Below are 70,419 nucleotides of genomic sequence, written 5' to 3'. Positions count from 1 at the left end.
GTGCACCAGAACGAGTTCCCCGTTGTTGTCCACTAGGTTCACGGTCCAATCGTACCGCTTAAAATCCCAGCTGCTTAGCCAGGCCGCCACCACCACCAACCGCGGCGGCTGGTCTGCGGTGGCGTCCACCACCATGAGGGCCTTCTCGGTGGCGCAGTAGAAGCAGCCGTCGAACGACAATGTCGCAATGATCGCGTTGTTGTTGCGGTGATCGATGGGCAACGACGTCCATCGCTCATCACCGGGCTTGGCGGTGAACAGCGAGCCGGGCCGAGGTGGAGCGCTACGGTTGAGCCGCCGGTGAGACCGGCGCCGGACACGCGCAGGTACTTGAGGGAACACCTGTTCCTGGCCCACTGGGTGTTAGGGTTGTACAGCAGCGTGGTCGCGTTCGGGAAGACGACGAGCTGCCGGGTGAGCGGGTTGAGGAGGCGGACGATGTAGGTGCGCTTGTGGCACAGCACGAGAAGGCCCTCGGAGGTGCCCCCGAACACGTACTGGCAGCGGAGCTCCGGTAGGTCCACCTGGATGCGCTTCCCGGTCGAGACGTTGAGGAGGTCGCGGCGCCGCCGGAGGTCCGCGGGAGCATGATCCACCTCCAGGGATGGAACCGGCGGTCCAGGCCGCCATGCGCGTGCTGGGAGGCGCTGCATCGCCGCCATGACTTGCACACCGCGCGGAAGCGGAGGTAGTCGACGATATTGTCCGCTAGGACACGCTCGGCGACCAGGCCCGCCGGCCTGGCGGTCAGGTCCGCCCAGTCCCTCCTGCATGCCGCATAGCACGATCGAGTTCAGTCAGATGAAAAGACATGTTAGTATTCTTTTCCACGGATCGGCGGAACCGGGAAACTCATGTACCAGTTAGGGTCGACAGCGAGCGAACCGCAGCGCGCGTGAGGCAGACCGGCGCCCCCGGCGATGCGTGCACGCTTTTCTTGCCAGCAATACAGTTGCATGGCTTATTGGTGGGGCAGCGCACTGCTCGACGCCATGTTTGTCAGGACTTGACGTGCGCCTTGGATTGGAGGATGGTTCTGAGTCGCGGGGTAGGGGTGGTCTCAGGAGACTTTGACATGCCCCTTGGATCGGAGGATGGTTTAGAGTTAGGGTTAACCTGCCTTTTTTAGATGATGAAGCTAAACTTGCTGGTGGGGTAACAAAAGTTGGAGGAGTACTGGAAAGGCAACGGGACAAATGCTTTGGCTATGGCGCGACCCAATGGGCGTCCTCCACGTCAGCTTCCATAATCACGTTGCATGCATGCGAGTGACCTTGTAAGGGCACTGGCGACCCTATTATTGCAAAACAGTAAAACGGAGCTAGCTACGACTCCCTATAGTGATTTGAGATTCTTAGAGCATCTCCAGCCGTTCGGCCCCCCAGGACGCCGAAAAACTGCGGCCTGGGGGCGAGCCGGCGCTAGTTCAGCCCCTGGGGCGGCCTAGCTCCCAGCCACGCCCCCAGGCACCCCCCAGCCATGGCAAATTCAAACGTAGTCATTCCCGCACCCGAAATAGACGCCACAATCCGGCGATCAAGCGGCCAGTAGATTGGCGATCGGATGAAAATTTCGGCATACAAAAAGTTCGGCGCACACGGCGATCGCATCAGGCGGCGAGGTCGGCCTCCGGCGTCGGTGGAGTCGGCGTGCACGGGGCTTGACGGGGTCTCTATGCTTGGTGGCGTGGCTTCTGTGCTGCGGGCAGTCTCGGCGGCATCATCGGTCGGGCTTGGCGGCGGCGTCAGCGTGTGCGTGGGCGTGGGCGGCGGCGTCATGGGCGTGGGCGTGGGCGTCGTCGTCGAGGGAAGCTGGTCCAGGATGAGGCCAACATGCGCCCTGTACCACGCCTTGACCGCCTCGTCGGTGCTCTGGAGCATGTCCGCCCCGCCCAGCAGGAAAGCCAGGTCGGTGTTCCTCTTCTTCGCGGCGACGTTGGTCCGGAGTAGGTCGAGCTTGACGGCGCTGGTCGACATCAACGCCGACCACCGCGCCTCAGTCTTCTCTTCACGAAGGACGGCCCAGGCCTGTGCGTCGGCGAGGCAGTGCTGGATGGACTCCTGCACACGAGCGGTGGCCGCGTCGGCGTGTTTCCCCTTCTTGGCACCTTTGTTGCCGTCCGGCCGCCCATCTGACGCGCCCGGAGTCGGCGCGTCCGGCTTGTAGGTCTCCTTGGCCTTCTCGAGGGTGCGCCGGACTTCCGCTCACTTATCGCACTTGTCAATGCGCTTGTAAATGTGGAGGTACTTGAACTCGGCGTCGTTGTTGCTCTACCGATACAGGCCAAACATGTGCAGCAACTGCGCGGGGACGAACAAATAGTTGGCGGGCGCACACGGCAAAGAGAAGCGGGAGACAGGCGTGGCATACCTGATCCTCAATGGTAGCGCCGCTCTGCGGGCGAGCGGCCACCTCCTCGACGACACCATGCCATTTGTTGCATGCCCCCTGGATGCGCCCCCAATGGTTTGCCATCGCCTTCGACCCACGCTGCATCTAGATGCCTTTGAAGTAGGGGTCGACGAGCTTGCGCTCGTCGAACTCGGCCTTGATGCGCGCCCAGTACATCTCGATACTCTGGTTCGCGCCGGTGGTCGGGTCGAGGCAGACTACTTTCCATGCCTCGGCGAGGCATTCCTCCTCCTTGGACGCCCACTTGATGCGCGGCTCGGCTGACCTGGCCGTCCGCTTCTTCTTCTTGCGCCTCCTCGCCGGCTCCTCCTCCTCGTCGTCCTCCTCCTCGTCCTCCTCCTCCTCCTCCTCCTCCTGCTCCTCATCGGCGTAGACGTAGCTGAGCTCGCCGTCCATGCCACCGCTGAGATCCACCGTCTCATCCGCGGTGAACCCGGGAGACGCGGCGGTCGCGGCCGAACCTTTCACGATGATGTCGTCCATGTCGGCCTCGGTCTCGTTGGCGTCGCCGAGGTGCGAGAAGGGCAGTGCGCAACGGCGGAGAGGGAGCGTCGGGGAGGACGCGTACGCAGGCAGCGAGTAGTTGTATGGAGGGTACTGCATGCCGGTGAAGGCGGGCGAGGGCGTGCGCTGGGCCGGGTGTCCATGGGGGAAAGTGACGTTTGGGTTGAATCCACCGTGCACGTCCCCATCGGTGTAGCCCGGCGATCCCCATGGCTTCGGCGTTGGAGACCCGACGCCTTGCTGGCCCCAAGGCGCGTACTGCGCGTGGTTGCCGGGGGGATTCATCATCCCCGCGCGCGTCGCCTTGGCCTCGGCCTGGTCCGCGGAAGCGGCAGCGGCAGCGGCACCCGCAGCTGCGCGTGCCGCGTTGTCACGGGCCTTCTTGGCGAGGGCCCTGTTCTGCCGGTCGGCGGTGATGGCCTCTCGCCGCTGTACTTCTACCCTCCAATCGGCGTTTGTCATGCCCGGCGGCTTGGACGGCGGCGCCCTCGGCTTCCTCTACTTCGGCTGGGCGACGGAGGCGGTCGCGGTTGCCGCGGCACGGGGGACGATGTACTTCGTCGGCGCCATGGCGGCCGGCTGGGAGGCGAGCGGGAGAGAGAATGGCGGGACAAAAGGAGAAAATGGGAGGGAACTGGGGAAAAGCGGGAAGAAACAGCGGGAAGAGGCGCTCGACTCGCCGACAGGGCAGACCCACGCGCCCTTTTCGCTTGTGCCGGCGCCCCAGGATCCCCCCAGGGAGCCGGGTTCTGCCTGTGTCCGCCGGCACCAGATTCGGCCCGAGCCGGCGAAAAACGGGCTTCTGGGGGGGCGACTGGGCCGTTTTTTCGGCGCCGGCACGGCAAAAACGCCTAGAGAGGGCCCGTTGGGGGCGCGGCTGGAGATGCTCTTAGCCGTCTGATCAAACTAACCGACGTACCAGATTGATATAGCGCCATCAGGTTGTCCGCGTTCTCGCGATCCGCTCAATCCACGTGATCGGGCCGCTGCTCCACAGAATGAGCTAGGAGATATATCCTTTGTCGGGCCGAAGGCCTATGTAGCCCACAGAAAGGATTCTTTCCCAGCCCGTTCTGTGCATCCTCATCTCTCCCTGATTCCCCCAGTCGAGAATGCGACTAGCCGTCTCGGCGCCGGCGGCGCGCTACCGCTTCCAATGAGCGGCAATCCATCGGCTAACATCAGTGGCAGTGTGGGAGAAGGGAAGAATACAATCCTCGGGACTCCACTCTCCACACCAGCGATGTGACACCCGGATAATTAAGCCACAGTAACCCTCCGCTAATGATGCCACGTCACCTCGATTTGTATTGCTAATCTCACGTTAGTTCGAAACCAATTCAAATTCAAATTCAAAATCAAGTCGACAATAAAAGTTTTCAAAATTTAAACAAAAAATGTTCGATGGACGCCAAATATTACAAAGGTAATTATGGTGCAGCAAACCCCTTTTTATAAAATGCCTAATTACTTTTAGATGAATTTAAACAGAAAAGAAATAATAAAAGAAAATAAAAAAAGAAAAAACAAAACAGAAAAACTAAAACCTAAGACTATCAAAAAAAAGGAGAAACCCCCCCCGGGCCGTGGCCCAACCCCCAGGCCCAGCCGGCCGGCCCGCTACCTCCCCTCCATAACCCCCCGACCAGGGAGGAAACCCTAGCCCAAACACCCACACCCCCCCCCGAAAATATCTTACCCCTCCCCTCTCTCCCCCGATTGGATCGGGATCGAGAGGAGGAGGACCCCGACGCTGCGCCCCTTCGCCGTCAGGACCGCGTCACCCGGAGCTCCCCCCCCCCCGCCGGACTGCTTCGCCCTCCCCCGCCAGACTGCCCCCCCTACGCACGTCGTCCCCCCGACCTTCCCCGAGCTCACTGCTTTAGACCCTGCCACCCCCGGTGAGGCCACGGCCACGGTTCCCCTCTCCTCCTCCCCCCACCACGCGCTCGCTCCGGAGCAGCGCTCGTCGCGCCCCGGCTCGCGTCGGCTCACCGCGCCCTGGTTTTCCCCCCTCCCCTGCACGTTTTCCCCCGGCCACGCCCGGTACGTGCTCGCCGCGCACTAGCCGTGCGCGCGCACGCGCCCGCGCCCCGGCCACCGTCGCCGTTGGTCACTGCGCCCGGCCCCATGGCGCCCCTGTTCTCCCCGCTCCGCCCTGTGCGTCGTCTCCGGCCACCACCCACGGCCTCGGCAAGCCCCGGCCCTTCCCTTGTCGTGCTGCCGCGGCTCCGCCGCCCCCAACCGCGCTGCTGGCCCGCGCCGCGGCCAACCCCTCTCTGTCGACGCCCCGGCTCCGGCCACTCAGGCCGCCGCGGCCGGCGACTCCCCTGGCCGGCGACCTGCTGCGCTGGATCAAGGGCTCGACCCGCTAAGGGCGCCCCATAGCCCCCTGCACCCGCGCGCCCATGCGCCCGCCCCCGTTAAGGCCCCTCGGGGCCACTGACATGGGGGCCCCACCCCACAGAATGTTTTAAAAAAAGAGTATTAAAAATAAAATTAACAGATAAAATAAAAATGATTTAATAAAATTAATTATTAATTAATTAATTATCTAATGAATTAATTAAGTTAATTAGTCCTACTTAATTAGTAAATAACCTGTTAGTCTAACTAAGCAGTAGTTAGTTAACCTAACCCTAAATAATTAAACAGAGTATGACAGATGGGTCCCACACGTCAGCCTGACCAGTCAACACCTCTGATGACTGATGATGTCATGCTGATGCAGTAATACTATTTTCAAACTTAATTAATAATTAATAAATTAGAAAATGATTTAAAAACTTTAAAAATTAATATAAAATAAACCGTAGCTCGGATGGAGAAACTTTGTACATGAAAGTTGCTCAGAACGACGAGACGATTCCGGATACGCAACCCGTTCGTCCGCAACACCCCCTAACCTATCGAACTCGCAACTTTCCCCCTCCGACTCCTCTGCCCGAAAACGCGAAACGCCGGGGATACTTTCCCGGATGTTTCCCCTCTTCACCGGTATCACCTCATACTGCGTTAGGTCAACCCTAGCACCACGTATCACCATGTTATGCTTTGTGTTGCTTTGATTGCTCTGTTATTTATTATGTTCCCCCTCCGTTACTTCTTTCCGGTAGACCCCGAGACTTCCGGCAACCCCCAGTTCGACTACGGAGTTAACGACCCCTCTCTCTTGCCAGAGCAACCAGGCAAGCCCCCCCCCCCCCTTGATCACCAGATATCGCCTATTCTTCTCTATACTGCTTGCATTAGAGTAGTGTAGCATGTTACTGTTCGGTTACTCCTATTCTGTTGCATAGCATGTCATTGTTGCTACAGTCATTGATACCTTACCCGCAATCCTAAATGCTTAGTATAGGATGCTAGTTTATCATCATTGGCCCTACATTCTTCTCAGTTTGCCTTGCTATACTATTGGGCCGTGATCACTTGGAAGGTGATCATGGGTATATACTATACATATATACATACTACAGATGGTGACTAAAGTCGGGTCCACTGGAAGAGTACCCGCGAGTGATTCACGGATTGGGGGCTGAAAGGACCTTTGTCCCGACGGCCCTCTGTGTGGATCTTTGTGGCGGAGCGACAGGGTAGGTTGAGACCACCTAGGCGAGAGGTGGGCCTGGCCCTAGTCGGCGTCCGCGGTTGCTTCATAATAACACGCTTAACGAGATCTGGGTATTTGGTCTGAGTCTGGCCATTTGGTCTATACGCACTAACCATCTACGCGGGAGTAGTTATGGGTATCCCGGCGTCGTGGTATCAGCCGAAGCCTTCGTGACGTCAGCGACTGAGTGGCGCGTGCCGGATTGGACTGGAACGCCACTAGGCTAGGTCTGCTTCCGGCCGCGTTCGCAATGTGCAGGTGTGCAAAGGGCGATGGGCCCAGACCTCTGCGCCATAGGAGTTAGACCGGCGTGCTGACCTCTCTGTTGTGCCTAGGTGGGGCTGCGACATGTTGATCTTCCGAGGCCGGGCATGACCCAAGAAAGTGTGTCCGGCCAAATGGGATCGAGCGTGTTGGGTTATGTGGTGCACCTTTGCAGGGAAGTTAATCTATTCGAATAGCCGTGTCCCTCGGTAAAAGGACGACCCGGAGTTGTACCTTGACCTTATGATAACTAGAACCGGATACTTAATGAAACACACCCTTCCAAGTGCCAGATACAACCCGGTGATCGCTCTCTAACAGGGCGACGAGGGGAGGATCACCGGGTAGGATTATGCTATGCGATGCTACTTGGAGGACTTCAGTCTACTCTCTTCTACATGCTGCAAGACGGAGGCTGCCAGAAGCGTAGTCTTCGACAGGATTAGTTATCCCCCTCTTATTCTGGCATTCTGCAGTTCAGTCCACTGATATGGCCCTTTACACATATACCCATGCATATGTAGTGTAGCTCCTTACTTGCGAGTACTTTGGATGAGTACTCACGGTTGCTTTCTTCCCCCTTTTCCCCCCTTTTCCTTTCTTTCTGGTTGTCACAACCAGATGCTGGAGCCCAGGGGCCAGACGCCACCGTCGATGACGACTACTACACTGGAGGTGCCTACTACTACGTGCAGGCTGCTGACGACGACCAGGAGTAGTTAGGAGGATCCCAGATAGGAGGCCTGCGCCTCTTTCGATCTGTATCCCAGTTTGTGCTAGCCTGCTTAAGGCAAACTTGTTTAACTTATGTCTGTACTCAGATATTGTTGCTTCCGCTGACTCGTCTATGATCGAGCACTTGTATTCGAACCCTCGAGGCCCCTAGCTTGTATTATGATGCTTGTATGGCTTATTTATGTTTTTAGAGTTGTGTTGTGATATCTTCCCGTGAGTCCCTGATCTTGATCGTACATGTTTGCGTGCATGATTAGTGTACGATTGAATCGGGGGCGTCACAAGTTGGTATCAGAGCCGACTGCCTGTAGGAATCCCCCTTCCACACTCCTTGACCGAAGTCGAGTCTAGTCACTACAAAACTTTTACTAACTTGGCTGTGTGCCTTACGGGCCCACGTCGCCATTGGGTGGTAGTAGGATCTTTTATTCCTCGACCTATACTCTGGGACTCTGACATCTCTTCTATTCGGGTTAAACGATTTTACTAACTCTGACTCTAGGATCTCGTTATCATTTTCACCCGGAGAGCCCCTTATTTCTGATGATCGTCTGTTGCACGTGAAGATCCTGAAGACACTCTCCGCTGTTAACCCGAGAACTTGTATCATCGCGTTTGCAATTCCCCTTCCACTGTCAACCCTAATGGATAACTACTTGCGGTTGTCATTTCTTACATTCATCCCCAGTTGGTCTTGTTATTACAAGATACCCTGAAATCCTCTCTATTGTCCCGATAATATTTTGTGCCTACTGCCTTACAGATCTTGCCGCATGAATACCCCTACGGATAATTCCTCGCACTTATCGAGTATCCGCTCATTCCCAGTTGTTCATGTGTTTCGCAAAAGACTTCGAAATACCATTCGATCTTCCAAAAAACCTAAGCAGCCTATTGCTCTTGAAGTTCTTGCTTGCTTGCATTATGGTTAATCCCATAAGTCTTGTAACCTTATTGGCACCCCTTGTCTTTATCATTTTAAGTCCGTTGAATAAATATGTTGAGGATGCTCGCATCCCTCAATCGAATCCTAGAATTCATCCTTCCGGCTCAGTGTCAGTTTGAACATGAGCTGGTTCTCAACCAATTAAATTGCCGTCGGTTGTACCCCTAAGTCTATTCAACTATTCCCTCCTTAATCAGAGCATTTGCTTCTGATCCCTTGAAATGGGAAATCATAAATCCTTGCGATTGAGCTTTGAATTAGTCAGTTGTTTCTATCATATGATCTCCTTGCATTCTTTCTCCTTCTGGTTGAGTACCGATGCTCACATCAGATCCCTTATGGACCACCAGATCCTTTGTTGGATTTTATCTAACAACGCACTTCATATTTAATAACCTTGTGAGCCTATTCTCGGATACATAATGCCTTTGGTAAATTGTATCCTCTGCTTTCTTGACCATGCTCTGCCTTCGAGCTTGAGTTAAATTACTCCTAAAGATTGTGGTATGTGTTTCTAAGATGCCCCGATGGGTTGAACCTATTCCTTCTCTAAAACCGTGTGAACCCGAAAGTTTTCACGAGTCATATTCTCCAGGTGATTTACCAGATAAAATTTCAACACTACAACTCCATCGAAAATGAGGAGTGAATGATAGGTTATGCATTGGAGAAGTGGGAGTCGACCTTGAACTTTGTGTTCATGCCCATGGACACGATGTAGATCTTGTCATGTAAGCTTCTCGTAAACAATAATTATTCTCTTGATATAATTTCATCTTATATCTGGGATTTGGTCTTTTGCAATCGTGGTTTCCGACCATATTGTTCTTCCTTGATCCAATTTCTCGGACAAGTTCAAGCACTTGTCTTCTGTGGATCAATACCCCAGTCCAACCTCTACTTTGATCCGTCTTCGAGTATTACCCCCTGGTATCTCGAGATTGTCACGGAACTGCATAACTTCTTATGAGTTCTCCATCAAGTACTACATTCTCATTGATTCCAATTTTTCACGTGCTTCGAGTTATTAAACACTCAAGGACATCGATAACTGAATCGAGTCCGCATCGCGATTAAACAACTCTTAGTAATCTTCTTTGCTTACGAGTTTGTACTCGATCACGTCATCCCTAGCCTGATCGGCTATATCATTACCATGCTAAATTTTAACTGTGCTACCTGGTCCTTCCTTCCGGAGCACAATTTTCGACGATGAACTAACCTTGAGTCAATCCTCCTCGTCATATCATTTCGCCTTGAGCAACAAGCTTGGTTTCGAGTTTGTGTCGTGTCCTTGGTTCCAATAACCTTTCGCTTCATCATTTCTTTGACTTGATGTCATTGCCGATCGATTACACCTGCATAAACCTCTCAACAATTGTGTCGTGATCATCATCAACATTTTGAGCTCTTACAGGATATCAATTGAATTCATGATGAGAAATACCATCCTTGCCCTCAATGATTGTGTATCATCGACCACTTTATTGCCTTCCGTTCAACACAAACTTGTTCGTGTTTTGTGTTATACCTTGAGATCCCTGCTATCCAGCATTTGTTCTTCTTTACCTTGGAACATTACCATCTCTTATGTCATCAATGTTGTGAGAATTTCACCATCTCTTAAGGATTTGTGGTATAGTGATGCTTCTCGCCATCACCATTCTTTTCTTGGTCCCCGTGTTGAGTGAACTCTGTTGCGCAAATTTAATATCTCTAGCAACCCTATTGCTTCAGAGTTATTGGATAATAATTCCAATTTAGTGTGTTGGTTGCTCAATCGCCATTCTGACGTTGGTCGTGCAACCCAACCCATATTTCGGGTGCACCTTTCAGTCAATGTTTAATTGTGTATGTTTTCCTCCAGCATACAACATTAAGTCATTTGATCTGGCTAATGTTATCTCCTTCACATAATTGTGAAAATCCATCTTGTTGGAAATCTCGATGAATTGTCGCTGAGTTCATCAGCCACCTCCTCACCCTCTCCTTGGTTTAATGATGAGCTTTTGTTTCGAAACTCGCTTCCGTAGTAAATTTCCCGAGAATCTTGCAATGTCATCTCGTCAATTTATGTTGCACCTTTCTTCTCAGGCATCCCGAGTCTGAGTTATCCTGACACCAATCAGATCTGAATCTCGGTCAGATATGATGGTTGGAACATATTTCCAAGAGTTATAAGAATGGTCTTTATGTGACCCGGTAAGGTGTTGTCGTGCCTAGCACACCTGGCCGGAGGCCCTATTGTTATAGATTCCTTTCCAACAAGGTTATCCATTCTTCCATGAGGAAACCATAAGACTTATTCTATAAGTTGTTTTTGATGGATCCTTTGTATCCAAAGCCTGACCTTTTCTTGAAGACCATGTCAATCCTGTCTCGAAGCATGTCAGTGGTACTCCGATTTTCAACAAGAACATTTAAAGCCCAATGATAAATGTTTCTTGATCAATTATCCAAACACCGCTGTATGGATAATGTCGTGAAAATTTTCTCCCCTACCTAAAGAGTTTTCTACATTATATCCTGTCATGGATATCATGCTCTGCTTATCCTTGGAAAGGATATACCCTTGAATTATGTGTTTAAACACATTTTCCTTTCCATTGGTTGGTTTAACGTTTCTTCTGATCTTTATGATCTAAGCAATAATATTCTCCTGCTCATGTAAACACCTCAATGTACAACTCTATCAGTAAGACCCTGTTACTATTGTTGACGACATTCTGGTAACCATCGAAGGGTGATAACTTTGCCAATTGGTTCGCCTCGTTCAACAAGCAGGAAAATTGCTCTTTGTTCTCCGTCCTTGGTACCGACATTGTTGCCGACATAACTGACACACTATTCTCTTACATGCCTTGCTTACATGATCGTGCAAGATGTCACCGCCCTTCCTTCTTTTAACCCACATGGTGGGCCCATAACCCACAGTTCCACAGGATCAAAACCTGACTCTCCTGTACAACGCTGTTTATAATGGTTATTCCTCATGCTTGGCTTCGTATTTAATTCACGGGCCACCTTCCTAGTGTTCTATTCTGGTATCAGACGCAATCCTTACTCTCATTACTCGGAACCCCTTTCTCACCCTGGTTCAGACCTCGAGCAACTATCTATCCGCTTGGAACCTCTTATTGTACCTTCGTACCTTACTCTCGATGTATTTTATATGTTCAACTCGAGAGATACTCTTATGCTCATTCTTGGGTTAACCCCAGATTGTTCCCTCATAAGCATTTTTGTCGTAGCCGAGCTCACCGCGCCCCGGTTTTCCCCCTCCCCTGCACGTTTTCCCCCGGCCACGCCCGGTACGTGCTCGCCGCGCACTGGCCGTGTGCGCGCACGCGCCCGCGCCCCGGCAACCGTCGCCGTTGGTCACTGCGCCCGGCCCCATGGCGCCCCTGTTCTCCCCGCTCTGCCCTATGCGTCGTCTCCGGCCACCACCCACGGCCTCGGCAAGCCCGGGCCCTCCCCTTGTCGTGCTGCCGCGGCTCCGCCGCCCCCAACCGCACTGCTGGCCCACGCCGCGGCCAACCCCTCTCCGTCGACGCCCCGGCTCCGGCCACTCAGGCCACCGCGGCCGGCGACTCCCCTGGCCGGCGACCTGCTGCGCTGGATCAGGGGCTCGACCCGCTAACGGGCGCCCCGTAGCCCCCTGCACCCGCGCGCCCATGCGCCCGCACCCGTTAAGGCCCCCCGGGGCCACTGACATGGGGGCCCCACCCCACAGAACGTTTTAAAAAAAGAGTATTAAAAATAAAATTAACAGATAAAATAAAAATGATTTAATAAAATTAATTATTAAATAATTAATTATCTAATGAATTAATTAAGTTAATTAATCCTACTTAATTAGTATTTAACCTGTTAGTCTAACTAAGCAGTAGTTAGTTAACCTAACCCTAATTAATTAAACAGAGTATGACAGTTGGGTCCCACACGTCAGCCTGACCAGTCAACACCTCTGATGACTGATGATGTCATGCTGGCGTCATGCTGATGCAGTAATACTATTTTCAAATTTAATTAATAATTAATAAATTAGAAAATGATTTAAAAACTTTAAAAATTAATATAAAATAAACCGTAGCTCGGATGGAGAAACTTTGTACATGAAAGTTGCTCAGAACGACGAGACGATTCCGGATACGCAACCCGTTCGTCCGCCACACCCCCCTAACCTATCAAACTCGCAACTTTCCCCCTCCGGCTCCTCTGCCCGAAAACGCGAAACGCCAGGGATACTTTCCCGGATGTTTCCCCTCTTCACCGGTATCACCTCATACTGCGTTAGGTCAACCCTAGCACCGCGTATCACCATGTTATGCTTTGTGTTGCTTTGATTGCTCTGTTATTTATTATGTTCCCCCTCCGTTACTTCTTTCCGGTAGACCCCGAGACTGCCGGCAACCCCCAGTTCGACTACGGAGTTGACGACCCCTCTCTCTTGCCAGAGCAACCAGGCAAGCCCCCCCCTTGATCACTAGATATCGCCTATTCTTCTCTATACTGCTTGCATTAGAGTAGTGTAGCATGTTACTGTTCGGTTACTCCTATTCTGTTGCATAGCCTGTCATTGTTGCTACAGTCATTGATACCTTACCCGCAATCCTAAATGCTTAGTATAGGATGCTACTTTATCATCATTGGCCCTACATTCTTGTCAGTTTGCCTTGCTATACTATTGGGCCGTGATCACTTGGGAGGTGATCATGGGTATATACTATACATATATACATACTACAGATGGTGACTAAAGTCGGGTCCGCTCGAAGAGTACCCGCGAGTGATTCACGGATTGGGGGCTGAAAGGACCTTTGTCCTGACGGCCCTCTGTGTGGATCTTTGTGGCGGAGCGACAGGGCAGGTTGAGACCACCTAGGCGAGAGGTGGGCCTGGCCCTGGTCGGCGTCCGCGGTTGCTTCATAATAACACGCTTAACGAGATCTGGGTATTTGATCTGAGTCTGGCCATTTGGTCTATACGCACTAACCATCTACGCGGGAGTAGTCATGGGTATCCCGGCGTCGTGGTATCAGCCGAAGCCTTCGTGACGTCAGCGACTGAGTGGCGCGCGCCGGATTGGACTGGAACGCCACTAGGCTAGGTCTGCTTCCGGCCGCGTTCGCAACGTGCAGGTGTGCAAAGGGCGATGGGCCCAGACCCCTGTGCCATAGGAGTTAGACCGGCGTGCTGACCTCTCTGTTGTGCCTAGGTGGGGCTGCGACGTGTTGATCTTCCGAGGCCGGGCATGACCCAGGAAAGTGTGTCCGGCCAAATGGGATCGAGCGTGTTGGGTTATGTGGTGCACCTCTGCAGGGAAGTTAATCTATTCGAATAGCCGTGTCCCTCGGTAAAAGGACGACCCGGAGTTGTACCTTGACCTTATGATAACTAGAACCGGATACTTAATGAAACACACCCTTCCAAGTGCCAGATACAACCCGGTGATCGCTCTCTAACAGGGAGACGAGGGGAGGATCGCCGGGTAGGATTATGCTATGCGATGCTACTTGGAGGACTTCAGTCTACTCTCTTCTACATGCTGCAAGACGAAGGCTGCCAGAAGCGTAGTCTTCGACAGGATTAGTTATCCCCCTCTTATTCTGGCATTCTGCAGTTCAGTCCACTGATATGGCCCTTTACACATATACCCATGCATATGTAGTGTAGCTCCTTACTTGCGAGTACTTTGGATGAGTACTCACGGTTGCTTTCTTCCCCCCTTTTCCCCCCTTTTCCTTTCTTTCTGGTTGTCGCAACCAGATGCTGGAGCCCAGGGGCCAGACGCCACCGTCAACGACGACTACTACACTGGAGGTGCCTACTACTACGTGCAGGATGCTGACGACGACCAGGAGTAGTTAGGAGGATCCCAGGCAGGAGGCCTGCGCCTCTTTCGATCTGTATCCCAGTTTGTGCTAGCCTTCTTAAGACAGACTTGTTTAACTTATGTCTGTACTCAGACATTGTTGCTTCCGCTGACTCGTCTATGATCGAGCACTTGTATTCGAGCCCTCGAGGCCCCTGGCTTGTATTATGATGCTTGTATGACTTATTTATGTTTTTAGAGTTGTGTTGTGATATCTTCCCGTGAGTCCCTGATCTTGATCGTACACGTTTGCGTGCATGATTAGTGTATGATTGAATCGGGAGTGTCACAAGCGACAGAAGCATGGGCACGCCACGCCATGGACTGCGCCCCCACGTTGAAATCGGTGGTCACCGGCTCGCCGCTACTGGTGCCAGATCAGCGTCAATGACCAAGACCTTGACTCTTCCCATTTCAGCCACACCAGGTGCAATCGGCTGCGAAGATACGGACGCTGTCAGCACCAATCCCTTTTTCCTTACCCTGAGTTTCCGAGATGATTGGTCAAGATGAAGGAAATCCCCTATCTTTCAAGTAATCTCTCCTTACGTATTTCCTTGTAAGATTTTACCTCAGATTTTTGTCACCTGTTGGATCGATGAAGTATTCCGAGATGATTGGTCAAGATGAAGGTAAAACATGACGTTTGTATGCTTCGCTGAACATATTGTATCTGGTTCAGATTCTTGGTTTGATTAGAGTATTCCATTCATGTTTTACCTTGCCCCAGCTGTGCTACCCCTTCCACTTGCCGCCCCTAAGCCCAGAGGATGATGTGAGGTCAAGTCAATTTGGCGTAAGGTGGAGGCTTGCGGCGTCCAACATCTCCTCAATGACATAGTTTTAAACCCTCTCCTACAACACCGCGGCTATTGAGGTATGTTCAGTGCCCATTGTTATCACTTTGCTGTCCATCAAAGAATGATTATTGTGTTTAAAACATATACATCATTTAAAGCCAAATATGGTAATCCAGATGCTCTGCTCCCCTCGACTGAACACTATCTTTTTATTGTTAATATATATGTGCTATTTTTCCCTGTATGATCTGTGTCTGGCGAGGACGACAGGGAGTTAGTGGCCGCGAGTTTGCTGTCGTCTCATATAGATCAGCTTACGCTGCCATTTCTGAGGATGGTGCATGGCCTTCGGAGTGTCCCGAACTAGGGATTTCATGGTGCTGCTCTCCTTCATCTCCGTCAAAGACTTCTTCGAGTGTTGGAGAGTGGCTCTTGTCGAGTCTCGTCAGCCTACTCGTCCGGGCATGGTCATCACTTGCCGTAAGGACCGTGCACACATGCAACTATTGGGATCGAGGCAAGTGGAGGAGACAACCTAAAATGATTTCCATTGGGTGGTACTTCTCGAGTACCCAATCTAGAGCTCCGGGGTGAAAACTCTGGTCTGACCTAGTTGATTATACCTGGCAATGGCGGCGTTCTTTACGTCGTTACCCTGATGACGACATTGCTCGAAGTTTGCTCAGATTTGCTCTTCAGGGTGAAAACCCGTGAGCCGACCCTTGGTGGTTGGATTTGGCGATGGCGACGCTTGTGCGTCGTTCTCTTGTTGGAGGCGTCGCTTTTGGAGAACCCTTCTTGGAGTCTTTATGATATCAAGAGATGACTGGGGCCGATGGTCACCGTTGTACATCGTCAATCGTTGTTTTCATTGCTTCATTTTCTTTTCTTTTCTTCGTCCGCCTAGGCATAGCTTTGGTCTTTGCATGACTTTGCTTTGCCGGCGTGATCATTTGTGTGTGTGTGTGTTGTGCTGGCTGTGTGCATCTTAGTTATGCAGAGGCCGGGTGTACTCATCATGATTGTATCCCTCGATGCTACTGTATGAGTCAATAAAAAACACCCTTTTTCGAAAAATATGTGCTAGAACAAAAACCAATCTTAAGTAGTCAAGCAAACATGTGGTTTCTCAATCAAATTACTTAAAATTCCAATTCTTTCTTAATATATCTATTATTATTATTATTATTATTATTATTATTATTATTATTATTATTATTATTATTATTATTATTATTATTATTATTATTATTTTAGTATGGACAGGCGCAGCAATGCGCGCCTTTATGGTCTAGTGGACAATATGGTATGCCAGGCAGAAGCTGTTTTTTTTACATACCAAAAATCCACTATCTGAGGTGCTTATTGTCTGCTTCATATCAAATTTGGCAATTAGCTCGAAATAGGTGGTTCTTTCGATGGCACACAAGATAGACATTATGCACCCTCACAAGATTCCACCATGATCGGGGGTGACAAAAAATAAATGGTGATGACGCAATATCTAAGAACACAGTGGTCGGATCAACAGTGGTCGTCGCAAGGGATAGCATAGGAGTTTTCCTTGGTGCTTCATCGATACTCTTTCAAGGAGTGGTCGATCCGAAGTCGTTTGAGGCAATGACTTGTCGTGAGGCATCTCTACTATAAAAGGGAGTTGGTAATCTTGCCTCATCGGTTAGCTTCGCCTCATCTCTCACCCACCAAAAACCGAAACAGCTCGTCCCACTTGACAAAAAACCGGTCCCTCCGTTCCACGTCCCAGCTGAGAAATTAGTCAAAGGCAGGTTGCAATTAAGATTGATCTACAACTAGTTGAACAATGCAAACATTACATAGTTGTATGTCATTTAGGGTTGCCTAAATTTCGTATCACCCGAAGTTGTCTAATATGTCTTCAAATATGTTGATCCCATGAGGTAGTAAAGTTTACAACATTATATTTAGCATACATGCAATGAAAAGTCAAATCATGCGTGTGTTCAGGAACTAAGTCCAAAATCATGTGTCAGTTTCTTTAATTAAGTTGCAAGCATTTTTTTTGCAATTGTTGGGGTAATACATGGTTATGCTTGATTTTTGTCTTTCTTATGCCTTTGGTCATCACAGTAATATATATTTTGCTGCAATGCATGAATATTCAACTATGATATCAAGTAATTCTTCACTGATTCGTCGATGAAATTGCAATGTTGCCCGTAGCAACCCACAAGCACCGTCCTAGTTAATCTTAACGATCAACCTGCTTTCACATGAAATAACAATCGCCAACGACTGTTATCATCAGTTGCGAGAAACTTGAAGAGTTCAGCGACAAATGAATATGGACACATTGCATTGAATATCAAATAAAGGATGAATATGGCTTTCAAGAGATGAATTTGTGCATGAGAACTGGGCTTAGAACAAAGAAGCTCATCGCCTAGCTCGTAATGCTTTGTATTTGCCTGACGGTCGTTTTGCCTGTTGAGCTATGTATCCCTGTAAACATTATCAACTAATAAGGAGTGGGATTTGCCAGAAAAAAACCTTGGATCATAGCTCATCCTTGCCCCCCCTCTTGCTCCATGACCATATCAACCGATGCAAATAGACAATAAAGTTAGCACTTTCGTATACTACTTGACCTTTTTAAGTCGCACACTTTCTAACTAGTAATTCAGGCTTAATAACTATGATCCCTCCGTCATAAGATGGAGGGACTACAACTTTTTAGGTGGCTAAGATTTAGAAAAAAAGGTGACCTAGAATTAGCGCAAAAAATGTATCAAAAAAGAGTTTTCCTACTATTAATTTGCTTGACATGTGTGTTTTCCACATATGTCACATACAACCTGCACATCTAAAGCAATACTAATGTTCTAAACTGCATAGTTTATAAATTGAAAGGTAGTAGATCTCATCTTGAGGAGCTTATGAGTATGAACGCGGATAGACGGGAGATTAGGAAGATAACAAGCAAGATGAATGAGTTGATCTACCAGGAAGAAATGATGTGGTTACATTGATCAAGAACCATGTGGCTGAAAGAGGGCGACATCAATACTAAATATTTTCAAAGCAAAGTTGTCTAGTGTGCCCACAAAAATAAGATCAGAGAGCTTATGGATAGTATGGGAGTGGTGCACTCTAATTATGATGATATTGCATCCTTGGCAAATATTTATTTCCTGGCATTTTCTCAGCCAACCCGGACCTTGATGTGTCCCTGGTTGTTGATCTTCTCGAGGCTAAATTTCGGACCAGTATAATACTCGTCTGTGTGCTCCCTTTGGTGATAAAGAGATCTCATATTCTCTCTTTCAGATAGGACCTCTTAAAGCTCCGGGTCTTGATGGTCTTCCAGCGATATTTTCCAGCGTAATTGAGATGTTCTGAAGGACAGTGTGATTGGAGCGGTCAAGGATTTTTTTATCACAGGGATCATGCGGCAGGGGTAAATTCTACCTCTTTCGTTCTTATGAATTCTACCTATATCGTTCTTATGCCTAAAATTCCTAACCACTACCTTGTCTCACTACATGCCTATTAATCTGTGCAACGTCATTTACAAAGTTATATCTAAATGTTTGGTGAACCGTCTAAGGCCACGTCTTGATGATATAGTCTCTCTGGAATAGAGTGCTTTTATTCGTGGACGGATTATCACAGACAACACTCTTGTTGCTTTCGAGTGAATGCACCACATCAAATAGGAAAAAGACCCAACAAAAAGTTTCTGTGCGTATAAGCTCGATCTCTCAAAGGCTTATGATAGGGTGGACTAGAAGTTCTGGAAGCAGGTGATGCAAAAGTTGGGTTTCTCTTATTGATGGGTGGACTGGATAATGTCTTGTGACACATCAGCGAGATATTCTGTCAAACTTAATGGGACCCTCTTGGATTCATTTGCACCGATGCATGGGCTTTGGCAGGGCGATCCTCTTTCTCCCTTTATGTTCCTTTTTGTGGTTGACGCCTTGTCTGCAATCCTTAAGCATTATGTGTCTTTGGGTGATATTACTCCAGTGACGGTGTGTGAGAAGAGCTCCTGGGATTTCACATCTGCTATTTGCTAACGACACTATGTTATTTTGAGGAGTCACGTGTTCACGCCGAAAAAGTGAAGATGGCATTGGATCTTTATGGTAGGGCAACATGACAAAGTTTCAATTATGATAAGTGTTCTATTCTCTTTGGTGCTGCTTGTCCTATTGATTCTCAAATGGAAGTAAGAGAGGTACTTAAAGTGACTAGTGTGGTCTTTGAAGAGAATTACCTTGGTATCCCTACTCCTGATGAACGCATGTCAAAAAGGCGCTTTTAAAATCTCCAGATAAGTCTAACAAAACAGTTGATTCAGTGGGGAGATGGTCTCCTCGCCCAGTCGAGGAGGGAGACTCTCATTAAATCTGTCGCTTAGGTTTTACCCACTTATATAGTGGGAGTTTTTAAGGTACCTTTTCCAGTTTGCGATGAACTTACTAGGATGATAAGAGGTTTTTATTGGGGAGCTTAGATGGGCAAAAGGAAAGTTCATTGGCGTGCTTGGGATGAACTTATGCAACCAAAGTGCAAAGGTGGGGTTGGTTTTCGTGATTTTCGTATCTTTAACCAAGCACTATTAGCTCGGCAAGCATGGAGACTGATTTCTAAACCCAATAGTTTATATGCATAAGTAATGAAGGCTAGGTATTATCCGGATGGTAAACTTAAAGATACCGTGTTTGCTGGTAATGCATCTTCTTCGTGGCAAGCTATTGCATATGGCCCTGATCTTCTCAAAAAGGGTATGATATGGAGGGTGGGAAATAGAAGGAGTATACGGGTGTGGCGTGATAATTGGATCCCACGACCCTTCTCTTAAAAACCCATAACAGTTCAAGGAATGTGTAGAATCAGATTTGTCTCAAACTTGCTCAATGAGAATGGCTCCTGAAATCTGGTGTTGTTACAACAATATTTCCTATCGGTGGATGTTGTAGAGATTTCGAAAAATCGTTCGTCGCCACGGCTAGGAGATGACACGTTGGCTTGGGGTCTAGGAAAGTGCGACGTGTTTTCTGTTAAGAGTGCTTATCGGTTCGGTTTTGAAGAGGCACATAGAAACTCGTCTACTGGCTCCAGTACGCACCCGGATGGTCAGCGATCTTGCTGGCAATTCATTTGGTCCACTAATGTACCCCCAAGTGTTCGGAACTTTGCTTGGCGTGTGGCAACAGACTCTCCGCCGACTTGGAGAAACAAACATATTCGGGGACTTGAAATAAATTATCTATCCCAGGTATGTGGAATTGAATCTGAGGACAACTTTCATGCTCTCTGCTGTTGTACATTGTCAAGAATTCTATGGAATGTAATGGCAGAAGCTTGGTCATTGCCTTGTATACATACCATGAAAAATAATGGGAAAGAATGGTTGCTACATGATTTAGAGCCTCTTCCTAATATTGAGCGTTCAATGTTTCTTGTGATGCTTTGGTGGGCCGTGGCACATTCGTAACGAGGTGGCTCATCATAAACCGCCGCCACCCATGGAGGCCTTTAAGCGCTTCTTGGTGAGCTATCTTGATTCAATGAGTGATCCCAAATCTGGATGAGTCAAGCTGTCCACGAATGGGTCTTATGGTGACGACGGCTCAGCAAGCTGTCCACGAATGGGTCTTATGGTGATGACGGCTCAACAAGCTGTCCACGAATGGGTCATATTTTCTTCATGCAGGCAATTGTTTTCATGTCGGGATTCTCTCGAAGCGGAGCTAAGTGCTTGTATGGAAGGACTGTCATTCGCAATACAGAGAAGTGACCTTTCAGTGGAGATAAAAATGGATTCAATCATTGCTGTCAAGTTGATCCAGGCCAAAGAGGTTGATAGATCGGTCTACTCGTCCCTTATTACGGAGATTAGAAAACCTTATGTCTCTTCATGATTCTTGTATTACTCTTGCTAATCGTAGCCAAAATAAAGTTAGTGATATCATAGTCAAATTTGCTCATGTAGAAGGCAGAACCATGACTTAGATTGGTTCGGGTCCTTCGGATGCTACGGAGCTAGCTACGATTGATTATATGAGCTGCTTCAGTTGAGTAATACATTATTTCACTCACAAAAAAAAGGTACTATAATTTTAGGTTAGTGCATATGCTTTAAAATTTATGGAAAATCCAGACAATTTTTTTGAGGGGAAAATCCAGACAATTGAAAGGAAAAAATGTTCGCGAACTTCCTCTCACATGATGACGTACCCGTCCACCTTTATAAATAACCGCTCATCCTTTCCCCAAATAACAAACCAGGCCCTTTCGCCAACTTCCTCCAACGCCCTCGCATTAGCAGAATTGCCAAGCAAGCCCTTTCCGCTCCACCCGCAAAGTTTTTCCCGCCGCGACGCGATGGCATCCGGTTCAGGAAAAGACCGGGACGATGGCAAGCAAGAACCGGCCCGTGTGCACGGGCAACGCGACGACGCCAGCGCCGCCTCCCCCACTGGGCCGCCGAGCTTTGGGGCAGCGCAGGCGGGCTCCGGTGTCTCGTCGCCACCACCTCACTCTCCTCCGCCCGTCGATGACCAGGCCGGGGGCGGAAGCCGCAGAGCCGGCGAATCCATCTCCTCGCCACCACTTCCCTCTGCTCCGCCCGTGGAAGTGCAGACCGGGAGCCAAATCTTCGAAGCCGGGAGATCGAGCTCCGCCGCTGCGCGCGCCGGGGAGCAGGTAATGACGCGTCTCTTGCGCTTGAGATGTCGCGACCTGCTGTGTTTCCTTTCGAGTTATCCGAGTTCGACTTAGCGTTTCTTGGTTTCTGTCGAGTAGGCTGGATTGCCGAAGGCCAAGAAGACGATCTTGAGAAAGATAATCAGCTCCGGCAAGAACAAGGTATAGCCTGAATCTCGTGCTTCTTGATTACTCTGTGATTCTTTGCTCTTCTTTGTGCATTCCTGTGCCAATTTTTGTGTTCGGGATGTGCAATTTGTGGTCTGAGAGTTCGTGTGCAATGTTGGTAAGGATTTAGGGTAAAAGGGATGAAACTTTTGGGCGAATGTTGGGCCAATCTGGCTTTATATTACGCGCAGATTAGGCAGATCCTGATCATTACTCCGTGCTCTTCTTGCAATCTTGGAATACGGAGACAAGTGAACAACCTCCTGTGATTAATCAAAAACTCGAATATGTTTAAGATTTGGGTGCTCGTGCCTGTACCAATTCATTCTTGTATCAAATGTGGTAGCATATTCATCGCAGTTTACTGCGGGGGAAACATTGGGAACATGTTTTTGTTTTAGGCGTGAATATCTTGATCAGTGCTCCTGTGAAATTTTAGCTAGAAGTCCTAAAGACAAAGGTAAGAGGTTTTAATGTAAATGGATGGTTTTATAGGCATAGTTGATGCATTTGTTTATTCAGGGCTGCATACCTGGACATGATTTCCGTAGATCATTGGTCATTCAGATGCAAAATCACTGACCACAGCCCACAAAATAAATAATTAAACTCACTGACCACTTACTCTGAAATTTGGTCTAAAAGATGTGATGTTTGGTTGTTTGGTACTTGAAACCGGCTTGGAAGCTTCACAACATGATTCTTGTAAACAGTTTCTGAAGTAAGATGTTTCGGATTTTGCAGCATCAGTTGTGCGATACTGCTATTAGATTCTTCAAAAACTCTCTTATTCCCCTGTTTCGTATTCTAAAATCCTGATTGTGATGTTTAATATGTACAATTACTTCTAAGTTTGGCAAGTTATATATGGATCTTAACCCATCTCTTGTGGAAAAGTTTTTTTGTAGAGAAGGAATCGGAAGCTCGGAGAGACCTCACGCCGGAAGCTCGGAGAGACCTCACGTGAATCAACAGGTTTGACTCCTTTTTGTCTTTGGTTATTTCAAAGTGGAAATCCATGAAATGTCGGGATCAAAATCCCAGGTCAGATGGAACTGTGGGCATTCATGATTACTGTACAAGTGATTTCGTGGAACATGCTTCTTACTTTCTTGTCTGAATGCTTAATAGTATATTACCCTTGCAATGTGATGGAACCAGTAGACTTTATACCATTGAGTGTATGAAACACTACACATATTTTTCTATTTTTAACTCAACAACAACCAATTAGTGTCAATGAAGGGTCTCTTACATTTATTAGCAGTTCCAACCATTTCCAGAGAACATACAAGCCAGAAAAGTGGAAGCAAAACAAAATTTGGATCATATTTTAGATCTGTTGTTGCAAAACAAAGTTTCTATCAGGCTTTAGATCTGTTATTTCCTTGTTCTAATCAGCATAAACTGAATTCTCTTATCTGATTGTGCGGTGCAGGCAATTCCCTATGGGCAAGCCTTAAATCATTATGTTGGACAGATACTTGCACTTTATCGCGACAGAATATATGCTGTGAATGCAATCGGCCTTGGTGACCGCTATTTAGAATTTAGGCCAGTGGAAGAAGATGGGGAGTGTTTCTACAGGAGCTTCATATTTTCCTACCTTGTAATTGTCCTTCTCCTTGTCCCTTAGTATACTACAGGATGCATGTTCCCTGATCTAACTCTGTTTGTTTATGCCAATGTACGACAGGAGCAAGTTCTTGATAGAAAAGGCAGAAATGAGGAACGCCGTCTCCTTGCAGCTATCCAGGAGTTGGCTGAGGAATCTGCACGTCTTGGATGGGCCTCTGAATTTTCTAGGAGCCACGATGTAAGTTCATGCCTTTTTCCACATTTGTGTTTTTTCCTTGGATAAACATATTTGTAAGGGACAAATACAATTCTCTTCAAGTTACTCTACATGTCAAAATGGATTCAGTTGTCTAACCATCAATCATTTGAAGGAGATGCACAATTGCTTAGCAGTAATGGCATGACATTGCAGTTTACACCCTGTTGACGCAAGCTCAAGTCTGAAGCTTATTGTTATGTTACAACTTAGGACCCAACTTAACAAAAATACACCTTAAGTTTATTGTAAGGGATACTAGTGTGACAATGTAAACCGCAAGAGTATAATTCTATGCTTCATTCAACACTGAAATGCTTCAGACCTGCTGCTTCTTATGATGTAGATATCTCACCATTCTGTTACTAAGTATTTGTACTCTTTAACTATTTTATAGTAGATCGTTATTAACTGAAGTTGTTCAGGCGAGTTATCCTAATTATGTGTTAATGTCTTGTTATCGAATATCAATAGTATGCAAGCACTTTTGTAACCTTACAGAGCTGTATGGAATGGTTACCAAATGCGATTTATTAACTCACCGATTGTTTCAGGCATTTAAGGAGTTGATGAAGAAAGTAAAGAGATGGAAGAAAAAACGCAGATTGATCCCCCTATTAACTGACAGGTTTTTGATATGTTTGGTTTTCTGCAATTCCGGCCAAGTGTTGTGGCTGAATGCTTCCATCTCACTGACTTAACCTGCTTCTTTGTCAGGTACAAGCGGAAACTTCTCGAGTTCTTCAGCACTTACGATCAAACAGAAGACAGTGAGAAAACACTTATCAACTTATCCTTCAGTCATCAACCCATCTTTTCCCTCGGTTCATCCCGATTCATGTTTCTGACACATTTTGGTGGCCAGTTTTTGTTTTCCTCAGATTAGTAGCAGCTACCTGGTTGTGCTTGCACAGGGCGGACTATACAGAGGATATACCTGGACTTGGAGAAAATGACAGTGTGGCAAATGTGAGAATCAGCATCTCTACCTTTACATCAATGTCGTGCTGAATTTCTGATCCATCCATTCTTGGATACATGACCCTCATATTTCCTGACTCGCTGCTCTAAACAGTGGTGCTTACAGCACGTTACTCCACGACGCGTGGTGGCGGGCCGTGTTCAGATGTGAGCCTTGGCGGCTGCGCTTCAGGTGTCCCTCGTGCTCGTGCAACTCAATGAGGAAGCGCCTGATGATGTGTACGTTAGTCCTGGAGCTGACGCTGCGCGTGTGCACGTGCTGTTCACGGTCAACCACTACGACATCATCTACCCAATATAAGTCTCCCATTGCTAGGTGAATGTTGAGTGTGGGTGACTGCCTATGAATGCGGGCGGTGCTGAGTTCTAGGTGGTAGATAATTTGGCATACACTGAAGCGGGTGCGCTTATACTTGTACATTCTTTCTTCCGTTGACATATAAGGATAGAAAAACATTGGTCTGATTAGTTTCTGTGACTAGTTCTGATGTGCTGAAATCCTGTATATACCTCTCATGCCTATTGTTTTTCCTCTGTAACTATTTCTATCTCTATCAAACATGTATGATAGTCGAAGTTTCTCGAGAATGTGCTTGTATGACAATCACAACCTGGTGCTATTTCTCTCTACATTGCAGTGCGACGTGAAAATTATCAACATTTGACATGAGTAAGTCTGCAACGAGGAGAATGTGCTTGTATGCCATACAGTAAGTCTGAACGTGCTGATTCAGTAGTAGAACATCAACAGTTGACATGAAAATTTGTGCCCTTTCGCTTACATTGACAAGTATTAGAGAGTGCAATCTTTGGCAATGGCCTCTAGCTCCGGTAGAACGTTGCATGCATCAACGTTTTAGAAGAGGGGAATAACAAAGAAAGAACGAAATCAAACAACAGTAGTATTATCAGTTTAGAACAAGGGGAGCCTTCAGAATTCTGAAGCACAGCATCTTCTCTTCATCTCCCTGATTAGCAGAGAGGCAGGGGCTCGCCGTTCCACTCCTTGAGGCATTCCAGCAGCACGTCGATGTGCTTACCCTGGTTCATAGCAACAAACACCTTGTCCACCTCCTCCCCGGGGGACCGTGTCTTCTCTCCGGTCAAGTACACCGTTCCCAGCTCCTTGCGAACGAACCGGTATAGAGGGTATGACCGGCAGTCAACGATGCGGTTCGGTTCTCCGGCAGTGCCATTCTCCACTGCACCTCTGGCAGCCTCAACTTCCTGAGGTAGTGTTGCACAGAGCTCCTGCTCGAATTTGGCAACCTTGGCAAACACCGAGGTTTCCACGTTGCGCTCAGCCTCGCCGTTGGCCAAGGCGTGCTCCACCAGCACTGCTCGCATCTTCTTCATGAGAGGATAGTTGGCGCTGCAAGGGTCGTCTGCGTATGCAAACACCGCCTCACGGTCGATTGTTTGGAGCAGGTCCTTCTCACAAAAACGCGTGTTGTGGAGGCCACCCATGTCATTTGTGATGGTCTTCCTGGCCACTCTTGTGACACAATTCTTGACGGCGTTCTTGACATTCTCCTCGAGGTGGCGCAAGTCGATGGCTTGGCACAGCGCAACCAAAAATGTAGAGGACATGAGCTTCAGAATGTCGATGGCCTCGGCAGTCTTACGAGCTGAGATTAATCCGAGGGAGTTCACGTCTTGATTGTGCTGCTCTGCACTTTGGACATGGTTGGTCACAGGGTTGCCCAAGAATTGGAGCTCCGAGCAGTATGATGCCATTGCGATCTCGGCACCCTTGAAGCCATAGTCAAGACTTGGGTTGCGGCCACCAGAGAGGTTGGAGGGCAAGCCATTGTTGTAGAAGTCGTTTACTAGCTCCGAGAACTGGGCAAACATGAGCTTGCCAATCGCAGCAATGGCAAGCCTCGTGTTGTCCATGGACACACCAATGGGCGTGCCCTGGAAGTTTCCACCGTGGATTGCCTTTCCACGAGATACGTCAATGAGTGGGTTGTCATTGACAGAGTTGATCTCGCGCTCGATTGACTTCGTCGCTGCACGGATGACCTCAATTTGTGGCCCAAGCCATTGTGGCGATGTGCGGAGAGCATATCTGTCTTGCTTTGGCTTCATCAATGGGTCGAGCTCACCAAGCTTCTTCGCGAGCATCATGTATGAGCTGCCCTCCAGGATGTGCTCCATGATGGCCGCGGCCTCGATCTGTCCAGGATGGTGCTTCAACTTGTGTGTCAGGTGGTCAGTGTACTCTGGCTTGCCGTTCATCACTTCGCAGAACACCGCCGACAAAACTTCGGCAAGCACACCAAGAACATTCGCTTCAAAGAGAACTATGGACGCGAGCCCGGAGCCCACCGCCGTGCCATTAACCATAGCAAGGCCTTCCTTGGGTTGCAGCTCAAAGAAGCCGTGCTGGATGCCCGCAATCTTAAATGCCTCGGCGGCATTAACCTTGGTGCCATCAGGAGCCACGGCCACGGCATTCGGGCGGCCGGTGACAAGTCCCGCGATGTAGGAGAGCGGGACGAGATCGCCGGAAGCGGTGATGGTGCCCCGGAGCGGCAGGCACGGTGTCACGTTTGCATTGAGCAGCGTGGCGATGGTCTCGAGGATCTCGAAGCGGATGCCGGAGTAGCCTTGGAGCAGTGTGTTGACGCGGACAAGCATCGCCGCGCGCGTGGTGGCCGCGGGCAGCACGTGGCCGTCGCTGCCGGTGCCGAACGCCCCGGCGTTTAGGAACCGGATGAGTTCCCTCTGCAGAGCGCCGCCCTCCTTGGTCCTCCGATGGGAGGTGGCGCCGAAGCCGGTGGTGACGCCGTAGCTGTCGGTGCCGTTGGCCATGCTGGTCATGACCCAGTCGCTGCTCTCCTTGACGCGGCCGCGGGCGGACTCGTCGAGCTCCACCCTGGCCCCGTCGGCGGTGGCCACCGCCGCGACCTGGGCGATGGTCAAGCTTGCGCCCTCCATAACCACCACCGGCCTGCGGTACTCCTCCACCATCCGCTTGACGGCGTCCAGATGGCTCCCTGACAGCTCCTGCGCCGCTTTCCCCCAGTTGAGAGGGTCAGCCCTCCGCGGCTCGGCCACGCACAAACCGTCGTTGCCGTTGGCGGCCATTGGTTTGATCAACGATGGATCTTGAAGTCTCGATGTAGCAGTTGTGAGAGAGAAGAGCTCGAGCAGAGATTAGAGGCTGGTTATCTATGTGGCGATTCTTTGGAGCAGCCGTGAGAGAGAAGAGCTGGATGAAGTAGGAGAGGTGAGGGATGCTCTTCTTGGATGGAAATGGAGGGGAGGGGAGGATTTAAATAGGTAGCGCAGGCAGGGTGGGTGGGGATTGGGATTTGGTGTGGAGTGTGGACTGTGACCAGGATGGTAGTGTTGACCGCTGGACTTGGCCGCGGGTGAGCACGAAGGTGGGGTTGGTGGCCTCGTGCGTGCGGAGTAGGAAGAAGACGAAGAATAGGCAGCTGCTGCGACGATGGGATACCATTATAATATATGCAGTGCAAATGTGCTGTGCGAGGGGAACGCACGGGTCGACGCCCCTGCACGCGACGCGGTTGCTAGCTGATGGTGATGGTTTTCGTCTGCCATTTTTCAAGTCGCTAATTAACCATTCGTCGGCCCTCTTTTGATTTATTTCAGTTATCGTTAGGTGTGTCCAAGTCCAATTCTTGTATGATTATTAGGTGAGACTGTTTCTTTACAAATGCATGTACGTACGCTAGTGTAGCGGAAGGTCTGAGTTACAACATGGTTTTTGTTGAGTTTTGACCATGACTTTGAAGACGGCAAGGTTCACACAGGAGATTTGGACGAGTTTCACTTCTTCCACGAAATAAGTTTTCTTAATATTCCGTCCAGGTTATGTCCGAAGGATTCTCACTAATGCGTGCCAACATGCTTCAGCGTTCAAAATGAAGCGTCGTGTATACGTATGTACTACTCCCTCCGTTCCATATTACTCGTCGCTGATTTAGTACAACTTTGTACTAAATCAGCGACAAGTAATATGAAACGGAGGAAGTATGTTTGTGTGTTGCGCTGTTAGAAGTACTTTGTATGGTGGCTAGGTTACACATGAGAACCTTCTATAACTAGAAAACCATGTACATGTAATACACGTTATATTAGAAAAATGATATCAATTTCATTGCACATCAATATTAGGAAAGATATTGATTGCATGATGATATTAGGTAGAATATAATTACGTACCACATTATATTACAAAATATATTAATTGCATTGCACGTTAATATTAGGAAGTACATTGATTGCATGTGGGTAGTATTAAGTAGGATATAATTACGTGGTTAGCACTAAAGTTAATATTAGGTATAGTATTAATTGCACATTAAACATATTTAGCGCTAAACATCTGAGCAACATAGAAAATTGGATAGATGCATTTGAACAAGTGAGATTTGTCGGATCTCCGCAACTCGCTCTTTTCAGGGACACTTCTTTTGGGGATGACTGTTGTCGGAATTGGGGCTCCGCGGACCCAAACAAGTTTCGAACTTTGGGGCGTGAATGAAGGATCCTGCCTTGCCTCGGGTCGCTGCTCACCAGCCCATGGCTTGACACCGACGAGTTCGGGCGAGCGGGAAGGAGAAGTGGACACGGTGATTTACCCAGGTTCGGGTCACCTTGCAGTGTAAAACCCTACTCCTGTTTTGTGGTGGATTACCTCGCGAGGAGGATGAGTACGAACTAGTACAGGGGGTGAGCTGCCCTAGAAGAGCTCAATGGCAGGAGGATTCAATCCCCTCTCCATGGTGGAGACTAACCTATATTTATAGTGGCCTTGGTCTTTCCCTCATGGCTTAGGCGGGAAGGGATACCACAACGGCTAATGTGAAGGGGCACAGGAGTACACCCTATACTGACTAAAGGTGGTCTTCGTCTGCAAAGCTTCTGGTTGTGACGCAGTGGTGGGCTCGGTGACGACCTCCTCCTGCCGAGCCCGCGGTCTTGGTCTTGTTGCACTAGAACGAAAATCTTTGAGGGATTCCTTGGGAACCCACGTACGTCATTGCCTGCTTAGCACCAAAGAGGAAACTGTCTTGGACTGCGCCCGATGGCGCCCTGCTGGCCTTGGTCGTCATGGCTCACGTCACCGCGCACCTCGCGAGGTGCGGTGCCTGCCTAGAGATATCCGCTCCTCGGGAGGCAGCCTTAGGTGGCCGCTTCTCGGGAGGTCTTGACACTGGTACACTTTGGTGCTATACAAACGGTTTTTAACCCCTTTCCGTGGCGGCATTTGAAACTGTCGCCAAGTGAGTGTGGGCAATAGGGGGGTTCCTTCCCACACGGCCCAGAAACCGTCGGGGATAGGGAGCCAAGATGCATATACAATACTCCTACTCCTTTGTGCTCGCATTGCCATCGCAATCGGTATCCTGTGGTGCTACGTTTACGATGCGCGGCCCATCACAAATGGTTCACTATTATAGAACGTGTATGATAAGCATACAATCACACACATTTGCTTTTCCCAAACCGTATGCGATAACTAATTAAGAAGATTAGCTAATCGTCGTACGAGTGTCGGATAGGATTACGAAACGTCGGATTGTCGTAACATCGTCATACACGACAACTATCGCACACGCTATTCTGTGGTGCAACGTTTACGATGCATACTTTATCAGAAACAGTTCATGGTTGCGAATCATGTACGATAAGGAAACTATCACAAACGTTTAGTTTGCCCGCACCGTTTTTGATATTGTCTGACATCGCACACGCTTTGCAAACAGCAAATGTGTGCACGCTTGCACACGTTTCCTCTATGTGAACCGTCTCAGATTATGGTGTATATCGCAAACGTTTGTGTTTTACCAACCGTGTGTGCCGTAACGATCTGGAGAGCGTAATTTCACCGTAATTTAATTGCTGCTATATCAAATTGTACTAAATTTGAATTTGAATTTGAATTTGAATGTATGTTATAGCTTTATTCATATCCATCAGGTTCAGACAACCGATGCATTATTCGATTCATAGGTACATATCAAGAATTACATAAAAACCAAATAAAGAATGACGAATCACAATTGTATACTTGTACTATTAAAGACGGTAAAGAAAGAGGCAAAATACATTCTGGTTGCTGAACAAGGTGAAGCGGAATGCCCATATTGTGCCCTCCTCCACGCAGAAGGCACGCACGACTCTAGTCCAACCCCTTGTGATGGCCGACCGCCCATCCTTCACGGTCTTCATGAAAACATCTAGATAATCATCGTGTTCTGGTAGAAATACTTTAACATTTGCGTGCCCACCAATCATGTGGTTTGAGAGGTAATCTTGAGTAAACTGCTTTCGGAACCACTGCAAAGGAAAAAAGATTCAGACATTGTCATCTAACACAACTCATTATGAGTAGTAAAAAGAAGGCTGCAGAGTTCTTACTTACCATCGTGTAGTTCGCTGTTGTATTGGATAAAGTGTAAACAAATAGTTTAATTGCCATCTTTTGACCCATTTTATTAACAATCTTTATCAGCTTCCTCACTTGATGCTGGTTCATTGATACGTCTCCAAGGTATCTATAATTTTTGATTGTTTCATGCTATTATATTACCCCTTTTGGATGTTTATGGGCTTTATTTTACACATTTATATCATTTTTGGAACTAACCTACTAATCGGAGGCCCAGCCCCTATTGCTGTTTTTTGCCTATTTCAGTATTTCAAAGAAAAGGAATATCAAACAGAGTCCAAATGGAATGAAACCTTCGGGAGCGTGATTTTTGGAACGAACGTGATCCAGAGGACTTGGAGTGCAAGTCAAGAAGCAGCCGAGGCGGCCACGAGACATGAGGGCGCGCCCACCCCCTTTAGGCGCGTCCCTCTCTCTTGTGGGCCCCTCGGGCGGCCACCAACGTACTTCTTCCTCCTATATAAGCCTACATACCCCGAAAACATCCAGGGAGACAACAAAACACAATTTCCACCACCGTAACCTTATGTATCCGCGAGATCCCATCTTGGAGCCTTCGCCGGTGCTCCGCCGGAGGGGGAATCGACCATGGAGGGCTTCTACATCAAGACCATAGCCCCTCGGATGAGTTGTGAGTAGTTTACCACAGACCTTCGGGTCCATAGTTATTAGCTAGATGGCTTCTTCTCTCTTTTTGGATCCCAATACAATGTTCTCCCCCTCTCTTGTGGAGATCTATTCGATGTAAACTCTTTTTGCGGTGTGTTTGTCGAGATCCGATGAATTGTGGGTTTATGATCAAGTTTATCTATGAGAAATAATTGAATCTCCTCTGAATTCTTTTATGTATGATTGAGTTATCTTTGCAAGTCTCTTTGAATTATCAGTTTGGTTTGGCCTACTAGATTGATCTTTCTTGCAATGGGAGAAGTGCTTAGCTTTGGGTTCAATCTTATATTACCTGTTTTGGATGTTTATGGGCTTTATTATACACTTTTATATCATTTTTGGGACTAACCTATTAACCGGAGGCCCAACCCAAATTGCCTATTTCAGTGTTTTGCAGAAAAGGAATATCAAACGGAGTCCAAACGGAATGAAACCTTCGGGAGAGTTATTTTTGGAACGGAAGCAATCCAGGAGACTTGGAGTAGACGTCAAGGAAGCTTCAAGGAAGCCACGAGCCCGGGAGGCGCGCCCTACCCCCTGGGCGCGCCCCCACCCTCGTGGCCCCCTCGTGGCTCCCCTGACCGACTTCTTTCGCCTATATATGTCCATATAGCCTGAAAACATCGGGGAACACAATAGATCGGGAGTTCCGCCACCGCAAGCCTCTGTAGCCACCAAAATACCAATCGGGACCCTGTTCTGGCACCCTGCCGGAGGGGGGATCCCTCACCGGTGGCCATCTTCATCATCCCGGCGCTCTCCATGACGAGGAGGGAGTAGTTCACCCTTGGGGCTGAGGGTATGTACTAGTAGCTATGTGTTTGATCTCTCTCTCACGCGTTCTTGAGGTGATACGATCTTGATGTATCGCGAGCTTTGCTATTATAGTTGGATCTTATGATGTTTCTCCCCCTCTACTCTCTTGTGATGAATTGAGTTTTCCCCTTGAAGTTCTCTTGTCGGATTGAGTCTTTAAGGATTTGAGAACACTTGATGTATGTCTTGCCGTGCTTATCTGTGGTGACAATGGGATATTCACGTGATCTACTTGATGTATGTTTTGGTGATCAACTTGCGGGTTCATTGAACTTATGCATAGGGATTGGCACACGTTTTCTTCTTGACTCTCCGATAGAAACTTTGGGGCACTCTTTGAAGTACTTTGTGTTGGTTGAATAGATGAATCTGAGATTGTGTGATGCATATCGTATAATCGTACCCACGGATACTTGAGGTGGCATTGGAGTATCTAGGTGACATTAGGGTTTTGGTTGATTCGTGTCTTAAGGTGTTATTCTAGTATGAACTCTATGATAGATTGAACGGAAAGAATAGCTTCGTGTTATTTTACTACGGACTCTTGAAGAGATCGATCTGAAAGAATAATTTTGAGGTGGTTTCGTACCCTACCATAATCTCTTGGTTTGTTCTCTGCTATTAGTGACTTTGGGGTGACTCTTTGTTGCATGTTGAGGGATAGTCATATGATCCAATTATGTTATTATTGTTGAGAGAACTTGCACTAGTGAAAGTATGAACCGTAGGCCTTGTTTCCTAGCATTTCAATACCGTTTGTGCTCACTGAGGGAGTCCTGGACTAGGGGGTGTCCGGACAGCCGGACTATCATCGTCCGCTGGACTCCAAGACTACGAAGATACAAGATTGAAGACTCCGTCCCGTGTTCGTATGGGACTTTCCTTGGCGTGGAAGGCAAGCTTGGCGATACAGATATGTAGATCTCCTACCATTGTAACCGACTCTGTGTAACCCTAGCCTTCTCCGGTGTCTATATAAACCGGAGGGCTTTAGTCCGTAGGACACAACATACATTACAACAATCATACCATAGGCTAGCTTTAGGGTTTAGCCTCCTTGATCTCGTGGTAGATCCACTCTTGTACTACCCATATCATCAATATTAATCAAGCAGGACGTAGGGTTTTACCTCCATCAAGAGGGCCCGAACCTGGGTAAAACATCGTGTCCCTTGTCTCCTGTTACCATCCGCCTAGACGCACAGTTCGGGACCCCCTACCCGAGATCCGCCGGTTTTGACACCGACATTGGTGCTTTCATTGAGAGTTCCTCTGTGTCGTCACCGATAGGCTCGATGGCGTCTTCAATCAACAACGCTGCCCAGGGTGAGACTTTTCTCCCCGGACAGATCTTCGTATTCGGCGGCTTCGCACTGCGGGCTAATTCACTTGGCCATCTGGAGCAGATCGAAAGCTACGCCCCTGGCCGTCAGGTCAGATTCGGAAGCCTAAACTTCACAGCCGACGTCCGCGGAGACTTGATCTTCGACGGGCCCGAGCCACAGCCAAGCGCGCCGCACTGTTATGATGGGCATGATCTAGCTCTGCCGCCGAACAGTGCCTTGGTGGCCGCACAAGAATCCGCTCCAGCCCTTAGACCGGAGCCGATCGCCCAGATCGAGGACCGGTGGTTGGACACCGCCTCGGGGGCTCCAACTTCCACGGCGATGGAGCCGAACACTAGCCTTGTCCCTCACGAAACTCGTGACTCCGAGGTGCCGGACTCCTTGCCGGACTCCGGACCTCCCGCGCCCCTGCCAATCGAATCTGATTGGGCGCCGGTTATGGAATTCACCGCCGTGGACATCTTCCAATACTCGCCCTTTGGCGACATCCTAAATTCGCTAAAGCATCTCTCGTTATCTGGAGAGTCCTGGCCAGATTATGGCCAGGATGGTTGGGATATGGACGACGAAGAAATTCAGAGCCCACCCACCACCCACTTTGTAGCCACTGTCGACGATCTTACCGACATGCTAGACTACGACTCCGAAGACATCGACGCTATGGACGACGATGCCGGAGACGAACAGGAACCAGCGCCTACAGGGCACTGGAAGACCACCTCGTCATACGACATATACATGGTTGACACCCCAAAAGACGGGGAAGGCGAAGAAGCAGCGGAGGCAGATTTCTTAAAGAAACAGCCCAAGCGCCGGCGTCAGCGGCGCCGCTCTAAATCCCGCCACAGCAAGAATGGAGATTCCGGAAAAGGAGATAATAATACCCCAGAGAGTGCCGAAGATAATCCCCTCCAGCAAGACTCAGCGCAGGAGGATGCAGAAGCAAGCCCTCACGAGAGGGCGGCAGACGAAGAGGTCGAGGATTATAACTATATACCTCCCTCCGAAGACGAGGCAAGCCTCAACGACGACGAATTCGTCGTGCCCGTGGATCCCGTCGAACAAGAGCGTTTTAAACGCAGGCTTATTGCCACGGCAAATAGCCTAAAGAAAAAGCAGCAGCAGCTTCAAGCTGATCAGGACCTGCTGGCCGATCGATGGACCGAGGTCCTCGCGGCCGAAGAGTTTAAACTCAAACGCCCCTCCAAAAGCTACCCCAGACGCAAGTTGCTCCCCCCATTAGAGGAGGAAGCATACATACCTTCATCACCAGCGCACGATACGGCCGACCGACCACCCCGTGGTCGCGACAGAGAGGCATCCAGACCATCCACAAAGACCGTACCCCGGCATCGCTCCAAAAGTACGAAGCCAAGAGGGAATGCGCCGGACTTGTGAGACGTATTGGAGGACAAAGCAAGGCAATCCAGATCCATCTACGGATCACGAGGGCGCCCCACGACCCGTGACGAATACCGTCGCGCCGGATACAGTAACCCCGGCCGGGCCGAACAAAGCAGACAACGCTCTCTCGAGCTGCGTCGTGATATTGCTCAATATAGAGGCGCCGCACACCCGCTATGCTTCACTGACGAAGTAATGGATCATCAAATCCCTGAAGGGTTTAAACCCGTAGACATCAAATCCTACGACGGCACAACATACCCCGTGGTTTGGATCGAAGATTATCTCCTTCACATCCATATGGCATGCGGCGACGATCTCCATGCCATCAAATATCTCCCACTCAAGCTTAAAGGACCAGCTCGGCATTGGCTTAACAGCTTGCCCGCAGAATCAATTGGGTGTTGGGAAGACCTGGAAGCCGTATTCCTCGATAATTTCCAGGGCACGTATGTGCGGCCACCAGACGCCGATGACCTAAGGCACATAATTCAGCAGCCAAAGGAATCGGCCAGACAATTCTGGACACGGTTGTTGACAAAGAAAAACCAAATCGTCGACTGTCCGGATGCAGAGGCCCTCGCAGCCTTCAAACATAACATCCGCGACGAGTGGCTAGCCCGGCACCTGGGACAGGAAAAGCCGAAATCCATGGCAGCCCTCACATCATTAATGACCCGCTTTTGCACGGGAGAGGATAGCTGGCTAGCTCGCAGCAACAACCTCAATAAAAATTCTGGCAGTCCGGATACTAAGGACCATAACGGCAGGTCACGTCGAAGCAAAAATAAATGCCGCATTAACGGCGACGATAAGGAGGATACGACAGTCAACGCCGGATTCCGAGGCTCTAAACCCGGTCAGCGGAAGAAGCCATTCAAAAGAACCACTCCGGGTCCGTCCAACTTGGACCGAATACTCGACCGCTTATGCCAGATACATGGCACCCCTGAAAAGCCAGCTAATCACACCAACAGAGATTGTTGGGTGTTCAAGCAGGCAGGCAAGTTAATTGCCGAAAACAATGACAAGGGGCTAAACAACGATGATGAGGAAGAGACCCGACCGCCGAACAATAGAGGACAGAAGGGTTTCCCCCCACAAGTGCGAATGGTGAACATGATTTACGCAACCCATATACCCAAGAGGGAACGGAAGCGTGCATTAAGGGACGTCTATGCGATGGAGCCAGTCGCCCCGAAGTTCAATCCATGGTCCTCTTGTCCGATCACTTTCGATCGAAGAGACCATCCAACCAGCATACGCCATGGCGGATTTGCCGCATTGGTTTTAGACCCAATCATCGATGGATTTCACCTCATGAGAGTCCTGATGGACGGCGGCAGTAGCCTGAACCTGCTTTATCAGGATACAGTGCACAAGATGGGCATAGACCCCTCAAGGATTAAACCAACAAAGATAACCTTTAAAGGTGTCATACCAGGTGTGGAAGCCAATTGTACAGGCTCAGTCACACTGGAAGTGGTCTTCGGATCCCCGGACAATTTCCGGAGCGAGGAGTTAATCTTCGACATAGTCCCGTTCCGCAGCGGCTATCACGCTCTGCTCGGACGAACCGCGTTTGCAAAGTTCAACGCGGTGCCGCATTATGCATACCTCAAGCTCAAGATGCCAGGCCCTCGTGGAGTCATCACGGTCAACGGAAATACGGAACGCTCCCTCCGAACGGAGGAACATACAGTGGCTCTTGCGGCAGAAGTACAGAGCAGCCTTCTAAGGCAATTTTCGAGTCCGGCCGTTAAACGGACGGATATAGCAAAACGCGCCCAAAGCAATACCAACCAAGACCACCTGGCACGATCAGAGCACACGTAGCAATGCGGCCCTAACCCCCGCCCTCGCATGATTGCAAGAACAACCCTCCGCGTACATCATTACGCTTTGGAGATACCATGGGCGCAGGGGAAGGGGCACGATCACAATGGACCCAGAGTGCGGCTCGACCACACCAGGGGCTCGCAAGTGTGCCACTCTTTTTTATTATTATTTTCCTTCTTTGTATACACAGGACTCCGTTAACCAAAGGCCCTGTCCGGCGGTGAACCTGCCGAACTCACGATGCAACAGCCAGGGAAGAAAGAAGGCTGCGACGAACACTCAGGTGGTCTCAATTACGAGCATTAAATTCGATTATATACACCAAGTCCGCAGCTCATCCCTGGAGGGGGACATGTTTAATTAGTCCAAATCCCTTGCTTACCGCACTATTTGTATCAGTCCACACTCATAACAGACTTCCTTTAATAAATAATGCAACACTTTTCGACTGCAATTACATTACTTTATATATATATATGTTCATTACATGACATCTTGCACCCGTATATTTTGGTACGGCCTAATACACCAGGGGCTTATGTTCCCCACATTATGGTGTGATAAGTCCGAACACTTTCATAAGTGCGGCACCCCGAACTTATAGCATTATATGAATCGGCTCCGAATCATGTCTTGGGTCAATAGTTGGGTTTGCCCGGCTCCCACGTTTTGGTGCCTTACGTTCCGTTCTGTCGGCTAAGGTGGCACTGGGAGAACCACTGCGATTGTGCCCCGGTTGAGCCGGGCGAGCGCCTCAGTGGAGAAAGCTAAAACTGACCGGCATGATAAGGCGAGAGACTGGTCGCTGTTCGAGAGGTCTTTTCGGGTCCTTAAAGACTCACGCCGCTTCGAGCGAAGTTCCGGATAATGTCCGACGAAGGCGTGGATAGCGCCCCGGATTCGGTCATCCGAATACCAGGGGCTTCGCCGAAATTTAAAATTATAGAATTCTATGGCTAAGTGAGAGTGTTCAAGCATTATAAGTCCGGTTGCCTTGTTCGTTGTGTTGAGCGCCTCCCTAGATGGACCCAAAAATGGGAACAAGAGTGCTCAAGTTTATCCCGAACACCCCAGCACTCGCGGCTCGGGGGCTGAAGCCAACGACTTGCCATCTCTCAGATTTTATACACGGCCGCACAGAAGGTAATACTTTAAATTAAACAAGCGTTGCTTAACGCGCATATGAACAAAGTTTTCAGCGCACAGGATAATACATAGCGAGTTTACTCAAAAATTACATCTCTAGGGCATTCATCCGCAATATCGCGGGCTCCCTTCAGGACAGTTTTATAATACATTTCGGGCGTACGATACTCCTTGCCCGGTGGCGGCGGGTCAGTGAGAAGCTTCTCCGCATCCAGCCTGCCCCAATGCACCTTTGTGTGGGCAAGGGCCCGACGAGCACCTTCAATACAGGCGGAGCGCTGGATGACCTCCACCCAGGGGCACGCATCCACCAGCCGCCGCATGAGGCCGAAGTAGCTCCCAGGCATGGCCTGTCCAGGCCACAGCCGGACTATAAGGCCCTTCATGGCCTCCTCAGCTACCTTGTGGAGTTCGACCAGCTGCTTCAGCTGGTCGCTTGGGGGCACCGGATGGCCGGCCTCAGCGTACTGAGACCAGAAGACCTTCTCCGTCGAGCTCCCCTCCTCGCCACGATAGAATGCGGCGGCATCGGACACACTACGCGGCAGATCTGCAAACGCCCCTGGAGAGCTCCGAATGCGGGTAAGTGTCAGGTAGTTTACATTAACATGCTTGCTTTGCATGAAAAATGCCTTACCCGCCGCTATGTTCTTTACATCTTCAACCTCCTGAAGGGCATTACGGGCCTCGACCTTGGCGGACTTGGCACTTTCGAGAGCCGAGGCAAGTTCGGACTCTCGAGTCTTGGAGTCACGCTCCAAGCTCTCATGCTTCTCCATGAGAGCCTGGAGCTCTTGCCGCACTTCCGCCACCTGTGCCTCCTGCTTTTCTCGCTTCGCCCGTTCCACGGCCGCACTGCGTTCGGCCGCGGACACAGCCTCCTTCAGGGCTGCCACCTCGTTTGTGGCCCCTGCAATACCCATATTATCCTTGTTAATTTTTTGCAACCTAAATCCTTTTCTGTAAGGTAAATCTTCAAAGTGGTGTTACTCACCTTCTTTGTCCTCGAGCTGCTTCTTGGCATGGTCGAGCTCTTGCTCGGACCGCTCGAGATCCTGCTTTAATGCACCGACCTCCGCAGTCAGTGCGGCAGAGGTCAGCAGCGCAGCCTGCAAACCCATATTGACATATTTCAAGCAACCCTGCGTATATCTTTTTAGATCCTCAGTCCAGCTTTTCTTTCCGAACACCGGACTGAGCATCAGGGGCTACTGTCTATGCGGTATTACATTACATAATTTTGACTTCTTACCTGAAAGCCTGTTAGAAGGCTGCTGCAGGCTTCGGTCAACCCGCTCTTGGCGAGCTGAACCTTCTGAATCACCGCACTCATGATAGTACGGTGTTCTTCCTCGATGGAAGCGTCTTTGAGCGCCTCCAACAAGTTGTCCGGCGCCTCCGGTTGGACGGGGGCCGCCGGTGTCACGGTCTTGTCCTTCTTGCGAAGGGGCCGACTGCCGGACTCTGGAACCACTGCAGGTTCCGGCGTAGAGTCCGGCGCATAGTCCGGGAGGCTGCCTTGCGGTGCCTCCGGGGCCTCCTCCTGATGGGTCCCTTTCCGGGATCCCACCTCGGCGTCCTCGTCGGCGCGAGGGGTGGAGGCAGTCGGGATGGACTCCACATCCGACGCCGCCAACGACCCGCTCGATGAAGCAGGGAGATCATCGTCGTCCGGACTATAGGCAGTATGCGGCATTAGAAAGGCACTATGTGGCACGAAAGAAATTTCAGATTATACAGGGATCCGGATACTTACGATCTCGCCGGAGGCCTGGCCCTTGAAGGCCACTCCTCTTCGCCAACGTTGGTGTTGGCGGAGCTGTCCGGGGGAATAGTTCTCCCCCTCTTGGACCCTTCGGCCTCCCCTATTGGGGAAGCCTTTCTCTTCCTCTCTCCCTCCTCCGGGAGAGAGTCTTCTTCCTCCTCCTCGTCTTCGGGGGAGGAGTCCGCCTCGTCGTTGGACGCCTGATTACGGGAACTCTTCCGAGTCCCCATGGCCACCTTCTTGGCCTTCTTCTCCGGCACCACGTGCGGTGCCGGAACCAGCAGCCCCGCTAGACGGGCGTTCACTGGGTCTTCTGGCATGGGAGCCGGACAGATGAGCTGCTCGGCCTTCTCCATCCATTCCTGCCAAAGGAAAAGAGAGGTTGAAACCCTCTTAGAATCAATCTATTTACCACAAGTGTCCCGTAAAGGGGTTGAATCACTTACCTCGTCAGCTGGATGCTGCGAGCGAAATCCGCGATCTTCCGTCGCGGATGCGGGGGCTTCGGCGCCCTTAAACAACACCCTCCAGGCGCCTTCGTACGTCGTGTCGAAGAGCCCGCTTAGCGCCTGGTGCTGTTCCGGATTGAACTCCCACAAATTGAATGCCCGTTCTTGGCATGGGAGGATCCGGCGGATGAGCATGACTTGGACCACGTCGACGAGCCTGAGCTTATTGTTCACCAGCTTCTGGATACAGGCTCGGAGTCCCATCAGCTCCTTCGGATTGCCCCACAACAAGCCCTTCTCTTTCCAGGAGGTGAGCTGCGTGGGGATGCCAGATCCGAACTCGGGGGCCGCCGCCCACGTGGGTTCGCGCGGCTCGGTGATGTAAAACCACCCCGATTGCCACCCCTTAACGGAGTCCACGAAGTCCCCTTCGAGCCAAAGGACGTTGGGCAACTTGCCCAACATGGCGCCTCCGCATTCTGCTTGCGTGCCCTTCACAACCTTCGGCTTGATGTTGAAGGTCTTGAGCCACAGGCCGAAGTGGGGCTGGATGCAGAGGAAGGCCTCGCACACGACGATAAACGCCGAGATGTTGAGGATGAAGTTCGGCACCAGATCGTGGAAATCCAGGCCGTAGTAAAACATGAGCCCCCGGACAAAAGGGTGAAATGGAAAGCCCAGTCCGCGGAGGAAGTGGGGGAGGAAAACAACCCTCTCATGGGGCCCGGGGGTGGGGATGAGCTGCCCGTCGTCGGGCAGCCGATGCGCGATGTCGCCGGAAAGGTATCCGGCGCTGCGCAGCTTGGTGATGTGCTCCTCCTTAACGGTGGAGGCCAACCATTTGCCTCCCGCTCCGGACATGGTCGGAGAAGGTCGAGGCGAGATGCGCGAGCTTGGGCGTTGGAGCTTGAGTGCGCGGAGATGGATAAGCAAAGGAGCAAGAAGGCGTAGGTGAGAAGGTAAATCCTTATCCCTTATATATAGGCAGATGAAGACTATGCGTCCCCCATCGGCCTAGTAAAACTCGCTTATCTCCCAAGCGCCACCATCAATGGCGCGGTTGGGTTACCCACGTCCGTATTGATGAGAATCCCGGAATAAGGGGAACACGATCTCTGCTTCGACAGGACGTGCCAAGGAAACCGCTTCGCTAAACGTGCTAAGGTGGTATAATAAAAAACGATTCAAGTAGAGGCTTGGTAGCGGTGTGATGTCATGCCGCATAATACGTCAGCAGATTGGACTTGTGTACATTTTATTCTCTCTACGGTGGAATGTGGAATTTATTTTGCAGAGCCGGACACTATCCTGGTGTTCATGATCTTCTCTGGATTATTCGAGGGAGGAACCCGCCTTGCAATGCCGAACATTATGCGCGCCGGACTTATCGTCATTGAAGCCTGGTTCAGGGGCTACTGAGGGAGTCCTGGACTAGGGGGTGTCCGGACAGCCGGACTATCATCGTCCGCCGGACTCCAAGACTACGAAGATACAAGATTGAAGACTCCGTCCCGTGTCCGGATGGGACTTTCCTTGGCGTGGAAGGCAAGCTTGGCGATACGGATATGTAGATCTCCTACCATTGTAACCGACTCTGTGTAACCCTAGCCTTCTCCGGTGTCTAACATACATTACAACAATCATACCATAGGCTAGCTTTAGGGTTTAGCCTCCTTGATCTCGTGGTAGATCCACTCTTGTACTACCCATATCATCAATATTAATCAAGCAGGATGTAGGGTTTTACCTCCATCAAGAGGGCCCGAACCTGGGTAAAACATCGTGTCCCTTGTCTCCTGTTACCATCCGCCTAGACGCACAGTTCGGGACCCCCTACCCGAGATCCACCGGTTTTGACACCGACACTCACTTTTATCATTAGTTACCTTGCTGTTTTTAAAATTTCAGATTACGATAACCTATATCTACCATCCATATTGCACTTGTATCACCATCTCTTCACCGAACTAGTGCACCTATACAATTTACCATTTATTGGGTGTGTTGGGGACACAAGAGACACTTTGTTATTTGGTTGCAGGGTTGTTTGAGAGAGACCATCCTCATCCTACACCTCCCATGGATTGATAAACCTTAGGTCATCCACTTGAGAGAAATTTGCTACTGTCCTACAAACCTCTGCACTTGGAGGCCCAACAACGTCTACAAGGAGAAGGTTACGTAGTAGACATCAGCGGGCTAAACCCACGGATCATATGATCAATAAAAACAATCATTTCTCCTTCTTTGGGTTGAGGAGGATTTTCAGTGCCTGGGACCCTCCAATGGATGTCGTTTTTCTTGGCTAAAACGCCAGTTTGAACAAAGTTGTTCATATCGTCCTCGGTAACCCGGGACGGCACCCAATTGCAGGAGGTGAAGTTCTTACTCATTGTTGATGAAGGTCTGAAAAGAAAATATTGTCGGTTTAAGATTATATTGGTTAAGCCGGTCATTGGTTCAAAGGTAAGAACTATAAACATGCAGTGTGTTAAGCCGGAGGTTAGTATTGAGACATGCAGAGCAATCTATTGGCGGCTTAAGAGGGGATTAATGGTACCTGGTGGGTTATGGTTTATCAGTTAAGCCGTCCACATAGCTATCAGTTTTCAGATCTATAAGTGAAGAATTGCTAAGTGTTGGACAAATAGTTTTCATAAATCGGTGCTATAATTTTGGATCTACAACATTTCAGATAATGAAGAAAATTCTAAACCTAAGTGGCGGCAGCAGAACAGTTCACGTGCTCAGATGAGATCTCTCATGGAGGGGAGACGTTCAAATATCAAAAAGGAGTACTAAACTGATGTCGCGCAAGGTGAGTACTAAACTCAGATCAAAAACTACAAGAGATGGGAAGGAATAGAGGAACGGAGATGAACTCCGAAGAACTCAAGCAAACCCTAATGGAGATCTATGATGAGGAAAGAGGGGAGCTTACCGAGGCTGTTGAAGAGCGGAGGCGCGCGGCGGTGTTTCTGGTGCGCTCAGGTCGATGTAGCGGCTAGAGGTGGTGCAGCGGACGAAGGTCGACGGCGGCAGTGGAGCTCGGGCGCTTAAGGCGTTGTGAGGAAGAGGACGAAGACGAGGAGGCAAGGGGAAAAAGAAAAGGACCCTGTCCCTATTTATAAGGCAGTGGATAGATGGCATGCGTGGGAATCGAGGAGGCTGAAAAGTGGTTATGTGACAGCACAGATGCCTCAATTTTCGGAGGTTCATTAAAAGTGAAGGCATATTGAGATTTGGGCCTCGTGTGATATTAATGTGAGATGACGTCATGATGGGTTACAACAATTCTGTGAGCTGACATCATGGCGGGTTATAAGATTTCATAAGGATTGACAATGAAGGATTTTTTCTAAGCCAAGTGTTGAAGATTGATATGAACAAGTTCACATCAACCTGGGGCCTAATGTTGGGGATATGACTATTGGGTATGACCCGCCCAGGAGGGGCCAGGTCATACCATTGGTGGTTCATAATGAGAAGGCCCAAGAAGATGTTGAAGATGGCGGTTCAAGAAGCAATCTTACTGAAGGCCCAAGACCCGGAGGAGACTTGAGGCCCACGGGTATAAACTGCCATATGTTTAACTTGTATGTTAAGGAAAGTTTAGTTCTGTCACCGAGCCGGACACGTTGTGTATGATCCGGCCGGGACTCTGTAAGCCACCGGGCATCAGCCTGTGTATATAAAGGGGTGACTCGGCGGCGGGTTAGGTCAAGAAACAACAAGTCGAGAACTAGGTCAAGCGTATTCGCTCCCTGGTAAGCAAAACCCAAGCAATACAACCTAAAGCAGGAGTAGACCTTTACCTTGTTGCGAGGGGCCGAACCTGGGTGAAACTATCTGTGTCCCTTGTCCCGTTTTAACCCCTTCAAGCTAACTATGTTGCGATGGCTCCACACCTAAGTCCTCATGCTAGGGCATCTGTCATGACAATTCCACGACATCTTTCGTGTTGTTTTCACAATTGAATGATTATTTCTTCTTGAGATAGCATGTTATACTGCATCAAATCTATCATTACTAGATGACTCCCCGCTCGTTGCTGTGTTAAGGTATGGTGTAAAGAAAGGTCCACAATGTAACATCAGATGAATTTAGCTTAGGATGAATCATGGTAATCTAATAAAAAGGAATTATCAAATTATAGGAGTAACATCTTTTTTATGATCAGGGCACTAAACCTAAGCCATAGCACTAAAACTCACATGTGAGTTCTGCACATATGGTCTTACAATTTACGACTGCATATCATATGGTAAAAGAGAAGTAACTTGAACCACAAATATGAAAGAAAATTCAGACTGCATGTTTGAAGTAGCTAGAACCTTTTGTCCATTTGACCCCATCCTCCATCATAATGTCTTCACATGATTATTAGCCATTCTATATGTTTGGACCCAGTGCATTCCCCGGTTCATATTATGACATGCATCTTCTTTTTTATACGAAATAGCGCAATATGTACAAATAGCATGATAAGGTGGTATTGCGAAATAAACTTTTTATTAGCTAAGATCTATTGGCATTAAGATGATGTAGGCACTCACCAATACTCAAGATAGTTGATGTGCATTTCAGTTGATCACCCTTCGACCTAGAGCCCTAATTCTAGCTTGACAGCATACCAAATTAAGATGCAGTTAACCTTACGTAAATGACTTCACTGGAACGTGAACCTCTAATATAGAAAAAATAAGCCACTTCCTGCAGCAGAATGTAACAATATATGTATTCCTTACTTTAGCTTATACACCTCGTTATGATTTACCATTCCTAACATGGCATCTCACCACAGTAACCAGGCACAATGAACATATATGAAAAAGAAAAGAATAGTAAAAAAGCACGGGCAAATGGCAATTGTCACGTGCCTCTTCAGCATTGCCTGTGCCAAAATCGCATAACATCAGGTAGACGCAGCAAGGTTAGGCACATATGTGGATGTGCATGAAAATCTCGCGGCAGTAGCAAGCACAACTCCAGCTCCAAAACCAGGACACCATGTGACAGATGCACCTCATGTCTGCGGATGGTGCATATCTGGATGTGCATGAATATCTCGAGGCGTCTGCAAGCACAGCTACAGCTCCAAAGCCATGCCACCATGGACTGCTGCACCTCATGTGTGTGGATGGCGCAATTCCAATGGGAGGGGCTCCTGTGCGGATACAATGGTAGGAAAGCTTATGGGGAGGTTGTTGTATCATGGATTCAGGGATGAATGTGGATAACGAAGAGAAGGGGAATTAACTTGGCAAATCATTGTTGAACTATAACTGGGTAAAGCAAGTAAAAAATAGCTGCAACAATAGATGACAGATAAATATTACAAAAGAGAGAAACATCCTTACCTTCTCCAGAATTCCTAATTTGGTTGATAGCAGAAGTCTTACCACACATCATCAAGAAACCTAGCAAGTTTGAATCAACAGTTTTAGAAATGTATAGAATAGGATATCAATTACTAAATTCTTGAAACAAAAATGGGAGTATATTAATGTTAGGGAGATGCCATGGTCCAAGTGCCACCCTTGTAACATGAGCAGGGAACAAAAATTAATTTGCATATTAGAAAGTCACGAGAGAGAGAAAAACGGTTGTGGGATCAGGCAGGCATGCCATAGATGCCATGCTTCAAGGGGAGAAGGTAGCAACTGCAAGCGGTGTGTAGTGTCGTCGATGTTAGCTCTGACACAAAGACCGGTGGTAAGAATTCAAATCAACTCTGAATTTGTAGTCAAGGAAACAACTACCAGTCACAACACTACTACTGAAATGCAACTCCAGGTAAAGCTTACGAATTTCTACTCACAGTCTATTTGGGAGTTTTGAATTTTTTAAATCAAAATTGAGATTTTTGAACTTGTACATACTACTGTTGTAATGAAACTACACAATAGTTCAAAAGGACATACCTCGGGAATATATTGAGAGGGAGGAATAGATATGATTATAATCTTCTGCGGTGATCTGATTAAAAAGAGATGATTAATTATAAAGTTTGCCAATCATGAAAAAAATAACATTCAGATAAATAAAGCTCGTCGTAAGGATATCACGTATTAAGCAGGCCAATGTTGTTGAAAAGATGTTCCATTCCACTCGAATGAGTTGGTTCCGTGTTTGGTATAACCAATTAGACTAACCTTTGGTCATGCAACAAACAAACATATAACAAACTTGACGGATTGGAGTGCTAAATCAAAAAAAATCATCCAGAAAAATAACCAAAAAAAGAAGAAATCGTAAGTAGATATACCGATTCATTTGTGGGTGACATGCATAGCACAACGCCGTCCACCACACAAACAAATCAACTTTTTCACCGGTCGGCAACTACTTGTGGCTGGACGGATCTTTATACGCCTGCTTGCTGCTGATTGCTGTTGGTTGCCGCACGGCCAAGAACTCTCCCCAATGCTTGCGTGGAGAAGGATGTCGTTCTGAAGTGGAGATGCGACCTGGATCATCTGGGCCGGTAGTGCCGCGCGTCCTTGCCGTCGCAAAGCCCAGACCAAGCAGGTTTCCCAGTCGCTGGTGGCACCACCAGCCTCCGCTGTTGTCACTGGTGTGACCTTCCCCCAAAGCACTGGTGCTAGCCGTCGCCCCAGTCACTGGTGGCACCATACGAGGGAGATGATAGATCGAGATGGAGACAAAGAGAGAGGGAGTGGCGGCGCACATGAGAAGGGGTTGCGGGGTGAGCGATTCCCGGAGAATCACGGAGGGGAGATAAGCTGACGGTCCTGCCGCGTGAGATGGGATCCCATCCGCCGCGTTGGGGTGTACATACAAAAATGAAGTTTTTTTTAACACATTGATGGATGCTGAATCGAGGGAGAGAGACGGTCGGGATTTTGTACGTTATTTTTCATATGGGCTTTTGTACGCTGTTTGTGTACGCTAGGGAGCGAGTGGTGGGTCTCTACATCTGGTAACTGAAGGGTGACGTGTCCATTATGTAAATTGGTCAATCTTTGGTGGGTCCCTCGTGTAAGCTAGTGATGAAATGCTGACATGGCTGGTTGATGATGTGGATAGGCTGCATATCAAGAGAAATAGGTTAGTGGGGATGAACTATTTAGGTATTATAGATATGTTGTAGATTTGGTAGTGCATTACTACCTTTTATTCTTACTAATACAATTTACTTATGGAGTATGTGGTACCCTCTGAATCTTTGTTCACATTATTGATGACCATGCGTAGTAACAGGTGGTGTACAACTCTACAGCTACTGCTGCCAAATCAACACATCTGTACTACAGGATTAAAGAAGAAACACCAGAGGACGATTATCCTATAGCCAATCGTGCACTAACAATGGATGTTGTCTACCGAATTGATAGGATTCACAGGGTTCAGACGATGCCACTTCTAGATTTATGTTTGTAAACTATGTCTTCAAGTGCATTCGGGCAGACAATGTATGGTTGGACATTGGCACTATGGAAGAAGCGTACCATAGCCAACGTACCTTCATCTTCGACTGCAACATCTATAGTGAACAACCCATCTATTCGCATGGTTAAACTTTCTTTCTGATTGCTAATTCATCTACAACTTGAATTTTGTGTTGTTAAACGTCTATGAAAACTAGACATGCATATGTTGTATCCAAAATGAGCGTATGTTTTATGTAGAGAAAGGTTCATGCTAACCCGAAGAATGCATTTGCCGCAGAAATGTGCATTGGTATTTTGAGGAAATGTGGCCATGATATTCCAGATAGGAACAATTACTGGAACAAGGTAAAAAAAATGCACCCGTGAGCAGGCTATATCGCTGAAGCCTGAGTACATAAAAGAAGAAAATTGGGAGAAACTTGTGGACCAGTGGTGTGAGGATCACTCCAATGTATGTAATACACACTCTTCGCCCTTTAAGTTGTCAATCTGTACTTCTGGACACAACATACTAAATTTGAGCTTCATGTCATAGGCACTTCGTGCCAAGAAAGAAGGAAAATCATCTACTATGAAGCTAAGCCAAAACACTGCACCTACAAAATGTGATTCCCACTTTAGACATATGCTAAGTATTTGTACTACCTTATTGCAAATGATTTATGTTGGATTACTATATGACTTGCAGTATTAATGTTTAACAATTGATAAATCTGGTATAAGCCTGAGGACATCATTGATAACCAAATCGGTGGAGACTTGCTAGAACCTACGTGCACCACAAAGAAAGATCCTACATTTTGCTTGGCTGCCCAAAAGCAAATAGTAAGTATTGCCTAATTTGTAGACTTTAAATGTATAGTCTAGCCATAATTATTTAAACTATCAAACACTGCTCTAGCAGTGTTATCATTTCTGTTGCAGAATGAATCGAGGACCAAACATACACCATCAAAACGGCTTGATACGACAACAATACATGATGTAGATATTATTGAGGAAAAGAGCTCCTCAAGCACATTACTTTCGAGCATGGGCTTCTCATCCTCTTCTGGGAAGAATTCATCCTCTCGCGAACACATCCATGACCTAGAATACATCATTGCAACTCATGACGCAGATGCAAAAAAGGCAAGTGATATGTTTCATCAAGAGCTGAATGAAATACTTTTTACCCAAATAGTAGAAATTAAAGAACACAAGAAGTAGTTACAAGAAATTGAAGATTTCAAGATGGATCAGCAGTAGAAAACCACTGTCATTCAAAAAAGGCAAAACATATGGAGGCAATGCTTAGTCACCTATTAAGGAAGTCCACATAGTCAGCACAAGACATCGTCTAGAAACACCAATGGCCTCGTGCTTATAGTCAACTTAATTTCCCTTTGTCTAATTTGTACTGTCCGAGACGATGTCCTTTGCTTCTCCTTGTAAAATGTCAAGTTTCACTTACAATGGAAGATCTATTGCCAATGTTTGAATTCTCATATTCCAATGATTCAAAATTTGAATCTATTTTCCTAAAATTTCAAATTATATACAGATTCGCCGGGAAAATTTATAATATATGAATTACAACATTTTCTACGTGCGGCGGTAATTGTGACGTAAATGCATGATGTTGCCATTACCTGGTCCCACATGTAAGCAGCCATGTCATCATCTTCTCGGCTCATATGTCAGCACCGTTGACAGGTCAAAACAGGCGCCCAAGTTATTACTAACAGGACCGTCGGCAATAAAACCCACATCCAACCCACATAGAAGAAGCCACGTCATCAACTACTAGCCTCACTTGTCAGAATCTTTGATCGGTCAAACCCACAGACTGGTCACTAATAACGGAATAGTCACCAAAAATGATCTTAGGCGACAGATAAGCCTATCATAGGTGACATAATGGGCCTTCATCGAAAACGGTCACCAATGACATTTTTGGGTTCATCACCTAAGATGCGATCTTGCGCGTCAAGATTTTATTTTTTATGACGGCGCTTCAGTGACAGTGGGAGTGACGGCCAGAAAACATCACGAGTACATTTTTCGTGACACAAAATGGTTATACGTGACACAAGTAAAACGTCACAAGATAGTGCAAATTTTGTAGTGAATAGTTCCCGAGTTGTCTCAAGCTCAAATTCTTTTCGAACAATTCCTGCTTCAAGTGCAAGAGAAATGGTCATTTTATTGCTGATTGTCCTCAATGAGAAGTTGGGGCTAGGAACAGTGGAAAGTTCAGTATGGGCAACAAGTCAAGAAAGAGCTATGATTCTAACAATGAAAAGAAGAAGGAACGTTTCAAGAATACATAGGGTTCTTCCTCGAAGTCCAGCTCCAGAAGAAGAAAAATAACTCTCACAAGGCCACGAGTGATATTGAAGGAAATGGATTTCAAAGAAGTTTATGAATCTGATGCCACTGAAGAAGAATCGTCTGCAAATTATTCTGTCCGGCATTGCAGGAATTGCATGTGCTTCCACACTAGCGTCGAGTTCCTTCTTCGGTAATGATGGTAGTGATGATGAAGCACCTGCACACTGCTTCATGGCAAAAGTCTCCAAGGTATCTCTCAGAAATCTCAGGCCGATTCTTGTGATGGTTCTTCCTCTGAGGAAATTGTTCATAACAAACCTAATTATGCTAAGCTCATTAAAATTGCCTCTAAGCAACAAGGTTTTCTTGACAAGCAACTTAAGACGATTGTGTTGCAAGAAAGTTTGTTGGTCAAGGAGATGGAGAAAAACCAAATGTTCACCAATGAGCCTTCTGCTCTTTTGTCAAAACTTGAGGAACTATCCAATCGTTATGATTCTCTCTCGGTGGATCACGAGAGACTTACTTATGATTATCTCAAAATTAAACAAGAACTCTAATCACCGGGAGTGCTCATTATGATCTTAGGATGAAATTTTTTTATCTCGCTAACGGTATAATACACCGGGAGTGGCCTCTTGGTGGGAAGCCTGGTAGCAGGCCTGCCTCGGGGCCCGGGTGACCCCGTGAAGGACCAACGTCGGGGGGAGCCCAGAGGCCTAGATAGAGATCAAAGTACCATCTTGACGTGCAAGCTAAGATGGTGGCAACGTGAGGTCAGTTAGATCCTCGTCAGCATAGCTCTCATTCTCTCCATTGTACAGCTTGTCGAAGTACTCTCTCGATCTATGTTTGATCTTCTCGTCCTTCACCAGAAGCGGATCTGCTCTGCTTTTTATGCATTTGCCTTGGTTGACATCCCTCATTTTTCTCTCTTCGATCTTGGCCATCTTATAAATGCCCCTTTTCACCTTACTTCATGTTTAAACACTGGTTGAGGTTCTCATATGTCCGACTCTGTGCTTCACTCACAGTTCGCTTTGCGGTCTTCTTTGCCACATTGTACTTCCCTATGTTGTCTACACTCCTATCCAGATGTAGGCGTCTGAAACAATCACTCTTCTCTTTGATCGCCTTCTAGGCATCATCGTTCCACCACTAGATATCTTTAGCTTCGCTTCTTCTTCACTTGGTCACCCCCAAACTCCTCTGAAGCAACCTTACAAACAACCTTTCTTCTCCTTGATAGCCACCTTACGAATGCAAGTCACCATCTCCGTCCACATTTTATTTGCATCACCTTCTTCCTCTCAAGGGCACTCCTAATAACCCTCCCCTTCAACGCATGAGATGCCTCCCGATAGTTAATATTGAGCAGAGGAAAAATAACTCCAACTAAAACGCAATTTTGTAAATTCACTTTATGCAATAGGAGTTAATATGAGCATTTAAATAAATCCCTAAAACATTATTCCAATGAACTCCAAATGATGCATATATGTGATGTATAGGAATGACATTTTAACATCCAAATGAATGGCATGTTAACATCCAAGTTTTGAAAATTGGGATGTTACACGTCACCAGCAAGCCTTGGTAATGAGGGCGACTTTCTTCTTTTAGTAACTGTGCGTAATATAACATACAGAAAGATATGAAATTAACATCTCAATCAATTAATTGTAGTACATGACTTGTACATACATACATACACATGGACTGATTGACTGCACACACACACAGGAAACACACAACACAAAGCCAGAATGCTCCTCTGAAACGTCAGTAAGCTCTGCAGCTTCAACTCCGCGTGCTAGCACTTCTTCTAGATAATTAGGCTTAGCTAGTTGTTGAAAACGGAGGGGTTGGTGGTGGCGCTGCTCACTTGGACCTCCAGCACCTCCAGCTTCCGCTCTAGGCTGTCTAGTTTCTCGTTCAGCGACGCCAGCTTGCTCTTCGTCGTGGCCTCTGCAAAATGAACGCATCAGATTAGCAAGGTCCTGAATTATCTGCCTGTGCCTTTCTTTTGATTTTGCATACTTGTAGTCCACATCCCCAAGCTCGAGTGTCTTTTTTCTGTTTTCTAGGTTTTCCTTTTGTTCACTGGTATTCGCTCAGAGTCAGGCATTGGGGTTTTCGGCCCAGTTTCCCTTACAAACCGAGTCACTCTGTATTTTCTTTTTCTATCTTAATGAAATTGGTATAACTCCTGCTTTGGTCGCCAAAAAACAATGCCGAGGGTGAATAAGAAAGCAATAAACAAACAGACACGCATGGTTATTGATTTGCGATCATGGTTCAAAGGTATCCAATCTACTGACTCCATTCTTCCCACAAGTTCGAGAGGCTAATCAATATTCCAGGCCAATAATAGCATACCGCGCAAAACAAGTCAGATTCTAGTTACAGGATATAACTGTGCAGAACTAGCTGAAATCGATTTCCCATTACCCATGGCTAAGGGTGAACTAGTTGAAATCGATTTCCCATTACCTCTGTTGATGTTGTTTGCTGTTTCAGGCGATGGTTCTATACGTACGATGGATTCCCCGTCCAACACGTACGATTAGAGACAAATCCTTGGTGATTCAGTTTGTGGGCCATGGTATTTGCAGTCTAGTCGTACCAGCGTACGAGGAAAATGAATCGTATGCAGAGCAGTTTCGTTGTCTATTTTGTGAGGCAAGAGAGTTGCTACTTGGTCAACAGCAAAATCACATAATTTATTCATTTTTCTTGAGACCGGAAGCACAACCGTCTGGCATCTCACAGGTTTGCTGCGAATACATCCCTAAAAATGCATTATCGACGTGTGTGTGCCAAGAAGAGATAAAGGATGGAGCACATACTACAGCACAACTTTGTTGATGGTATTCCTTATTTCTAGCAATGGTTCCATTGTACTTTTCTTTTTAGGCAAGAGAACTGCTACATGGTCAGCAGCAAAGTCACAGTAACTAGCATTTCTGGTGATTATTAGTTAGAGGGGGCAAAGCACCGTTGCAGTAACGGGCAATTCAAGGCTGACTGACCCACCAACCTCATCGGCAACATGCGCGAGGAAGTCGATAATGGGAGTCGGCTATGGCAAATACGGGCCTGTGATGTCATGGAGGCGGACGCAGCAAGGCATATCATCCATGAGGGAGATCTTATCCTGAGCGCAAGTAGGTAGGTATCAAGAGTTGTAATTCACCGATGCTGGAATAAATCACACCTAGAGACGGGTGGAAGCAGTAGGGTCTAAGATCCGATCCAATCCAATCGTACTGAGGCAAGCAGAAAGCAGACGGGTGGGGGAGGAGGAAGGAAATGCAGGGAGGGAAATGGGGATCTGGGGGGCGCACCGAATCGGAGGAGGAAGTCGAAGAGGCGGCGGACGTTGAGGGAGATGTTGGAGATGAACTCGCGGTTCTCCCAGTCCGCCTGCACCGCGATCCCGACGTTCACCGCGCTCCCCATCCCGCCTCCTTGCCCCGCGCGAGCCATTGCTTCTTCTTCGTCTACCTCCCGCTCGCAGGACGCTTGGCGGTTGGCTCCCCTCCCCCACCCACTATGGAGAAGAAGTCGCTGCTGCCCTTGGTTTGCCTTCCACTCTACGCTTCGGTTGGCTGGGTCCGTGGGCCGGCCGGCAATCTACTTCCACATCCTCCTATTGGGGCCCAAGGCCCACGTATCATTCGGTCGCCGCCATGGCGCTGCGGCTGCTGTCCCACCCGTCGCTCACGGCGGCGCAGCTCCGGCAGCTCCACGGCCACCTCCTCACCTCCGCCCTCCTCGGCGACCGCTACCTCCCAAACATCCTCCTCCGCGGCCTCCTCCCGGACGCCCCTCTCCGCGCCCTCGCCCTCTTCCCCCGCCTCCGCCGCATCCTCCCCTCATTCCTCCCCAACAACTACACCTTCTCCTTCCTCCTCACCGCCTCTATCGCCACAGCCATCCCCATTCCCTCGCCGTCGTTCCCCTCTTCGGCCCACACGCAGCTCTTCTGCGCGTTGCACGCGCTCGCGGTGACGCTCGGCTGGGACGCGCACGCCTACGTCTCCAACGGCTTCATACACGCCTACGCCTCCCGCGGCTTCCTCGACGCCGCGCGCCGCGTCTTCGACAGTGCCGTCCTCGCCCGTACGGACGACGTCTGCTCCTGGACCTCGCTCCTCACCGCCTACGCCAGGGCCGGGCACATGGACGACGCGCGCGCCCTGTTCGATGGAATGCCGCACAAGACGCCCATCGCCTGGAGCGCCATGCTCAGCGCCCATGTCGGGGCGGGCGGCTTCGCGGATGCGCTCGAGGTGTTCGACGGGATGCTCAGGGCTCGAGTCCGGCCCAACAGGGCGGCTATCGTTGGCGCATTGGCTGCATGCGGTGCGCTCGGGGCGCTGGAGCAGGGCCGGTGGGTGCACGCTCTCGTCACCGCTACCGCCGGTAGAATGGATGGTGGGGTGGCTACTGCGCTGTTGGACATGTATGCCAAGTGCGGGAGCCTAGACTTGGCAAGGCAGGTGTTCGCAGCCATGCCGGAGCCCGAGCGCGACGTGTTTGCTTACACGGCCATGATCTCGGGGCTCTCAGACCACGGCCACTGCCAGGAGGCCGTCGAGCTGTTCAGCCGGATGCGGGACCTGGGGGTGCGCCCCAACGAGGTCACCTTCATTTGCGTCCTCAGCGCATGTGCCCGTGCCGGTGGTGGGCTTGTCACCGTCGCTAAGGAGATCTTCGGAAGCATGTCTGCTATCCACGGCATCGAGCCAGGCGTGGAGCACTATGGGAGCCTGGTGGACGTTCTCGGCCGTGCCGGGATGCTCGCGGAGGCCGCGGCTGTGGCACGGGCAATGCCGATGCGGCCCGACTCGTACGTGCTAGGTGCGCTGCTCAATGCGTGCCGGGTGCACGGTAGTGACGGCGTGAAGCTCGGAAAGCAGGTTGTGGAGTGGCTGGCGGAGCTTGGGCTCGACCACAGCGGCGTGCACGTGCAGCTGTCCAACATGTACGCCTGCTCCTGCAAGTGGGAGGACGTGGTAAGGATCCGGTCGGTGATGGAGGAGAAGAAGGTGACCAAAGTGCCCGGCTGCAGCATGGTCGAGGTCGATGGCGTCGCTTGCGAGTTTGTTGCTGGCGACCGCTTCCTTGATCCGTGCATCAACACCGTCGCCAGGGGGCTCGATCAGCAGCTCAGGCTGCTTGACCATGACTACCGTCACCTCGAGGAGCTATCCAACTTGGCGTAGGCTTAGAGTCCGTTTCCGTCTCAGGTCGTCGCACACTGTGTCTTGGCCTCGCACAAGTTGGAACACCACGTTACAGACTCGTGCCACAGCTCCACATGGCAAACATTGTTCAGACGAAAGGGGGCACAGGATCCGTTGCTCAGATGACATATGCTCATGGAGGTTTCTCATGGACTGCCGGCCAAGACGCCAAGTTGGTCGGCAGCTTCCGCAGCTTGACATGCTCTCGTCGGCTACCTTCGCGGAGCTTCACCGCTGGCGATCCAACAGACCAGGCCAGCTGAAGCCTTAATTCAGTACTACCGCCGAGACCTCTGAAGAGGAATCCTTACGGAGATGTATGGAATGATTACCAAATGTGATTTATCTCCACGGCTTCCTGCAGATATTTAAGAAGTTGATAAAGAAAGTAATGAGCTGGAAGACACAAGGCAGATTGATCGCAGTAGCATCAACTAACAGGGTTTGGAGTTCTCCATGTCAGTGTGACCTTGCTGTTCACGGGCAACCACTACCCATAGATCTCTCATGCAGAAAATTTAACAGATTTTGTGCTAGATTATGTGATTATGGAAGCAGCTAGGCGTGTACTACATTGTTTCTTCTGTCGGCACATACTGCTAGTACCAATGGATTGATCAGTTCCATATAAGGATAAAAAAACATTGATCTGATTAGTTTCTGTGACTGGTTCCTATATGCTACTAAACTCCTGTGTGTATCCTCTCGTGTCTATTGTTGTTTCTTTCTGGTTCTTTCTATCACTTCTGGCAATCTTGGGGAGAAGCTTACCTTCACCCGACCGATCTCGCGCGTGCATCCGCTGGCTCCGTATCCGTTGGATCGTCTCTTTCATCGGACGGAAGAGAGCGTCCCCGCTCCCACGGCACGCGCGTTCGTTTTCCTGAAACAGAGCCGTTGTTTCAGAAAAACGCCCCTGCAGCTGTAGCCGCAGCATGTGCTCGCTGGGTTGGGAGAGGCGACGAGGTCTGGATCTGGGCGGCGGCGGGGCCGGGGCTAACCTACCACCGTGACGACGACTTCGTCTTCGGGAGCGGCGGCCGCCGCCGACAACCCAAGCAGGTACGGATCTCCCACCGGTGATTTCTCCCCACGCGCTCGCCCTGCTCCGCCGCCTCCCGTCCCCGCCCTCCCCGCGGCTCCTCTCCATCCTCCGCCTCCGCCGCCCGCCCCATCTCTTCCTGTCCACCTTCAACACCCTCTTCGTCGCCGGCCCCAGCCCCCTGTCGCTCCACCCGCAGCTTTTTGCAACAGGGGTCTTGTTGCAGGAATTGTTTCTGCAACCCGGCCGTTGTTTCAGGAATTATTTATGCAATCTCCAATTTTTTGCAACATGGTAGTTGTTTTTGCAACGCAGACGTTGTTGCAGGAATTGTTTCTGCAACGCGATCGTTGTTTTAGGAATTGTTCATGCAACGCGGCCATTGTTTCTGCAACTGGTTTGTTGTTTCAGGAATTAATCTGTCGGGAAGGCGACGCGCGCGTGCGAGGAGTTAGATCGGACGGCTCACGCGCGGAGATCTGACGGCTGTCGAGGTGGTGGATGTTTACTAGACATCTACCGGCGGACGTGTAGCGTTGCCCACAATCTTGCTTGTGCCTGAACATGTATGATAATCTAATTGTTCGATGACCTGCAATTGCAATGCAATATGGTACAGCAATGTGTGTACTCCCTTCGTAAGGAAATATAAGAGCGTTACAGAGGAAGTACTTGATAAAGCAGTAGACTGACTTCTTTGGATTCATTTCAACTTGAACATTTGTCATAAAAATTTATACCCTGTCACTCACAGCAGCAGAAGCTCCCGAAAACGTTGCATGCATCAACGCTTTAGAAGAGGAAAAGTAAAATGAAATCAAACAACAGTATTATCAGTTTCTAAAATTCTGAACCAAGGCATCTTCTCTTCATCTCCTTGATTAGCAGATGGGCAGGGGCTCCCCATTCCACTCCTCGAGGCACTCCAGCAGAGCATCGATGTGCTTACCCTGGTTCATGGCAACGAACACCTTGTCCACCTCCTCGCCAGGTGACCGAGTCTTCTCTCCGGTCAAGTACACTGTGCCCAGCTCCTCACGCACGAACCGGTATAGAGGGTATGACCGGCAGTCTACGATACGGTTTGGTTCTGCAGCGGTGCCATTCTCCACTGCACCTCTAGCAGCCTCAACCTCCTGAGGTAGTGTTGCACAGAGCTCCTGCTCGAATTTGGCAACCTTGGCAAACACCGAGGTTTCCACGTTGCGCTCAGCCTCGCCGTTGGCTAGGGCGTGCTCCACCAACACAGCGCGCATCTTCTTCATGAGAGGGTAGTTGGCGCTGCAAGGGTCGTCCGCATACGCGAACACCGCCTCGCGGTCGATAGTCTGGAGCAGGTCCTTCTCACAAAACCGTGCGTTGTGGAGGCCACCCTTGTCATTTGTGATCAAGGTCTTCCGAGCCACTCTTGTGACACAATTCTTCACGGCGTTCTTGACATTCTCCTCAAGGTGGCGCAGGTCGATGGCTTGGCACAACGCAACCAAAAATGTAGAGGACATGAGCTTCAGAATGTCGATGGCCTCGGCAGTCTTTCGGGATGAGATTAACCCGAGGGAGTTAACGTCTTGGTTGTGCTGCTCCGCGCTCTGGACATGGTTGGTCACAGGGTTGCCCAAGAATTGAAGCTCTGAGCAGTATGACGCCATGGCAATCTCGGCACCCTTGAAGCCATAGTCCAGGCTTGGGTTGCGGCCACCAGAAAGGTTGGAGGGCAAGCCATTGTTGTAGAAGTCGTTCACTAGCTCTGAGAACTGGGCAAACATGAGCTTGCCGATCGCAGCAATGGCAAGCCTGGTGTTGTCCATGGAAACACCGATGGGTGTGCCCTGGAAGTTGCCACCATGGATTGCCTTTCCACGAGATACGTCAATGAGTGGGTTGTCATTGACAGAGTTGATCTCGCGCTCGATCGACTTAGTCGCTGCACGGATGACCTCAATTTGAGGACCAAGCCATTGCGGTGACGTGCGGAGAGCATATCTGTCTTGCTTTGGCTTCATCAGTGGGTCGAGCTCACCAAGTTTCTTCGCGAGCATCATGTAGGAGCTGCCCTCCAAGATGTGCTCCATGATGGCCGCGGCCTCGATCTGTCCGGGGTGGTGCTTTAACTTGTGTGTCAGGTGGTCGGTGTACTCTGGCTTGCCGTTCATCACTTCGCAGAACACGGCCGACAAAACTTCAGCAAGGACACCAAGGGTGTTTGCTTCAAAGAGAACAATGGACGCGAGCCCGGAGCCCACCGCCGTGCCATTAACCATAGCAAGGCCTTCCTTTGGCTGCAGCTCGAAGAAGCCGTGTTGGATACCGGCAATCTTAAATGCCTCGGCAGCATTAACTTTTGTGCCATCGGGAGCAACAGCCACAGCATTTGGGCGGCCGGTGACAAGTCCGGCGATGTAGGAGAGCGGGACAAGATCACCGGAAGCGGTGATAGTGCCTCGGAGCGGCAGGCATGGTGTCACGTTGGCGTTGAGCAGCGTGGCGATGGTCTCGAGGATCTCAAAGCGGATGCCAGAGTACCCTTGGAGCAGGGTGTTGACGCGGACGAGCATCGCCGCACGCGTGGTGGCCGCGGGCAGAACGTGGCCGTCGCTGCCGGTGCCGAACGCCCCGGCGTTAAGGAACCGGATGAGCTCCCTCTGCAGAGCGCCGCCCTCCTTGGTCCTCCGATGGGAGGTGGCGCCGAAGCCGGTGGTGACGCCGTAGCTGTCGGTGCCGTTGGCCATGCTGGTCATGACCCAGTCGCTGCTCTCCTTGACGCGGCCGCGGGCGGACTCGTCGAGCTCCACCCTGGCCCCGTCGGCGGCGGCCACCGCCGCGACCTGGGCGATGGTCAAGCTGGCGCCCTCCATAACCACCACCGGCCTGCGGTACTCCTCCACCATCCGCTTGACGGCGTCCAGATGGCTCCCCGACAGCTCCTCCGCGGCTTTCCCCCAGTTGAGCGGGTCAGCACTCCGCGGCTCGGCCACGCACAAACCGTCGTTGCCGTTGGCCGCCATTGGTTTGATCAACAATGGATCTTGAAGTCTCGACGGAACAGTTGTGAGAGAAGAGCTCGAGTAGAGACTGGTGATCTTTACTGTGTCAGCTGGAGTTTTGATGTGGCGATTGGCTGATGAATGTGTGGAGCAGCCGTGAGAGAGAAGAGCTCGTTGGAGTAGAAGAGGTCGGGGATGCTCTTCTTGGATGGAAATGGAGGAAACGGGAGGATTTAAATAGGTAGCGCAAGCAGGGTGGGTGGGGAACTGGGGATTGGTGGTGGACTGTGACGGGGATGGTTGTGTTGACCGCCGGACCTAGCCGGGTGAGCACGAAGGTGAGGTTGGTGGCCTCGTGCGCGCGGACTTGGAAGAAGAAGAAGAAAGACAGCTGCTGCGAGCCTGCGACAATGGGATACTCCTGCACGCGGTTGCTAGCTGATGGTGATGGTTTCGTCTGCCATTTTCAAGTTGCTAATTAACCATTCGGCGGCCCTCTTAAGATTTATTTCAGTTATTAGGTGTGTCCAAGTCCAATTCTTGTATGATTAGATGAGACTGGTTCTTTACAAATGCATGTTATGTACACTAGTGTACCGGAGCTATGACTTAGTCCCTCTATAAAGAAATATAAGAGTGTTTATAAATCACTAAAGTAGTGATCTAAATAGATCATATATTTCATTACGGAGGGAGTACAACATGGCATTTGACCATGACTTGAAGACGGCAAGGTTCACACAGGAGATTTGAACAGATTTGCAAGGATTCTCACTAATGTGTGCCCACATGCTTCATCGTTCAAAATTAAGCATGGTGTATACACTATGTATGTTTCTGTGTTGCATCGCTATTTGTACTTTCTCTGTTTCAAATTATAAGATCTTTTGATAGGGTAAAATGGCCTAACAATACGTCTTACAATTTGGGACGGAGGTAGTACTTTGTCTGAGTGGTTACTCTGGTTACACATGAGCCCTATGAACAGTGGCGGACCTAGGATTGATTGACGCCCCAGGCGAGAAACTAAGGCTAAAAACTACCCCAAAAAACTCCTGTTTCAAGGCATACAAAAGCCAAACTATGTTGCATAACTAATAAAAAACCAAACATAATATTCAATGGCAGCATTTGTTCCATGATGGGTCAAATAATAAAGAAAGACAAATCAAAAGACAATATGTAGCATATATAGATGATACAAAAGATAGATACCAAATCAAAGGATTGGTTGATCTGAGCCTCCCATGACTACATCTTCAATCGCAGAAGAAGCTAAACCTTCTATCAATATTTTTGAAATGCAAATCAGTGCATAATATAGCAGGTAACTGTTCCCCGGTCCCTCCCGTCCCCTGCGTCGCCTCTGGGCGGCTCGGGCGGAGCCCAGCACCGTCGGCGCCTCGTCCCACCCCGCCCCCTCCACCTTCCCTCGCCGCCGCCGAATGACGCGGCCGGGCTAAGCCCGCGCAGCGGACGGCGGCGGCGGCGGGGCTCTCCTGGCCCGCAGCGGCGCGGGCGACTCTGGATCTCGGGCTGCGGCCCGGTCTTCACGGCGGTTGTCGGCTGCTGCGGCCGCGTGGGCGGCGCGGCGGCGAGGCCTGGTGGTGCTCCTGCCTCTCCCTTGGCGGCGCTCGGCTTCGGGGGCGTGGTGCTCCGGATCTCGGCGCTTCCCGTTGGGTCTCCGTTTCTGCTCGGCTGGGCGGTGCGGGAGCCTCAGTGATGCTTCGGTGGCCGGCGGGGAGGCTGGCGGACGCTGCATCTGGCCGGGCGTGGCTGGATCCGGGCGTTCTTCGAGGGTTTTCTGCTGCAGCCTGTTCGTTGCCTCCGCGTGGTGCGGTTCCTGCGGCGTGGCGGTGGTGACCTCCTGCCCCAAGGCCTGGTGAGGGAGACGGCGTGAGGTCGGCCCGATGGCGGTGACGGTGGTGTGCGTCCAGGGCCCGGCATCTGGTCGGGCGGGCGCGCGGGACGGCCTTGGCAGGGGCGGGCGCTGGCGGGAGGCTCCCCTCGGTGCTCTGCGGTGCTGGTTTGGTGGAGGTTTGATGGAGGTCTGTGGCTGGCCGATACGGGCTGGTGGTGGTCGAGCATCTCAGGGAGAAATCCTTCTTCCGGCCTTTGCCGGAGCTGGCGCGGCGCCTGTGGGTGTCTCGCTCTTTCTTGGAAGCGTCGCTGATGTATGGTGCTCCACCCCTCACCCCACGGCCTTGGCTCCGGAGGGAAACCTCTGATCTGCGGGATCGGGCGATTTCGGGGGCGCCGATTTCTGTTTGGCAACGATGATGGTGTCAAGAGGAGCTTGGGTCGCAGCTCGGGCTTTGGTAGTCGGATCTTCCCGGCGTGCCCGAGGTGCTCTTTAGGGCACGATCGGCGCAAGTCCTGCATATTTCCCTTGTGAGGCTCGTCGTCAAAGTCGGAGTTGTCGGTTGTTGGCGCGTGTGGCCATCTGTTGGCATGTGCCGTCATTGCTCTGTGTAGCTGTTTGTGGGGGCGGCTTCGTTGGTGGAGCTCTATGGTGAAGTCGGAGTCGCCCGTTCGGAGGTAACCGGTGATGACGATGACGCTTGCGACTCCCCGGCGGATGTCTTTTCTTCTTTGCAGCTCATGTTTCATGTCGGTGGCCAGGTTGGCCGGTGGTGCCCATGTTATATGGGTTGGGTTGTATCAGTTTTAGCCCGGTTTTCCGTCAATTAACCGGGCAATTCTCACTTCTTAATCAATGAAAATGGCAAGTCTTTTGCCTCGTTTCAAAAAAATAATAATATATAGCAGGTAAAACTAGTTAACAACAGATGCAACATGTGAAAGCTTACGTCTAGGACGAGGCAAAAGGCCTTTACCTTGCGTGTGCGATAACCCGTGGTTCAAACTTGAAAAAAAGAATTCAATGTCTTGTTTCTTTTACTCATCTTGCCTTCCTATAATATTTGATAGAAATAAAAATTACTCAATGTCCAAATCAATTTCCACATCTAACAAACAGTGGCAATGAGCCCATTTCATGAATTTCTTCTCTTGTAAGCAGAAAATTTTAGAGAACAGACTGAAGAATTCAGGCAGCTGATTCAATGTGCCCAAATTGAACACAGCAGCATTCCAAGATGGAAGAAACATGGATATATAACTTGCAAAATCTAATGATTTCACAGGAACATTGGGAGCTACAGCCATAGAATGCAATCACAGAGAGTCGCTATGGTAAGATCGCTGCTACTCCCTCTGTTCCAATTGAACTAAAACCACCACGAGTAATTTGCAACAGAGGGAGTAGTTGCTAGATAAAATATTGAAGAAACATTCAACCGGGGAGATATCAAATCGAAAGTAAAATGAACAAGCATATTGGTTTGAATTCACTCATTCATACCAAACAATTTCAGCAACTGTTTACCAACACCATCATCGGGACTAGATGGTCCATCATCGGGACTAGATGGTCCATCATCGGGACTAGATGGTCCATCAAACCAGATACGCATCAATCAACAACAATGGAATATAGCAACTAAAATCATCATCAAACTGTGGTAGTGTGGCATCTAGAAAAAAAACAGTGGCATCACATGGGCATCAAGCCATCAAAGGATCAAACCAGTACCTTTGCGCCGGGCAGCACGGCTGAGTTTTAAGGACCGCCTCGCCGGACGCCGGGCAGGGCAGCAGCCGGCAGTGGCGCAACCTGACGGAGCTGCCGAAGATTGGAAGGGGGAGGGGAGCCGGGGGCGCTGACCGGCACGACGAAGACTGGATGGGGGGCAGGGGGTGCTGCCGGACAGACCTGACCGGCACGACGGCGACGGCAGGCGGTGGCGACGGGCGGCGCCGACGGCAGGCGATTCCCTAGCCTTGCGCATTTCTGCGCTGCGGGGTACTCGGCCTGGGCGGCTGGGCCAGTTGGCCTGGGCTGCCTGGGCTGGAAAGTGGGATGCGCCCCAGGCCAAACTTCTTTTTTGATATATAGGCCGAGAAAATTCCCCACGCCCCAGGCAATGGCCTGGGCTGCCTGGGGCCCAAATCCGCCCATGGCTATGAACCTTCTATAACTAGTAGTTGTGTATTACATGTACACGTTATATCAGAATAGATATTAATTTCATTGTACATTAATATTAGGAAAGGTACTGGTTGCACAAGGATATAAGGTAGAATATAATTACCACATTATATTACAAAACATATTAATTGCATTTCACCTTAATATTAGGAAATATATTGATTGCACTTCGATAATATTAGGTAGGATATAATTGCATGGTTAGCACTAAAGTTGATATTAGGTATGATATTAATTGCACACTAAACATTTTTAGCGCTAAACATGGAAGCAACAAAGACCATTGGATATTGGATAGATGTGTTTGAACGGGTGAGATTTGTCAGATCTCCGCAACTCACTTTTTCTAGGGACATTTTTTTGGGGCTTATGGCTGACTATGAAATAGAGGTATATTTTCCAATAAAAGTGTAAAGTTATGTACAAATATACTCTTTTTGTTTTTATTTACTCTGCATATCAGATTTGGCGAAGTCAAACTTCATAAAATTTGATCAATATAGAAAAAAACGAATATTTAAAATAACAAATCTATATGATGTGAAAGTATCTCTACTCCTAATGTCTGAGTTGGTTGAATAGTATACACGGTTTATTTTCATCACACCACTTTCAACCGCTTTTTTTCGCTGGTTTTTTCGTCTCCGCTCCCACCACACCACCGGAGTTTATTTTTTCTTCACTATTTCCTTATAAACAAACACTTTCCTACCGTACAAAAAGTCACAGATCTTATTTTCCTAACTTACCCAATCAACCGATCCATCTCATCAATGCAATTTTGCTTTAGAAAACAAATAGCGGGTTTTAAGGAAACAAATAACGGACTTTAAGAAAACAAATCCAATTTACTAATCTTCTTTCTACTCCTTCCTACGTCGTTCGTTCGTCTCCACCCTTCTTTTCCGCCCTGATTGATTTTTCCTTCCACACATTTATTTTCTCCAATTATATATGTTTTCTTCCGTAAAGGAGTAAGTAAAGATTAGTTTGGAATAAAAAAGCCCTCGAGTTGGTCTCCGATTCACCGGAGAAAACACTCATATTCATTGATCTATTACTACTAATTTTACCCCTGACAATACCCCCTCCTCCGGCCTTCCTTCCACTCCCCCTGTTGCGTCGCACGCACTGCCCCCCCCACCTTGACCTCATCGCCGACGCCGCAATGCCAGAGGACGTCGAGATGAACGACTCCGCCCAGCCCGCCCTCGCCGCCGCTCCTTTGGCCGTCGACGCGCCCGCACCTGCTCTCTCCACCCTGCAGCGTGAGTAGCCCGTCCCTCTCGCCCCCCAGTCCTCCAGTCCTCCCGTCCCCCAAAACCCTAGCTCAGCTTCCGGTGCCGTGGGCGCTCAACGGGTGGTAGCTCACGTGTGTTTGCCTTGTCGTGCCTGCAGATCTGAAGGAGATCGCGTCCGTGGTCGAGGCGGGGTCGCTGACCAAGGAGGTCCGCCAGATTTCCCGCGCCGTCCGCCTCACCGTCGCCCTCCGCCGCCGCCTCGCCGCCCCTAACGTCGCGGCCTTCCTCGCCTTCGCGCTGCCCCTTCCTCCGAGGCCTTCACCCGCCTCTTCCCGTTCCTCCCCAAGGTAGTTTTTCTACCTGCAACTTCAGAGCTCTCGTGATTTGGAATAAACACGCGATTATGCCTGAATCTGATGACAGCGTCAAGGACGTGAGCATCTGATGCTATGTTTGTTAATCTACATGTGTTACATGTGTCTTGGCTGCCGATTGACATGGTATATCGTTCTGGATTTCTGGCCTTTTAGAAGTAAATGGGAACTCATAATCTAGGCCATTATAGTAGAGTAACTGCTAGCCGGCTACTGTGTGGTGATGCAATGCGAGCCTTTAGATTTTCCAGTTCAGTTCCACTATTGAAGTTCACGACAAAGCATGTTCCTTCTGTTATGATGATTAATTGGTAATTGACAGTCTTGGGTATCTCGTGTTATGTATGACTTCAGATCATTCTGGATTACCTGGCTTATTAGATTCATAATCTAGATCATTGCTACAACTACAAAGCAACTGTTATTGTATGGTGATGTAGTACGAGCCTCGAGTAATTCCATATTTTGTAATTGAGTTTCACTATTGAAGTTTATGTCGAACCAGGTTCCTTCTGTTCTGATGCTTAATTGGTAATTGGTAATTGGCAATCTCATGCTTGGGTGCGTGGGGGATTAGAACTGGCTTCTGTTTAATTCTATACACGTCAATATTTTGAAACTGGAGTATTCTCTTGCTCAGAGGTAATCGATATTCATATGGCGTTACCTCTTGTAGGAAGATGGCAATGAGATGGATGATGATGTTGTAGCTCCAGCGGCTAAAGTTTCAATCAAGCATGGACTCCCGGAGATTGAAATGTACTGCTACCTGCTTGTGTTGATTTTCCTTATAGATCACAAGTAATATGATGAGGTACGTCCAAGAATTTCCTCCACTATGTCATCATTAGTGAAACATACCAATTTGATGTTCTCTTCAGGTTAAAGCATGTGCAAACGCTAGCATTGCTCATTTGAAGAATCTCAACAGGAGGACTATTGATGTTTTGGCTTCTAGGATGTATTCGTATTACTCGTATGTCCATGAACTCCAACAACCTTGCTGAAATTCGTGGGTGAGTTATTATATCATAATTAATCTCTACTCCTAATGTCTCAATTGTTAGAATAGTTTCCATGGGTTTTTTTCGTCCCACCACTTTCGTCCGTCTTTTTGTCCCCTCCCCCACCCCCACGCACGCACCCAAAAAACCCAACCCGCACCACCGCTCCTCTCGATCGTCTCCTATCTCCACTCGTCGCCCGCTGTGTATGACCTGTACCGATGCCTCAGGTAGGATTGGTTCACCGGGGATATGGTATTTCGTCGCACCGTGAATAGGTATACGGTCTTGAACCCGAGGCTACAGAGGCGGCTGGATCATAGCAGCAGCTTTATTGCTGTCTTTCCTCGCTCTCTTCCGATGCTTCTTTGGTGGAAGGTCGTCTACAGTATGTTCAGGCTTCGGAGGCGGCAATTCGGGCACCGACTCATGATGCTCAAACCCTGAGTACTCATACTGCTGAGCCATCAATCCTCCGTCATCAATGACGCCAGTATTGAGATACTGTTGAGTGTCATCGTCATCCTCATCCTCATCTATGACGATGTCATCAGCGACTAATGGAGCCTCTTCCTCACCCGATCCACTATCACCCAGCACGTCATGCAGAGCTAATTGGGTAGGTGGGGTGCTGATGTTCATACCTTGCGGAGGCTGCGTGGTCGTGGGTGTGCTCCTGGCCGCCTCCAGATGAAGCAGACTCTTTGGCCACAACAGGACCCACGTCTTGCAATCGCCAAGCCGCCGCGGGGTCTCGTCGTCATCTCCCCCTAGTACCGGAGGAACCAAATTCTCGTGGCCCGGTTTGACACTGACCATGGAAACCTTGAAGACGTCAGGGGCGATTGTCCGGCTATGGAACAATTGTTCCTTCGGCTTCATTATCTTTGCCTTCCCCACGTCCACCTTCTGGCCATTGATGCCGTACAATATGGTGCATAGGGCGTCGGCCTGCAAAGACATGTCTGCAATGTAAGACATCCAAAAGGCAACAGAAATGGGAGATTATACATTTATTGAAGAGGGCCGGTGTGACAGGTACCGTGAGGGCGTCGAGCTCAGCCAAATATGAAGCACCGCCAAGCACGTCCGAGACGGAGGACGGGTGAGCAGGTGCAGGAGCCGTTGTAGGAGCAGGTGCTGGTGCAGGTGCAGGTGCTGGTGCAACGCTAGTTAAGCTGCTCCCGAAGAAGTCAGCAAGGGGAAAGTCCGTTGTATCTTTTTCTGGATTTCGCCTGCTCCAACCGACGATAGCCGGAACCAAGACTATCAGCTCTCGTTTTACGGCAGCTACCACCGTTGCGACTGTCTTAGCTGAATTCTTCTCAACCGCAATCTCAACCTTCTTGTCGATGATTTCTTTAGTTAACCTCCGTCTTTCCTTTCTCTCCTCCGTGGTCTCACCGTAGTACTTCTTCCACGTGGTGCTGTCTCCAACACCGTGCACGCGTCCATACGATGGCCGAGTGTCCACCGGGAGTTGATTCAATATGTTCAACACTCGGTTGAATGGGGTGTCCCACTTGGGCATCGCCAACGCCTCAGACTGCGAGTCGCTTTTGGCCGAAATCCTGTGCTGCTCTCTCTGCAAAAGAAACAAAGATCGTTTACAAATATGACTAAACGTGCAGACGAATTGATCAGAAACTAAAATTACCAGTAGTCTCATGAACTCCGTCATGACTGGGTCCGTCTCGAAAACCTTCTTGACTGGGTCCCAATAGTACCGGGCCCTAAGGATGTCATACTCCTGCGGGACGGTGAACTCCGCCAAGGGGTCTGGGATGCCCAGATTTTCGTGTTCCGCGTCCTCCTTGGCCCATATGGACCTCTTCCCCGCGTAACCACGGCTTCCGAGGTGGTGGCGCCCCATGTTCCTCTCTTGAAGCCCCTTCATGTACTTCGACTTTTTTTTGGCATCTTCGGCATTGCAAGCCGCCTTGAATAGTTGAAACTGCTCTTCCGTGATTGTCGGATTTTCCTTTACAATCTCGGAGTAGGGTTCCTTTTTGTCGATGGCGCATTTCACCCTTACTTTCCAGGTGGCCAATGCATCGCTAAACTTGGTCATGGCGCGTTTGTTTATCTTCTTCATTATCGGGTCTTTATGTGGATCTTTATATTGGATTTCATCCCGGCCTGGGAACAAGAATATCTGGTGCAACAGGGTTAGGAGGGAGCGCTTCATATTTGGCCTCTTATTTAGTTTCTCATCATTGATGGTGGCGCACGCCCGTACGATGCAGCCTATTTGATTGTTGTAGTAGGAGCGCGCTTCCACAGGCAGTTTTGGCTCAAAATTGCCGTCGTCCACCTCCGTGACCACTAGTCTAGTAGTGAGGAGCTGGTTTGGGCGTCGACATCTCCTCTTCGGTTTTGATTCTATGGCTTTGCCAGTATTGGTGCCGGTCTCGGTGCCAGTCTGGTTCTCAACGTCAGTCTCGGCGCCGGTCTCGATGTTGGTCTCAGATGAGATAGGTGGGCCCAGCAACAACAACAACCGTTCATTGTTGGCAAGGCCCAAATATCCATCCGCCGCCAGGTAGACGTCGTCACAATCACCAGAACCATGTCCTTCATCGTTGCTAGCCATGTTTCCTACGATTAAATCTAGTCAATTAATTCAAGACCTAACAAAATGAATAATGACATAAAAAAGGCCTATGTTTTGTAGGAACTTTGATTCCTTCTCGGTGCGGCAAATCCTGGGCACTCGATATGTCCTAGTTTGTAGCACAAGTCATCCCAAAATTCACGGAAAATTTCGGCGTGACCTTTGTAAAAAGTGGACAAATCGAGCACCTGAAATTTGCCAGAATGGAAGTGAATCAACATTCCGGCAAAACATAGGCCACATGGCTCATTCCCTGGAAACAACAAAAGGCCACTTGGGCACAATCGAGAAATTTTCATATATCATGACCACTTCAATGTTTCACACTTCACGAAAATCTACACAAATTTCAAATTATGAACCCTACAACTCAATTCAAATTATGTCCTACTGCCCTAACCCTACTGCCCTAGTACTTAAGCATCTACTGCCCTAACCTAATTTACATGTACTTAGTTACCTAACCTAGTTAGTTAACCAAATTAACCTAAATTAACATCTACTTAGTTACCTAACCTAATTAACATCTACTTAGTTACCTAACCTACTTCCCTAACTAAAAAACATCTAATTAATAGTACCACTACTGTCCTAACCTAATTAACATCTACTTAGTTACCTAACCTAGTTAGTTAACCAAACATCTAAAAAATAACTAATTAACCTAGTTAGTAAACCAAATTAACCTAGCTAGTTTACCTAAATTAACCTACCTAGTTCACTTAGTTCATTTAGTTAACCTAATGAACTAAATTCACCTAAGTTAATTAACCTAGAGGGAGGGCCATGGGGCTTACAGATAGGATGGACGACGAGGGAGCAGGGGCAACAAGGAGCGGACGAGGGTGGCAGGGGCGACGAGTGAGCAGGGGCGGCGAGGGAGAAAGGGCTCCGGTGACGGCGACTCTGGAGGCGCTGGGGCAGGGGCAACGAGGGAGCAGGGGTAGCGAGGAGCAGACGAGGGTGGCTCCGCGGGCGCGTGATACGTCTCCAACTTATCTATAATTTTTGATTTTTCCATGCTATTATATTACCCGTTTTGGATGTTTATGGGCTTTACTTCACACTTTTATATCATTTTTGGGACTAACCTACTAACCGGAGGCCCAGCCCGATTTGCTATTTTTTTTGCCTATTTCAGTGTTTCAAAGAAAAGGAATATCAAACGGAGTCCAAACGGAATGAAACCTTCGGGAGCCATCTTTTTGGAACAAACGCAATCCAGGAGACTTGGAGTGGACGTCAAGAAGCAACCGAGGCGGCCACGAGGCAGGAGGGCGCACCCTAGGGGGTTAGGCGCGCCCCCCACCTCGTGGGCCCCTCGTGGCTCCCCTGACCTACCTACTTCGCCTATATATACCTCCATACCCTAAAAACATCCAGGAGCACCACGAAAAACTATTTCCACCGCCGCAACCTTCTGTATCCGCGAGATCCCATCTT

At 49.1% G+C, this 70,419-nt stretch overlaps 5 protein-coding genes across 6 annotated transcripts; 1 reads left to right on the top strand and 4 right to left on the bottom strand.

The window, feature by feature from the left end:
* Positions 1-21,427: 21,427 nt before the first annotated feature.
* On the top strand, positions 21,428-25,356 carry LOC123044476 (uncharacterized). The gene is made up of 9 exons (XM_044467214.1): positions 21,428-21,839; positions 21,939-22,001; positions 22,905-22,982; positions 23,446-23,616; positions 23,704-23,823; positions 24,396-24,469; positions 24,559-24,611; positions 24,707-24,810; positions 24,917-25,356. The coding sequence occupies exons 1-9, from the start codon at positions 21,519-21,521 to the stop codon at positions 24,971-24,973; spliced, it is 1,041 nt and encodes a 346-aa protein (XP_044323149.1). The 5' UTR covers positions 21,428-21,518; the 3' UTR covers positions 24,974-25,356.
* A 217-nt stretch (positions 25,357-25,573) lies between these two features.
* Positions 25,574-28,065, bottom strand: LOC123044475 (phenylalanine ammonia-lyase-like). Its single transcript, XM_044467213.1, has one exon. The coding sequence runs from the start codon at positions 27,913-27,915 to the stop codon at positions 25,795-25,797; it is 2,121 nt and encodes a 706-aa protein (XP_044323148.1). The 5' UTR covers positions 27,916-28,065; the 3' UTR covers positions 25,574-25,794.
* A 17,312-nt stretch (positions 28,066-45,377) lies between these two features.
* LOC123041096 (uncharacterized) lies at positions 45,378-47,477 on the bottom strand. Of its 2 annotated transcripts, none has more exons than XR_006418366.1 (4): positions 46,955-47,477; positions 46,611-46,665; positions 46,047-46,383; positions 45,378-45,853 (listed from the first exon to the last, which is right to left on the bottom strand). XR_006418366.1 is itself a non-coding variant. In XM_044463804.1 (4 exons), exons 1-4 carry the CDS (start codon positions 46,973-46,975, stop codon positions 45,621-45,623), a joined length of 369 nt encoding a protein of 122 aa, XP_044319739.1. In that variant the 5' UTR covers positions 46,976-47,475; the 3' UTR covers positions 45,378-45,620. The 2 variants fall into 2 exon arrangements, 1 of the variants encoding a protein (XP_044319739.1); XM_044463804.1 differs by having other exon boundaries at positions 46,047-46,106; positions 46,955-47,475.
* Positions 47,478-52,069: 4,592 nt separating this feature from the next.
* On the bottom strand, positions 52,070-53,985 carry LOC123044474 (protein BRICK1). The gene is made up of 2 exons (XM_044467212.1): positions 53,762-53,985; positions 52,070-52,382 (listed from the first exon to the last, which is right to left on the bottom strand). Exons 1-2 carry the CDS (start codon positions 53,901-53,903, stop codon positions 52,258-52,260), a joined length of 267 nt encoding a protein of 88 aa, XP_044323147.1. The 5' UTR covers positions 53,904-53,985; the 3' UTR covers positions 52,070-52,257.
* A 3,392-nt stretch (positions 53,986-57,377) lies between these two features.
* Positions 57,378-59,907, bottom strand: LOC123044473 (phenylalanine ammonia-lyase-like). The gene has a single exon (XM_044467211.1). The coding sequence runs from the start codon at positions 59,711-59,713 to the stop codon at positions 57,590-57,592; it is 2,124 nt and encodes a 707-aa protein (XP_044323146.1). The 5' UTR covers positions 59,714-59,907; the 3' UTR covers positions 57,378-57,589.
* Positions 59,908-70,419: the final 10,512 nt, after the last annotated feature.

The sequence above is a fragment of the Triticum aestivum genome, chromosome 2B, assembly GCF_018294505.1.
Source record: "Triticum aestivum cultivar Chinese Spring chromosome 2B, IWGSC CS RefSeq v2.1, whole genome shotgun sequence".
Taxonomy (NCBI): domain Eukaryota; kingdom Viridiplantae; phylum Streptophyta; class Magnoliopsida; order Poales; family Poaceae; genus Triticum; species Triticum aestivum.
Note: the sequence above shows the minus strand (reverse complement) of the source record. Positions and strands in the feature narration are given on the sequence as shown.

What these genes read in the sequence shown, in the direction of transcription:
- LOC123044473 (XM_044467211.1), bottom strand. Translation starts at nt 59,713, where the DNA reads ATGGCGGCCAACGGCAACGACGGTTTGTGCGTGGCCGAGCCGCGGAGT.
- LOC123044474 (XM_044467212.1), bottom strand. Translation starts at nt 53,903, where the DNA reads ATGGCTCGCGCGGGGCAAGGAGGCGGGATGGGGAGCGCGGTGAACGTC. An exon ending in CGACTTCCTCCTCCGATTCG is followed by an intron (nt 52,383 to 53,761) that starts GTGCGCCCCCCA and finishes TTCATTTTGCAG; the next exon opens with AGGCCACGACGAAGAGCAAG.
- LOC123044476 (XM_044467214.1), top strand. Translation starts at nt 21,519, where the DNA reads ATGGCATCCGGTTCAGGAAAAGACCGGGACGATGGCAAGCAAGAACCG. An exon ending in CTGCGCGCGCCGGGGAGCAG is followed by an intron (nt 21,840 to 21,938) that starts GTAATGACGCGT and finishes TCTGTCGAGTAG; the next exon opens with GCTGGATTGCCGAAGGCCAA. An exon ending in AAAATGACAGTGTGGCAAAT is followed by an intron (nt 24,811 to 24,916) that starts GTGAGAATCAGC and finishes TGCTCTAAACAG; the next exon opens with TGGTGCTTACAGCACGTTAC.
- LOC123041096 (XM_044463804.1), bottom strand. Translation starts at nt 46,975, where the DNA reads ATGTCACCCACAAATGAATCG. An exon ending in TGTCACCCACAAATGAATCG is followed by an intron (nt 46,666 to 46,954) that starts GTATATCTACTT and finishes CTTTTTAATCAG; the next exon opens with ATCACCGCAGAAGATTATAA. An exon ending in AATTAGGAATTCTGGAGAAG is followed by an intron (nt 45,854 to 46,046) that starts GTAAGGATGTTT and finishes GTATCCGCACAG; the next exon opens with GAGCCCCTCCCATTGGAATT.
- LOC123044475 (XM_044467213.1), bottom strand. Translation starts at nt 27,915, where the DNA reads ATGGCCGCCAACGGCAACGACGGTTTGTGCGTGGCCGAGCCGCGGAGG.